At 37.4% G+C, this 72,089-nt stretch overlaps 2 protein-coding genes across 3 annotated transcripts; both read right to left on the bottom strand.

Moving 5' to 3' along the window:
• Positions 1-42,546: 42,546 nt before the first annotated feature.
• LOC111889555 (uncharacterized) lies at positions 42,547-44,053 on the bottom strand. 2 transcript variants are annotated; one of them, XM_023885700.3, is made up of 4 exons: positions 43,898-44,053; positions 43,339-43,381; positions 42,945-43,015; positions 42,547-42,792 (listed from the first exon to the last, which is right to left on the bottom strand). In XM_023885700.3, the coding sequence occupies exons 1-4, from the start codon at positions 43,961-43,963 to the stop codon at positions 42,682-42,684; spliced, it is 291 nt and encodes a 96-aa protein (XP_023741468.1). In that variant the 5' UTR covers positions 43,964-44,053; the 3' UTR covers positions 42,547-42,681. The 2 variants fall into 2 exon arrangements, with proteins under 2 accessions (XP_023741468.1, XP_023741467.1); XM_023885699.3 differs by having other exon boundaries at positions 42,945-43,021; positions 43,898-44,051.
• Positions 44,054-45,716: 1,663 nt separating this feature from the next.
• LOC111889554 (calcium-binding protein CBP) lies at positions 45,717-47,820 on the bottom strand. Its single transcript, XM_023885698.3, has 5 exons — positions 47,180-47,820; positions 46,533-46,579; positions 46,265-46,440; positions 46,150-46,168; positions 45,717-45,972 (listed from the first exon to the last, which is right to left on the bottom strand). Exons 1-5 carry the CDS (start codon positions 47,754-47,756, stop codon positions 45,868-45,870), a joined length of 924 nt encoding a protein of 307 aa, XP_023741466.2. The 5' UTR covers positions 47,757-47,820; the 3' UTR covers positions 45,717-45,867.
• Between the last annotated feature and the right edge of the window lie 24,269 nt (positions 47,821-72,089).

Below are 72,089 nucleotides of genomic sequence, written 5' to 3'. Positions count from 1 at the left end.
TGATGACCAGCACCTCTACCACCTGGGAGAGGTGGTGTGACATCCCCAAAATCTCGGCCAGAAAAGACCGGTTTCATTTATGCTTTTTAAACATTTTCAGAGTAAATCCTTTTGATTATAAAAGAGATGCGGAATTTGTTCCCAAAAACAAAACATGATAAAATAGATTTTTATCAAAACATTTTAAAAGAGATGCGGAATTTGTTCCCAATCCAACTCCATACGCATCGCTATAAACAGCGAAGTCTTCAACTCCATCCGGTAGAGATAAAATCGGTGCTTCGCATAGCTTCTTCTTTAGCAACTCGAAAGCTTCTCTGTGCTTATCATTCCAAGCATAAATAGATCCTTTGTGGGTCAAAGCTGTTAATGGACTTGCGATCGAAGAAAAGCCCTGGATAAACCTTCGGTAATATCCGGCTAATCCTAAAAAGCTTCGGATATCCGTGGGACTTTTCGGTTGTTCCCACTTCATTACAGCCTCAATCTTTGCTGGATCGACCATTATCCCTTCCAGGTTGACCACGTGACCCAAGAATTGGACTTCTCAAATCCAAAAATCACATTTGGAGAACTTTGCATACAACTTCTTCTTCTTCAAGACTTCCAACACTTCTCGCAAGTGTCTGCCATGCTCCTCTTGGCTTTTTGAGTAAATCAGAATGTCATCTATGAACACTATCATAGATTTATCAAGGAGTGGATTACAAACCCTATTCATCAAATCCATGAATGCTGCTGGAGCATTGGTTAGTCCAAACGACATAACCAAGAACTTGTAGTGTCCATATCTAGTTCTGAATGCAGTCTTCTCGATATCTTGCTCTCTTACTTTTAGCTGATGATATCCTGACCTTAGATCGATCTTCGAGAAATAGCTCGAACCTTGCAATTGATCAAACAGGTCATCAATCCTTGGCAACGGGTATGTATTCTTTATTGTTGCCTTGTTCAGCTCTCTGTAATCGATGCACATTCTCATACTTCCATCTTTCTTCTTCACGAATAACATCGGAGCTCCCCAGGGTGATGAACTAGGTATAATGAAACCTTTGTCCAATAACTCCTGAAGTTGCATCATTAGCTCCTTCATCTCCGTCGGTGCTAATCGATAAGGTGCTTTTTCTATTGGCGTGGTCCCTGGTAACAAGTCTATTCTGAACTCCACTTGTCTATCAGGTGGTAATCCAGGAAGATCTTCAAGAAATACTTCTGAATAATCACACACCACTGGAATACTCTGCATCACCTTCTTTTCCTTCTTAGCATCAATCACGAATGCTAAATATGATGTACATCCCTTGGTCAAACACTTTCTGACTTTCATTAGGGAAATGATTCCAGAATTCACTCTGTGTTTGTCCCCATACACCATAAACAAATCTTTCCTAGGCGGGTTTACTTTAACTATCTTCTTCTTGCATAAAATTTCGGCATCATTGGCGCCAAGCCAATCCATTCCCAAAACGATGTCGAAACCATTAAGTTCGATAGGCAATAATTCCTCGTGAAACTTATTCCCATTCAGGTCGATTAAGATGTTTTTCATACGATGGCTAACAGGTACGAACTTGCCACTAGCGACTTCGACTAATAAAGCATTATCTAGTCTATCAACAGGCAAAGCTAGTTTTCTACCAAACTCATGCGAAATAAAGGAGTAGTTGGCTCCAGAATCAAACAAAATTTGAGCAGGTAATTCGTTTACGAGAAAGGTACCTGAAGCGACATCAGCTTCATCTTTCGCACTCAAGTGTCATCTGGAAGGCTCTCGCCTTCGGCTTTGGTGGAATGTTGGGCTTAGCTGCCTCCTTCTTTTTCGGACAGCCTTTCAAAATGTGCCCTTCCTCGTTACAACCAAAGCACATCCTTTTCTTGTTCGGACACTCATTGGCAAAATGCCCAGTTTTTCCGCACTTGTAGCAGGTTACATCCTCACTACATTTCCCAAAGTGCTTTTTCTTACACTTATCACACCATTTCGCTTCGCCTCCTTTTCCTCCACCAAACTTTTTCGAAACAGATTTCGAAAATTTGCTTTTCTTACCGGAACCAGATGTTCCCTCAAACTTTCTCTTCTCACCAACCTCAACCTTTTTGGTGGTTCTCCCCTTAATCATGTTCTCAACAGACTTGGCAGCCCAGATAGCTGCCTCTAGAGTATGTGCCTGACGTACCGGCACCTCGTACTCCCATGGGAGTCCTTTTGCGTATCGGTCAACCTTTGTCAGCTCATCTGGCACGATGCGCAAAGCAAACTCCATCTTATCGGTAAAGTTATTAGTGTATTCATCAACTGACATGCTGCCTTTCGTCAATGCCAAAAACTTATTCTCCAATTCCAACAGATTTTGAGCCGAGCAGAACTTGCGTTTGAACTGCGCCAAGAACTCTGCCCATGACAACTACAGCGGCTCATTAGGGCTTAAAGTCTTTCCTAGAGTGTTCCACCATCGAACGGTTCCACCTCGAAACTGACGCACTGCATAGATAGTCTGCAACTTGCCTCTACAGCCACAAGTCATGAAGGCTAACTCCATTTCTGAAATCCAATCCATAACTCCAATCGGATCCTCCTTTCCATTGAAGGTCGATGGTTTGCAAGTTAGAAAGTCTTTGTACTTGCATCCCATTCCATCATTCCTTCCATCATGGTTGTTTTGCCTAACTATCGGTGGGTTGGCTTGACCAACAGATCCACTGAAGTTTCCACCTTCCGAGTGCCCTTCATTCAATTCGGGCTCTTCCACTTGAATTAACAGTTCTTCACGATTCTGTTGAAGCAACCACCTAGTCTCCTCCATTTGACGATCCAACATCGTTTGAATCATCAATTGTACACCAGCCATTGTTATCAGCTCAGGTGCTGCTGCTACGACACATATTTGCTCAATCACTGGTGGTTGATTCCTGTTTTCATCAGCATTTCCAACTCCATTTCTTGTTCTCACCATTTTTGATCTATACACCGAATAAGGTGAAATTAGATCCTCATTCACGATAGATATTCAAATTATCCTTATCATTCCGAAACGTTTACATGCTAGTTCTAAATTCATAGACGTACGCTTAGAATCCTACACACATAAGGTTTCCAGATCCGGTCGGCAACAGACCATAGATCCGAACAAACAATATCATATATGGCAAACATATAACATTTAGCACATAAAATCATTTTAGGCAAATTTCCTAAAATAAACAAATGCCCGTGTCTAAAATATCACAGACACACATCTCAAAATTTCACTTAGCATTTTAAGTTTAAGTCTAGAAATCCTAAAAATTCCTAGTTCGCTTAAACTAATGTTTTGATACCAACTGTGACATCCCCAAAATCTCGGCCAGAAAAGAACGGTTTCATTTATGCTTTTTAAACATATTCAGAGTAAATCCTTTTGATTTTAAAAGAGATGCAGAATTTGTTCCCAAAAAGAAAACATGATAAAATAGATTTTTATCAAAACATTTCATGAAGAAATATAATTTCATTCCATAATCAAAAACCTGGGATGCCATGTTCCGATACAGACCATAAAGCATAAACGATAACATTACAAGTCATTCAACAAATATATATATATATATATATATATATATATATATATATATATATATATATACAGACTTGTAAACAAAACAACTTGATAATTATCCATCTTATGCCCTCGCGCCACTTCCTGTAATACAAAGAAACTGAGTGGGTCAGGCTTGGGAGCCTGGTGAGCATATAGGGTTTTCAACCCACAATAAATAATTAAATTAATTTTCATCAACCAACAATAACCCAATTACCCATTCCCGTTATTCTCACTTTATGTCCCTAAAATAACTAACACAAGGGACCTAGTCTAAGAATATTTCATCGGGGCGACAACACATGCATTCGGGGGTTTCCCGGCAATATATGTCAAATAAGGCAACCATGGGGGGTGGAGTACAGCGAATGAACACCCAAGTTCATTAACACCTACAGGTGGCGAGCCTGCTAGTGTTCCACAGGACTGTCTAGAAAAGTCTGTGGTCGTCATCTAAACTCCGCTAGATGACTAAATCAAAACAACATCGAGGCCTCTCATCTGTTTATTACACACCAACTATCTACCCATGTTCTACCCAACATATTAGTAGATAAAAATATACATTTTTTATACATAGTTTAAAACCTGTATAGCATGCTTTAATCAATACATATTCCACATAACAGATGAGGCACACACACATAACACGTATTTCATAGACAATAAATCAGATCTATGAGATAGAAGAGAATGGATATACATTCACACATATAACAACAAAATATATACACATAGCACGTATTTTATATAAAATACTTCATAATAATGTGTTGGAAGAAAGTAACTACACACTCACTTGATCAGAAGAAGATCGGACAGCACTACGACTTGCAGAAGTAATATACTACGATAGATCTGGAAGATCTTCACAAAAATCGAACTCCTCGCGGGCAGAGCTTCGGCTCGGGAATAACGCTCTTCGGGATCCTCGGGGCTTCGGATCTTGCTTCGGGGCTCGGGAATGATACCGGGGCTTCGGGATATGATTGGCACGCAACTCGAGGCAAAAACTAGAGAGAAGAAAGAGTTTGAACAAGAGAAAATGGCTTATCTCAGTTTCTATTTATAAGTTGGGGGTCTGGGATTACGTTGGGCGTAATTTCAATTTACGTTGGGCGTACTTTGACGTCACTGCATGCGTCAATTGGTGGCACTCGAGTATTGGTCAGGCAACTTGCACCCTTCTGAGTACGCTGGGCGTACTCAAATTACGCTCGTCGTAATTTGACTCGTCAAACTTCTAAATTGCGTAACTTTCGCATACGAGCTCCGTTTTCGACGTTCTATATATCCACGCGTAGGTGAGACTACGCTCTACAAATTTCGTTTAGACTCCGTCTGCTAATTTTGAATTTATTTTTTATTATTTATTTTTAGTAGTCCCAGACAGCAAAACTTAGTTATAAAATCATAACTTCTTCGTCCGACGTCCGTTCTCGCCTAACTTTTCATCGTTTCACTACTAACAATGAGATCTTCGATTCTCGTTTAGATTGTTTCGGCTAAAAACCGCAGCGATCTCAAATCGAGTATTCGGGCTGCATACCGCTAAGTCGAAACTTCAGAAAATCATAACTTCCTCATACGAAGTCAGATTTGGGCGTTTTTTTATGCACGCTCTCGGTTTAACGAACTCTACGACTTTCGTTTAGATAACTAAGGCTAAATATTGCACTAACGTAAATTTCACTTTTTACGTCATTCAGCGTTGCCGGTTCTGTCGCGAAACTTCGACAGGTCATAACTTCTTCGTTATAAAACGCGGATTTCGGCATTCTTTATATATTCGGAAACCTCGTTTCGACCACTACATCTTTATGCAAAGATATCGGGCTTATCTCATACTTTAATTTTGATGTTTATTTTATTCTTAATTAATTAAATTATAATAATTAAGAAAATAAACATATAATTCACATCATTCACATAATACTCACATATTTCATCATTAATACTTCAAAAATAGTTACAAGGGTTAACCTAGACTATTACATCAATGATAATGCCTAGCCTGGAAACGCGGGCGTTACAATTCTCTCCCCCTTAGGATGATTCCGTCCCCGGAATCACACATCAACAAACAAATGTGGATAGCGACTCAACATGTCACTCTCCGTTTCCCAGGTGAGATTTGGCCCATTCGAATGTTTCCAACGAACAAGCACTAATTCGACCATCTTGCGTCGAAGCTTCTTAGTCTTTCGGTCAACAATTGCCTCTGGTTCTTCAATTAACCTCTTGTTTTCATCAATTCTCAATTCGGAAATTGGAATTATATTGGGAACTTCTCCCGTGAACTTCCTCAAATAACACACATGGAAAGTGTTATGAATACCACTCAGTTCTTCTGGTAGTTCTAGCTTGTAAGCTTGGTTCCCAACCCTTTAAATAACTTTAAACGGTCCAATAAACCTTGGACTCAACTTTCCCCTTTTACCAAATCTTATAAGTCTCTTCCACGGCGAGACTTTAAGCAAAACCGAATCTCCAACTTCAAAAGTCATCAGTCTTCGCTTCTTGTCAGCATAGCTCTTTTGACGATCCTGAGCTGCTGACATTCTTTCTCTAATTATTTTCAACTTTTTCAGCGGTTTGATGGACCATCTCGGGACCCATAAACTGCTTTTCCCCAGCCTCAGGCCAACAAGACGGCGTACGACACTTCTGTCCGTACAAAGCTAAATAAGGTGCCATCTTTATGCTCGAGTGGAAACTATTATTGTAGGAAAATTCTACTAAAGGTAAGTGTTCATCCCAGTTACCTAGGAATTCTAGGGTACATGCTCTCAGCATATCTTCAAGTGTTTGTATCGTTCTTTCACTCTGACCATCAGTCTGTGGATGATAAGTTGTACTTAAACACAACTTGGTACCCATTTCCTCTTGTAGAATTTTCCAAAACCTTGAGGTGAAACGGCTGTCACGATCTGACACAATCGTTAACGGGACACCGTGAAGCCTCACAATTTCCTTCACATAAGAATTCGCAAGCTTATCCATAGACCATTTCTCCTTGGCTGCTACGAAATGCGCACTCTTAGTGAATCGATCAACGACCACCCAAATCATGTCGTGACCACTTTTCGTTCTGGGTAGTTTAGTGACAAAATCCATCGCAATGTCTTCCCATTTACCCATAGGCACAGGTAAAGGTTCTAAACTCCCATATGGTTTCTGATGTTGTGTCTTGACTCTTGCACAACTCACACACTCGGCCACATACTTTGCAACATCAAGCTTCATCGTTGGCCACCAATAGTAGGGTTTCAGGTCCCTATACATTTTAGTGCTACCAGGATGAATCGAGTACATGGTTTTGTGAGCTTCTTCCATCAGAAGATCTCTTATCCCTCCGGACTTAGGTACCCAAATCCGACATTGGAACACCTTCAGTCCATGACCGTTTGTATCAAACACCAACGTTTTGCCCAAACGTTCCTCCTTTCGATCATTCTTCTCAGAAGCTTCCTCTTGAGCTTTCTTTATACGTTCCATAATTGTCGAGACAACTTCTATTCTCAATGCACTTGGCCTTTTTCCTTCAAGATTAACTTTCCGACTGAGAGCATCAACAACAACATTAGCTTTACTGGGGTGGTAAAGTGTAACGCCCGCAAATCTGGGCTAGTCAAATTAGAGGCAATAGGGGTCGAAAACGACTTTTCGACAAAAGATTATTTAGAATAAATAATCTTAATCAAGTTGTAGATTATGTTACAAGGTTTTTGTACATATAAAGAACGCCGAAAACCGAGTTATAACGAAGAAGTTATGACCCGTTGAAGTTTCGCGACGGAACCGGCACGATACCGAGAAGCGTAAATAGTGAATTTACGATAGAGCGAGATTTAGCCTTAGCAATCTAAACAAAAGTTGTAGAATATGTTAAACTAAGAGCGTCGATAAAAAGAACGCCCAAATCTGACTTCGTATGAGGAAGTTATGATTTTTCTAAGATTCGGCTTAGCAGTACACGACCCGAAACTCGAATTTTAGTTCGAGCGGTTTTTGGCCTACGCGACCTAAATGAGAGTTGAAGATCTCATTAATAGGAACTCAACGGTAAAAAGATGGACGAAAACGGAGTTCGTATGAAGGAGTTACGAATTCTTCGCGGTCATTTAACAGTCTAAAGGCCTCCTACTGTTAAATTTGAGATCGGTCGAGAATTAGCCGACGGAGTCTAAATGAAAGTTGTAGATCTTGATTTTACCTACGCGTGGATATAAAGAACGTCGAAAACGGAGCTCGTATGCGAGAGTTATGATTTTTCTAAGTTCGAAGGCTGACACGCGATAGGGGGTGACGTGGCACCACCAGAATTGGACACGTGGCACCACCAGAAGGCCACCACATGGACCAACTCGGCGAGTAGGTCCCCCCTACTCGGCGAGTAGACCAGTCAGCACCCCTATAAATAGAGGTGTCGGGCATTCACTTCTCTTCACACCTCTCCAACATTCTTTCTCTCTCTACACTCTCTCTCTCTCTAAGCCTCCTTAAGCCCCTTAAAGCCTAGGTAAACCCCCTAGCACCCGAAGGAAGCCCCGAGGCTCCCGGAGTTCCGAGAAAAGAGCCTTTCGGCTCGGGAACACTGCTCCAGCGAAGCCCGGTTTTCGAGAAAACCCGCTGTAAGTGAGCTATACCTACCCTAACTTTAGTTTAGCTTATGTTTTAATATAGTAACGTTATTAGGAACTTATAATAAGTACTTGGGCTATTATTATGAGTATTATTAACGCTTAATAATACTCGGACTAATTAATTTGTCGCGGTTATCGTTAAACTAAACCCTAGTGGTACCGATACTAGGTTTTATCGAAGGATTATCGTTTTGAGAGTATCGAAGCGCCGTCCGAGTGCTGAGTCACCACCTTTCAGGTGAGTGCATAGTTACTTTCATCTTACACATAGATATGAAGTATTTTAATATAAATTACGTGCTATGTGTGCATATTGTTTGAATACTTGTTGTCTATGCTGGATGAATGATTTATACATGTTTTAAATGATTTAAACTGTATATTTATTTTATATCTACAAATATGTTGGGATAAAACATGGGTAGATGAAATAGTTGGTGAGTGATGAAATAAAATAATGAGAGATAGGTGATGATAGATAGGTGACTATGAATTGGTGATGTAGGATACTACAACCTTGTCCGACAATTTGGAGATGTAGTCATCTACCAGAGTATAGATGGCGACCACGGACTATTATAGACAACCCCGTGGAAACACCCGCAGGCTAGCAACCTGTAGGTGATGAATTACGAGTTCAGGCGATGTTGTAACTACGTATTCATGCGATGATAGTCTAACCCTTATTATGAAGTACGAGTCCAGGCGATGTTGTGGCTACGTATTCATGCGATGATAGACTAACCCTTATCATGATTTACAAGTCCAGGCGATGTTGTGGCTGCGTAATCATGCGATGATACCCTAACTCTTGCTAGACACATATTGAGGGAGTAATCCCCGGATTAGTATTTTCTATGCAATGTAGGCGATGATCCTTAGGTAAAGTTTGTAAGAACAATCATATAAGGAAATACGATGTAAGGAGATGAAGAGTAAATATGATATAAGAGATGACCCTTGAGATAATATCTTTAGGGAAGACTAAAAGAAGATAACGGGGATGGGTAATTGGGTTGATTGTTTGATTGTTTAAACATAATAACTATATTATTGTGGGTTGAAAACCCTATGTACTCACCAGGTTTCCCAACCTGACCCACTCAGTTTATTTACATCACAGGTGACGATATGAAGTGACATTACACTGATAGATTTAAAGAGATGTAGATCACTAGTGTAAATAATTGTAAGTTCTGTTTATGCTTATGTTTCTGTATTAACAATGACATCCCAAACATTTTAAAATGAAATAAATACGTTTCTTCGAAAATGTTTTAATAACGTATTTATCGTGTTTTTCTGGGAACAAATTCCGCAACATTTTTATAAAATGAAGTACTCTGATTTTTATAAAGCATAAACAAAAATCGGTCTTTTCTGGCCGTGATTTTGGGGATGTCATAGTTAAAGTATCTCACAGTCGTAGTCCTTAAGTAATTCTAGCCAGCGTCGTTGCCTCATATTCAATTTTTTCTTACTAAAGAGATATTGGAGACTCTTATGATCAGTGAAAAGTTTGCACTTCGTTCCATATAGGTAATGCCTCCATATTTTTAGAGCGAAAACTACCGCTGCCAACTCCAAATCATGAGTCAGGTAATTCTTTTTATGCTCCTTCAGCTGTCGAGACGCATACGCGATCACCTTATCTCTTTGGGTCAAAACACAACCCAATCCAACTCCATACGCATCGCTATAAACAGCGAAGTCTTCAACTCCATCCGGTAGAGATAAAATCGGTGCCTCGCATAGCTTCTTTTTTAGCAACTCGAAAGCTTCTCTGTGCTTATCAGCCTTCACATTATTAGGTCTAAACATGGTCCACCAACCTCGTCCATATATGACTCGAGTCCATTGGGCCCACCATGGCCCAATTTTCCAAATTGGGCCTAAACCCTTATATGGGCCTTACCCTAAAGCCCATCTAAATATTCTAGTCCACATGACTGCTCTTGGATGGCCCATCAATGGCCCAAATACTAAACCCAATAGGAAGGCCCAATCACAAGGCCAAAGTAAAAATTAGGGTTTTCACATAAAATGACGATTATGGTTAAGTATTTCTCACTTAACCCATTAAGGTCTTAACCCATTAAGTCTATTATTCCATTAATAGATCATATAATAAAATTGACATGGGCTTTATCTTCAGTCCACTAGTCCAAACACGGGTCCCAATAGGCCCAAATCAATAAACCCAAAATTAGGATTTTCTAAACCCTAATTAGGGTTTTGTCACAACTGGAAATTTTGTGTCATGTAATCTATACATTCAAGTTATGTGAATCAAAAACTTCAATCAAATGCATCATACAAGTACTACAAATAGTCATCAAACAATTGGAAACCCTAAAAGTTCTTGTTTAGGTACACCTTGGACTAGAACTTCCTTATTGGATCCAAATGGACCAATAAGCTTCCAAATAGACTATCATGGGCTTAGAACCCTAATTGGATCCAAATTGGACCCACATTTATTTAATTCAACATTTTAGGTCATGTTGGACCTAGAATGAAATGAACTAAAAGCCTTGATACATAAATAACCTAAACTAGTCCAATAAAAATATAAAAATCCTACCACATTCCTTTAGACTTAAAACATACTCAAGATTAACTCTAATAGTGGGCTTAGGAGCAAAGGCCCAATTTTTTTTCTTCCCTCCCAAAAATCTCGGCCCAAGGCCCAAATTCAAGAAGATAAGGAAGAGTTGACTTGTTGTGCCACATCATTATTGTCCATAGGATTTCCATGCAAGATATCACATTCTTCCATGCAAGTATCACTTCAAAAGTCATTTCTTCTTCTCTTCTCTCTCACTCTCGGCCACTAGCACACACACACACACACCACAAAAATCTCTCAAACTCTCTCAAGAACACTCAAGAACTCTCCTTCCTCCCCTCTCCAAAAATCTCGAAAATTAGGAGCTTTCAAGAGGATCTTGCAAGTTAATCATCATCTAAGGTAAGATTATACTTGGATCTATGGTTTAGATTCTTTTGTTATCAAAATCCTTTCCTAATCTATGCAAAAATCGTGATCTTGCACCCTAGAACCATCTCAAACTCGAGATCTACCAAGGAAAGGTGCTAAGGCCAAAAATCATCAAGTTTCCTCCATCTTTTCTTCCAAAAACCGAAACCACACCCAAGGTGAGCTTCATACCCCCTATTTTCTGTTTTTATAAGTTTTGTGGGGGGGGGGGGGAATACAAGTGAAAGTGTAGATCTATATGTGTTTTGTATGCCTTGTATGATTTCCATGCTTATATGTATGCATTTGTGTGATATAATGTTGGATCTAGCCATAAAACCCCTCAAAACCGAGATATATCTTGTGATAAATGATTTTAGCTTCAAATATATTTCTAAATACAAAGTGTTTCAAGAAAAATGGTTAAGTGGGTTAGTAACAATTTTCTTTGGGTTAAAAACACAAATTTTGGGCCTAAAATGTGAAAAATACAAAATTAAGGGTCCAAATGGGCATATCACGAATTCTGATGGATGAAGTGTGCCAAAACAGTTTCCATAAACCAATTTCTGGAAATATACTCATTTAGGGGATTAAAAACATAAATTCCAAGCTTAATGGGCTAAAAATGACATTTTCGGCCCAATGAGGCCCATTATGCGAATTTTTCTGTTTTGGAGGGCCAAAACTGTGATTTTCTGTAAAAAAGTGGACCATAAGTGATCCAAGTCCTTTTCAAAGGTTTAAAATGCTTTTTAAATTAAAAAGGACCAAAGTTGCAAAAATTTTCCAATTTGGGCCAAAATTGTCAAAGTTGCGAAAAGAAGGGATTAAAACCGAGAAAACTGCATTTTCAGGGACTTAAACTGTTTTCTATGAAAAATATGCTGAAAAATATTAATTTCAATAATTTTTGGTGTTGAAATGTCAAGAAAATTAATTTAAGGACCAAACCGGGAAATATTCAATAAAAGGGTTGAAAATGTAAATTTTACAAATAATGAGGGGCTGAAAACAGAAATATTTCAAGGCTAATTCAATATACACAATTTGATCAAATAATGGCACCGCGACTATCGACGAAATACAATACATTACAATACCAAAAGTCGTTAAACGAATTGGCTCGGTCTCGAGCCAATAGAAATCTACAACTACTAACACTACGACACTACGATTTATACAAGTAACGTTTGGTAATACATTATACATGCGAGTGTGCACAGACGTCTACGCACCATCTTTGGGCCCCAAAAGTGTAAAATCTTGTTCGTTGAGCCTAGCTAGCCCAATGACCTGATCTTAAGGCCCGAAGACATTTTTCTTACGGAGTGTTGGGTTTTACCGATCCGACACAACGTAAATGGACTTTCAATGGCTTGTATACTACCGGTCCCCAAGGTTCCTTTGGTATAGCTAGTAAAGTCTACATTTTATGCGAGGCGGGTCGGGGACCCCTCGTACATTTTTATCCCCAACCGGTTAATGGAGTCATCGGGGTCTTCGTGACCTCTTTCTCTTCGGATGTGGGACTACACCTAGTCAGGGCGATTGGATAACGTGATTAGTACGAACGACGCCTTCGGGATCGTTAGTATAGCTATAAATTGGGCGTTTGTGTAATGCGGGTTTGTAGTAATTAATCATGCTCGAGAACTTTCCAACGTCGCCTGGGACTGACACTATACGCTATGCAATGGTTTCAATGTAACTTCATGTAATTCAAGGAACTAGGAGAACATCGGGTTTTCCTAGGGTTTTCAATACATATAGATTCGAAATGCATACAACTTCAATGAACATTTTTTTTTACAAAGTATAGGAATAAACAAACATACCTATGGATCTTCACAAACGTTTTCAAAAGCTTTTTCTTTTCAGAAAATATCGGATTTTCTGGTGGTTTTCAAACAATACAAACATTGGATTTCAAACACTACTTATGAACTCACCAACATTTCATATGTTGACATTTTTCAAAATACTTGTATTCTCAGGGAACCAGTGAATCAAAGGAAATCATATTCAGTGACGACTTGCAGTTTATTTATGTACGAACCGAACAATTTAATTTTTGGGAATGTAATGTTTAAACAATGTATGACATGTAAACGCTACTGGTTGTACTGTATTAATGAATGGTGACGAATATTGTTATGTTTCATATATATTCAATGTTATGGTATTCAATTGAGTCACGACAGCCCCCGGACGTTCCCGCCGTCTGGTTCGAGGGTGTGACAGGTTTCTAGCCCAATAACGATCCAACAAGCCCAGATCAAGCATTTGGGCCGGTTAGGGTTCACTATGTCAAGCACCACCCACTACCACCTCAGGTAGTGGTGGTCAGTGGCGGCTCCTGGCGGCAGCCACCACCTGACGGTGGTGGTGGGGGGGGGGGGGGGGGGGGGGGGTTCCGGCCATACAAGCACCCATTTAACCTCATAATTTCCGAAAACAATAATTATACTCAAACATAAACTCACAAACACACCCACAGCCACCTCTCATGGAAGCTGGTGGCGGCATAGGGCGGCAGGAAACAAAAATAGGTGGCAGCCACCACCTTGGGGTGGTGGCGGTGCATTTTTTTTCCGGTCCAGCAATTTGCTCACACACCTTAACACAATCCAGCATATCTAGGCCACGACTTATTGTTGAAAACATACCTGTACACAATCACCTGCGCGGCAGCCCAAGGTAGTCGGAGGAAAGAATAGGATCCATTGCGGCTGCTGCTTGGAGTAAAGACGGCGACGGCGGCACAGCGAGGGAATAAGCAAAGAGGAAGGAAGCAATCACAGCAAGGAACTAGGGCTGGGTTCTTCCCGACGAACGGAGGTCACGGTCACGCTGCCCAACTCCAGCGAACATGCGATGCTCAACGGGTTCACGTCGTCCAGCAGCCACAATGGCATCATGGTGGTGGGCTAGCGGCAGCAACGGTTGTCTGATCGGAGTGACGCACGAATACGAAGGGTGGCGGCTGGGGGCAAATCTCGCATGGCAGCTGAAGTCTTATGCCCTAGGGTTTGGGTATGGAATGTAACAGGGAAATGAAACAAGCATCGGGTATAATCCACGCCCCTACTTATCAAACTTTGAACTTGTACAAGATCGGTCTCTCCTCACCAGACCTTATTCAACTTTAATCCATAATTTCCCTTTTAACCCCTCATTCCCTAAATTCCTTACCATTTAGGCCCAAAACTTACCAAATACACCCTGACTTTAATAATCCATAACAATACAAGTCTCAACAATTACCAACCAGCCCCCAACTCCATAAGTATTTACAAAGCGGCCCAGAATTTACACTTTAACCCCCAAAACCCATAATTACATCAATTGGCTTCCCAACGCCAACACTCCGCTAAATATTATTTATTTTAGGGCTATAAATCTTTATCTATTTATTTATTCAACAATCGGGATGTTACAACTCTCCCCCACTTAAATTAGATTTCGTCCTCGAAATCATTCCTTACCATCCCGTATACGCCCGACAACTTGAACGACGTGGCCACAAGCCCAAGTATGATCCAAGCCTTTCAATCCAGCAAAGTTATCTCAACCAACCATATATACATGCCACTACTAAGTTTGCTTTACTCCAAACTATATTACATCCGATCAGGAATCTGAAATCTCAATTCATCTATTCTTTACACAGATAGGGCCAAACTCAACTTGGGAGTCCGGTTCAACAGTAGAGTTGGAACCATTCATCTCCAATCAGATACTTGATTCACGACCCGTGATCTGCGAATCTACGTGTACATTACTCTCTAATTCCCTCTGAATTACGACAACCTTCTCCCAATTCAAGATATAACGGATCCCGACCATCATGGAGACCCCAGTCTCGCTCCTGGTTCGACCCCAGGCTTCCATAAATTCAAATATTAGGGCTACCCAAGCCTAAAACTCTTCTGCGTCCAGCTCTGAACAGAGAGCACTTCATCACAACATTATCTCGCTTACTAGTGGGTACTATGGCTCCCCACAGTATCACAACGACCTCTCACTGAATAGTAAGTACTACGGCTCCCCGTAGCATCACCACACCCTTCACTGAATAGTGAGTACTACGGCTCCCCGTAGCATCACCACAACCTCTCACTGAATAGTGAGTACTACGGCTCCCCGTAGCATCACCACACCCTTTCATTGAATAGTGAGTACTACAGCTCCTCGTAGCATCACCACACCCCTCACTGAATAGTGAGTACTATGGCTCCCCGTAGCGTCACCACAACCTCTCAGCACTGACTCATTGAAATTGCAGTTCCCCGCAGTCTTACCGCACTTACTCTTACCATTTCACAATCTCATCCTCGGGTTGAAACCACACTACGATCATTAACTCATGCTCTGCGACCCAGCATAGATGGGTAAACACACACCCATCCAGGCTAAGCATCACTACTTCGGACGACCACCGTCGTAACTAAACCTCTTTTTCTCACTGCAATTCACATTCTCAAATAAATCCATTCGATGTCAATTAGCTGAAAGCCCCCACTGGAACCATAGACACTTGCTACTCCACTCGTCATCTCAAACTCAAAACTCGAAATAATCCGAGATTTAGGACATTAAACTCGGATACCCCGGAATACCATCACAACGCCCCGCAGTGTCTTGACTCTACCACCGATCTCATACTCATGCCATCATACTCAGATACGACATTGCTTCCTCGGAATCTTGCAACCGGTCTTTCTCTCGTGCCACTTGTAATCCCGGAATACTCCATCTCCCAAATTAAAACACAGAGAAATTGCCAACGACTAAGAACACAAAGATGACAATCCGAAACTTCCTCCTCTATTGCTCAAAACTCATGCAAGAATACTCATAAAGACCCTGAAGTTGGTTGCCCAATCAACTTCTTCCTTTCCCATACTGCATATAATAGCTCATACTCTGAACCAGAAATTCTCAACTGCCGAATTAACCTCACAAGCCAACCACCTTGAATTCACCATTTTATCCTTGAAGTATTCCTAACCACCACAAGGTCTCCGATCCATGGCCACTTGCCATGGAGACACTCATCCTTTCTCAAACACGTACCACATGCACTATCTCACTCTACACCTCTCCTTGACCACCAATAACCTTGGTCTTAGGAATCCGCACCACATGCCTCTCTACCCAATTCTCTAACCGCTCTTGAAAAAAAATCTCTGATCTCCTCAAAGTACCCGGTTCTCCCCCACTCAGGGTTCGAACCATCACCAATTGATTCGCCAACCATCTAACCCGCAGACTGTTTTTACCAATAACATCCCACCTACTCTTGGAAGGTGATACGCAATGCTCGGTGATCTCCCTGATGGAGGTCAAGCAATTCCAAATACCTCGAATCACCAATGAAATCCTCAGAAACTTCTCATTATGACTACCTCTAGTCATTCAGAATCTCGTACCATTCCACTATCGGACATCTCAACTATCCAGTCGTAACCCTGACTCTCAGTCTGAAAATAATGAACTAACATATTCCTCATCCTCGACTCTTCAACCAACGTTCCATCACGTGGGTTGCAATAAGAGTGGAGTACTCATTACCACACTCGATACTCATCATAGACAATAAGAACCACCGCCCCAATATCCTCTTCTTGATCGTCTACCGATGCAGCTAATACATGCCCTACTATGATCAAATAGGGTGTATCCTTGTCCTTAACCATCCCAGTCCCCGCTGACAGCCTGCTCATGCTCTAACATTACCTCTCGGCAGACATACTGCCCAAATACTCTGATGAAAGATCACAACCAAAGCTACCCCACAGGGCTCACCCCCAACCTTGGGAACCGAAAATCTCAATACCTCTCCTGCTTCCCACAGGAACAGAAATAGCACCGCTCAGGTCACAGAAAATGACATCTCTATCATCGGCCGGTCACTCAGCTCAGACCGTATTCTCCCATAACGCACCATCCCTACTCATCCCTGAGTCTTGCGACTCCAACTGGCATCTCACCAACAATCCCTCGGAGCTAACTCGATTTCCCTTCTAAGGGATGCTCCACTAAAACTCGTTCATCATGGCCCTCTGGCCCCTATTCTTTCACTTCTGATCTCAGTCTAGACAATCACAATGGAATAACTGGTGGTACTCAAACCATGACATCACCTCTTGATCCACTATAAATCATGGTACTCGAACCATGACATCACCTCTCGATCTGCTAGAAGTCATGGTACTCGAATCATGACATCACCTCTCGATCTGCGACTTAAAACCTCCGGAACACTCCCTGCATCGAGTATGGGTCCTCTGCTTTCAGTAGTACGGGCCCATACTACCTGCCACATCCACCCATACTTTCTGTACGGACCATCCCAGAGTCCCTAAGTAGCTGCTCAACCTTCTCAATCACCAATCTCGACACATGTGCTCGCTTCCCAGCGATATGCTCTACTCTGTCAGCGTAATCATCTGACTAAAGTCACTTCCTAGGCTCTTCCTAGGTTCTCACACTTCTCCGCCATCAGCTGCTGAGAAACTCCTTATGATGCTAGTCATCTACCCCCTGAATATCGTCACATTCACTTGGTAGCTAACTCTCATCATCGGGAGTTCCACAAAGCACGAAGCAAGCAGCATTCGGGCATTGAATAAACACGTAAAACCCACTCTAGGTGATAACTCCACTTGCTCTACTCATACTCAAAAGATATCACCGAACTCAGCAACTCTACCCCTCACGGGTATCTAACTACTCTCTCCATAGGCTCTGCAAATGCTCATCTAGCTATCTCTTCTAGATTACTCCTCTACTCAAATCCCTCCCTAAAATGATTCCTGCTGGATACTCTTACTCCGCACATGCTCGAAAGCACATCACAGATAATAACAACTCCTAGGCTAAGGCATCACAAATCAGTCCACTCTAGTCCTAACATATGAAATACCTAGCCTATCTCTAGCATGCATAATATCTCATAGCATATCTCATAAATATCTCATAACACAAATGTAAGGGTATTTTGGGAAATCATCGTTCGGGCTCTGGCTGATTGTACACACTACTCCATCTCGTTTGCTCTTTAAAACTTTTACTCGTTATAGAAAAATCATTTCTTTTTGGAAAATTTTCTCAAATCCTCAGTTTGAGTTCAGAGATACCCGGGAGCACATCTAAATCCCTCAAACCAAGGCTCTGATACCAACTTGTAACACCGTAAATTTTCGAACAAATTTTTAATTTTTAAATTACAAAAATTCTCATAATACATTCCACAAAAATCCCAATAATCAATTAACAAAACACAATTCCATAATAGTTAAATTAATAATCCAGGATCCTCCAAAAGATAACTCTTTATCTCGTGTGTACAATCGAACCATTGCCTTCCCGTGATCCTGAGAAACACCTGAAACACATAACACACAACATGGTAAGCACGAAGCTTAGTGAGTTCCCCAAAATACCACAAATACACATTAGCCACTCGAGGCTACAACTCTGTAAGACCCTCCGGTCAATGTGTCTCAGTGGGACCCTCCAGTCCCACAACTCTAATGGACCCTCTGGTCCTAACTCTATGGACCCTACGGTCCTACTCTATAAGCTCATAATAAATACACAACATAATTCACATAGACATAATGCAGGATATCGGAGTACCCTAATAAACACATAAGATCAATATATACACATATTACCATAACAACATAAGTCACAAAGACAGTATGCATGATAACATATAACACATAATAAACAAATAAGACCCTCCGGTCGATAGTGTACTAAGACCCTCTGATCTATATGTACCGAAACCCTCTGGTCAATAATATACTAAGACCCTCCGGTCACACACAAATTATAACACAGATAAGTATAGTGAGAAGACTCACCTCGGGTGGCGAACAAATCCTAAAAATGCTGCTGCTACACTCCGGCTTCTATCATTAAGCCAAACCCACAAATAACCCCATTAGGATCTAAGACCAACCTTCACATTATTAGGTCTAAACATGGTCCACCAACCTCGTCCATATATGACTCGAGTCCATTGGGCCCACCATGGCCCAATTTTCCAAATTGGGCCTAAACCCTTATATGGGCCTTACCCTAAAGCCCATCTAAATATTCTAGTCCACATGACTGCTCTTGGATGGCTCATCAATGGCCCAAATACTAAAACCCAATAGGAAGGCCCAATCACAAGGCCCAAGTAAAAATTAGGGTTTTCACATAAAATGACAATTATGGTTAAGTATTTCTCACTTAACCCATTAAGGTCTTAACCCATTAAGTCCATTATTCAACTAATAGATCATATAATAAAATTGACATGGGCTTTATCTTCAGTCCACTAGTCCAAACGTGGGTCCCAATAGGCCCAAATCAATAAACCCAAAATTAGGATTTTCTAAACCCTAATTAGGGTTTCTAGCCCAATAACGATCCAACAAGCCCAGATCAAGCATTTGGGCCGGTTAGGGTTCACTATGTCAAGCACCACCCACTACCACCTCAGGTAGTGGTGGTCAGTGGCAGCTCCTGGCGGCGGCCACCACCTCACGGTGGTTGGGGGGGGGGGGGGGGGGGGGGTTCCGGCCATACAAGCACCCATTTAACCACATAATTTCTGAAAACAATAATTATACTCAAACATAAACTCACAAACACACCCACAGCCACCTCTCATGGCAGCTGGTGGCGGCATAGGGCGGCAGAAAACAAAAATAGGTGGCAGCCACCACCTTGGGGTGGTGGCGGTGCATTTTTTTTTCGGTCCAGCAATTTGCTCACACACCTTAACACAATCCAGCATATCTAGGCCATGACTTATTGTTGAAAACATACCTGTACACAATCACCCGCGCGACAGCCCAAGGTAGTCGGAGGAAAGAATAGGATCCGCTGCGGCTGCTGCTTGGAGTAAAGACGGCGACGGCGGCACAGCGAGGGAATAAGCGAAGATGAAGGAAGCAATCACAGCAAGGAACTAGGGTTGGGTTCTTCCCGACGAATGGAGGTCACGGTCACGCTGCCCAACTCCAGCGAACATGCGATGCTCAACGGGTTCACGCCGTCCAGCAGCCACAATGGCATCATGGTGGTGGGTTTGCGGCAGCAACAGTTGTCTGATCGGAGTGACGCACGAATAGAAGGGTGGCGGCTGGGGGCATCACGCATGGCGGCTGAAGTCTTATGCCCTAGGGTTTGGGTATGGAATGTAACAAGGAAATGAAACAAGCATCGGGTATAATCCACGCCCCCACTTATCAAACTTTGAACTTGTACAAGATCGGTCTCTCCTCACCAGACCTTATTCAACTTTAATCCATAATTTCCCTTTTAACCCCTCATTCCCTAAATTCTTTACCATTTAGGCCCAAAACTTACCAAATACACCCTGACTTTAATAATCCGTAACAATACAAGTCTCAACAATTACCAACCAGCCCCCAACTCCAGAAATATTTACAAAGCGGCCCGGAATTTACACTTTAACCCCCAAAACCCATAATTACATCAATTGGCTTCCCAACGCCAACACTTCGCTAAATATTATTTATTTTAGGGCTATAAATCTTTATCTATTTATTTATTCAACAATCGGGATGTTACAAGCCCTGGATAAACCTTCGGTAATATCCGGCTAATCCTAAAAAGCTTCGGATATCCGTGGGACTTTTCGGTTGTTCCCACTTCATTATAGCCTCAATCTTTGCTGGATCGACCATTATCCCTTCCAGGTTGACCACGTGACCCAAGAATTGGACTTCTCGAATCCAAAAATCACATTTTGAGAACTTCGCATACAGCTTCTCCTTCTTTAAGACTTCCAACACTTCTCGCAAGTGTCTGCCATGCTCCTCTTGGCTTTTTGAGTAAATCAAAATGTCATCTATGAACACTATCATAGATTTATCAAGGAGTGGATTACAAACCCTATTCATCAAATCCATGAATGCTGCTGGAGCATTGGTTAGTCCAAACGACATAACCAAGAACTTGTAGTGTCCATATCTAGTTCTGAATGCAGTCTTCTCGATATCTTGCTCTCTTACTTTTAGCTGATGATATCCTGACCTTAGATCGATCTTCGAGAAATAGCTCGAACCTTGCAATTGATCAAACAGGTCATCAATCCTTGGCAACGGGTATGTATTCTTTATTGTTGCCTTGTTCAGCTCTCTGTAATCGATGCACATTCTCATACTTCCATCTTTCTTCTTCACGAATAACACCGGAGCTCCCCAGGGTGATGAACTAGGTCTAATGAAACCTTTGTCCAATAACTCCTGAAGTTGCATCATTAGCTCCTTCATCTCCGTCGGTGCTAATCGATAAGGTGATTTTTCTATTGGCGTGGTCCCTGGTAACAAGTCTATTCTGAACTCCACTTGTCTATCAGGTGGTAATCCAGGAAGATCTTCAAGAAATACTTCTGAATAATCACACACCACTGGAATACTCTGCATCACCTTCTTTTCCTTCTTAGCATCAATCACGAATGCTAAATATGATGTACATCCCTTGGTCAAACACTTTCTGACTTTCATTAGGGAAATGATTCCAGAATTCACTCTGTGTTTGTCCCCATACACCATAAACAAATCTTTCCCAGGCGGGTTTACTTTAACTATCTTCTTCTTGCATAAAATTTCGGCATCATTGGCGTCAAGCCAATCCATTCCCAAAATGATGTCGAAACCATTAAGTTCGATAGGCAATAATTCCTCGTGAAACTTATTCCCATTCAGGTCGATTAAGATGTTTTTCATACGATGGCTAACAGGTACGAACTTGCCACTAGCGACTTCGACTAATAAAGCATTATCTAGTCTATCAACAGGTAAAGCTAGTTTTCTACCAAACTCATGCGAAATAAAGGAGTAGTTGGCTCCAGAATCAAACAAAATTTGAGCAGGTAATTCGTTTACGAGAAAGGTGCCTGAAGCGACATCAGCTTCATCTTTCGCAGCCTCAAGTGTCATCTGGAAGGCTCTCGCCTTCGGTTTTGGTGGAATGTTGGGCTTAGCTGCCTCCTTCTTTTTCGGACAGTCTTTCAAAATGTGCCCTTCCTCGTTACAACCAAAGCACATCCTTTTCTTGTTCGGACACTCATTGGCAAAATGCCCAGTTTTTCCGCACTTGTAGCAGGTTACATCCTCACTACATTTCCCAAAGTGCTTTTTCTTACACTTATCACACCATTTCGCTTCGCCTCCTTTTCCTCCACCAAACTTTTTCGAATCAGATTTCGAAAATTATCTTTTCTTACCGGAACCAGATGTTCCCTCAAACTTTCTCTTCTCACCAACCTCAACCTTTTTGGTGGTTCTCCCCTTAATCATGTTCTCAACAGACTTGGCAGCCCAGATAGCTGTCTCTAGAGTATGTGTCTGACGTACTGGCACCTCGTACTCCCATGGGAGTCCTTTTGCGTATCGGTCAACCTTTGTCAGCTCATCTGGCACGATGCGCAAAGCAAACTCCATCTTATCGTTAAAGTTATTAGTGTATTCATCAACTGACATGCTGCCTTTCGTCAATGCCAAAAACTTATTCTCCAATTCCAACAGATTTTGAGCTGAGCAGAACTTGCGTTTGAATTGCGCCAAGAACTCTGCCCATGACAACTACAGTGGCTCATTAGGGCTTAAAGTCTTTCCTAGAGTGTTCCACCATCGAACGGCTCCTGTAGTGACAAAGAACATGGTTTGGCATGCGGAATTAAAGCTTGCACAATTGAACATGATGATTTGGGTGTTTAAGAGATATATTGAATGTATATGGTGTTACAAAAAAGATCTAGATCTAGACTACATATTTAACACACACTTAGACACTCACTTCTACATCTCTCAAGCACACATCTACAAATGGACAAACCCACCTTATATAGAGGTGCTTACATGTCTCTCTCTCACTCTCACTAACAAATGGGTCTAAAGGCTAAAGCACCACATGCAAGTGAGTTTTACAAAAGTCAAACATTTACAAAGTCATGAATGAAGAACTTTGAACTCCAACATTCTCCCCCTCAAAGTTAGGAATGAATGACCCACTTCAAATCTTCCAAAATCAAGCACTGTACGGTTCGAGCCTCAAAGGTAACACATGTCAAAACGAACTTCAATCTTCAATTCTTCCATGACTCTTCAATTTGGGCTCTAGGATGTGAGACCATACAAACCGAGCAGCAACGAATGATTAAGAGTATTCCAAACTCTAAATAATCACCCAAATGTTGCGCATAAAAACACACCCCAAAAATCTTCAATAAAACCAAACCCATTTCAAATATATCACTTTCGAACTTCCAATTGCATCATCTCGTAGGCTTCAAAACTTTAAGATCACTTCGGTCATCAAATCCGCATACTATGAAAAATTCAAGTTCGAATTTTCATATAAAACTTCTCCCCCTTTTTATAATCGAAATTTGATTATAAAACTCCAAAGAAAAAAGAATGTGCTCTATTCGGAATTTTTCGTGTCAAAACTCCCCCTTAACATGTGGCACAAACTTTGTGCTTCAATCCGGAAAACCCAAAAAATATTGAATCTTTGACAAAATTTCTCAAAAATGGGTAGAAATTGTCAATTTCAAAATTCTGCAGTGACCCGGTGCGCTCAACACAGCAAAATATGCAAAACTCTCCCCCTTTTTCAAATCTGGGTAAAAAGCGTCAATTTGCACAAACTGCAGGGGCCTGAAATGCACAATCTTCAGTTTTCAGCAAGAAATAGTCCTTTTTCGAATTTGGGTGCAAACTGCCAAAAATTCGAAGCCTTAGGGACCATTTTTGAAAATTCTGCCCTTTTTAACAAACATACGAAGCCCATGCCCAAAATATTCGAAGCTTCCAAAAATTTTGAATTCGGGTGAAAAATGTCAAACATTCGAAACTTGTGTTAATTTTCGAAGTGTCAAAAATTCGAAGGTTCAGGGGCTGTTTTCAAAAATATGTCATTTTCTTTCAATTCACAAACATACGAAGAGTCTCACTTTCTCTCTCCTCTTCGTAAATTCACACCCTTCGAAAATACAAACCCAAAACTAACCCTTCGCTTTTTGCAATCGACCCTTCGTTTTTCCCAATTAAACCCAAAACACAGTTATTAGTTCCAATTCAGTCTTCGAATATCAGTTATTTTCAACACCTGCTTCAAACATCAAACTCAACAAAATTATTACCCCTTCGAATCTAAATCCAAACACCACCTTCTTGACCCATCGACTCTTCAAGATGATTCTTACAGTTCTTCCGCAAACCCAAAGTAAGTACCCTTCGAATCGATCATCTTAAACCGATCATTAACCCATCGTTAACTTCAAAAAACCTCGACTGTTTCACATCAAATCCATTTGTTCGTCAATTCTTTTCAAATCAAAATTATCATTCATCACAGCAAAAGCTTCGATCGAACAACTTCAAAATCGAAATCGCAACTAACAGCATTCGACCACAAATCAAAAATAACTCATCACCTGCTTTCCAAACCATTATCAAATAACCAATGATTGGTTCACCCCAATTCAAATCCAATTTCGTGTTGTCAATACTGATACAAGAACCCTTCGTTTCTTGACCTGGAGATCTTCAAGCAACATTCGATTCCAAAATTTTCTTGTTAACCATGAAACCAAAAATAAAATCAAGTGATTCGCTTTTCCTTGAACAAAAAAAAATTCCATCACTTAGTTCCTAATCGACATCAGTATCAGATCTATCCAAAACCAATTTTTACTTACTGAACAAAGAATCAATATTGACTTTTCTTAGTGTTTGACCGTTCAATACTAGACTTGAAATTGATTCTGTAATCCAAACAATCTATCACAAATCAAGTTCCAAAATCGAATTGATAAATTGACAAATCTAACATCGATCTTGAATCATACAAGAGATTAAATCTTGAAACGATTTGATTTGTCGATTGAGAATGTAGAAAAATAACGTGAAGATGAAACGCAAGTTTTAGATATGATCGATTAAATCAAATTGAACGAAATCGATTATTACAATTGACACAGATTAGAAAAACGATCAACGATGTATTTGATTTTGAGTTTCAATGAATGATATCCAAATTTGAAAATTGTTGGTCAACAATAAAATCGAGAAATATCATACCATCAAGAATGAATAATCAAATAGAATTTGATTTTGGGCCAATCTATCTGATGAACAGTGATATGATTGAAGAATTGGGCTTGAATGATATATCATGAACAGTAATGAGCTTGAATATGAGACATACGAATTTTTGGTTTCAATATAAACTGATGAACAGTAACAATTATTATTTTGGATTTTGAAAGATCTAAAATCATTTGGTTTTGGATATGATCAATTAAAAAAATATTGAATCAACAATGGGGTTTTTCAAGAGAATTTTGATCCAATGAGTCAAACGATCAAAAATCAAGAACGCAACGCACAATTCAAATATTACGAGAGATCATAGAGAGAGACTCACCAAAATTGATCAAATTGTGACAAAATTTGCCAAACCGAGAATCGTTCTTCAAAAAGTTTAGTCATTGTATTATGTAAACTCAAAAGCATAATACGAGCTGATCAAATATTCTATTTACTTCTCTGTTCTTCTTTTGAAATCATTTACTCAATTCATTCTCGAATTACATTCAAACTCGATTCCAAATCTCATCAATTGGTATCAGAGCAGGAATCCTTTCTGTGATCTGATTTTCATACGTTCAAAAAGATTTTTGAATCTATTGTTTGATTCAAAAAGTTTCCGTTCTTTTTATATGTGAAAATTCTTCTTGATCTAGGTCTAGGATTTGATTCTGCGAATATTTTTATGAATCGGTTGTTTGTAGTGTGATTCTAATCTGATATATACAACTTGATTTCAAATTCTCAAAGTTTTCATATTATTTTTGAAGTTTTGTTCCGTACAACAATGGCGTCATTCAATCTTAACTCAATGACATCATTTTCCCATTTACTTGGATCATCCACAAAGATTCCAATGCTAATTCCAGAATATTACGATCAGTGGGCAGATCGTATGCAAGACTACTTGAACGGACTGGATGAGGATTTATGTAATTGCATTTCAGGTGAAATAAATCCACCTGCAACAGTTCAGTCAATCAGTGCATCTTCAAGCATTTCAGAGGTTGAAAATCAATCTAATCGTTTAAAACAACTGGAGAAGAAATGCATGAGGGAATTAAGAGGTGCTTTGCCTCCTGTTGTGTACAATTATGTCAGGACATGTACAACAGCTAAAGAAATCTGGAACAATCTCAAAGACAAATTTCAAGGCAGTGAAAAGACAAAGATCACATCTGTGAAACAATGTCTAGTGGAACTCAAGGATTTCAAACAGAAGGAAACTGAATCCATTGAAGTTTACTATGATCGATTCAACGAGTTAATCTACCGTTGTAATCGTTATGGTATCATAAGGTCATCAATGGAGTTCAACTTGATTTTTGTAATGGGGCTTCGAAAGGAATCATTTGGAGTGTTAGACTAGAGAGAGAAATTGTATACAAACCCATTTGTATAATCTTTCTAGATCTAATAAGAGCTTACAAAGATTTATTTACTCCATGTGTTCTTGATTTTACATGATGATTCACTAGATCTTTCTAATTCCGCACATGCCATCATAATCAACACCATTACAGCTCCACCTCGAAACTGACGCACTGCATAGATAGTCTGCAACTTGCCTCCGCAGCCACAAGTCATGAAGGCTAACTCCATTTCTGAGATCCAATCCATAACTCCAATCGGATCCTCCTTTCCATTGAAGGTCGATGGTTTGCAAGTTAGAAAGTCTTTGTACTTGCATCCCATTCCATCATTCCTTCCATCATGGTTGTTTTGCCTAACTATTGGTGGGTTGGCTTGACCAACAGATCCACTGAAGTTTCCACCTTCCGAGTACCCTTCATTCAATTCGGGCTCTTCCACTTGAATTGACAGTTCTTCACGATTCTGTTGAAGCAACCACCTAGTCTCCTCCATTTGATGATCCAACATCGTTTGAATCATCAATTGTACACCAGCCATTGTTATCAGCTCAGGTGCTGCTGCTACGACACGTATTTGCTCAATCATTGGTGGTTGATTTCTGTTTTCATCAGCATTTCCAACTCCACTTCTTGTTCTCACCATTTTTGATCTATACACCGAATAAGGTGAAATTAGATCCTCATTCACGATAGATATTCAAATTATCCTTATCACTCCGAAACGTTTACATGCTAGTTCTAAATTCGTAGATGTACGCTTAGAATCCTACACACATAAGGTTTCCAGATCCGGTTGGCAACAGACCATAGATCCGAACAAATAATATCATATATGGCAAACATATAACATTTAGCACATAAAAGCATTTTAGGCAATTTTCCTAAAATAAACAAATGCTCGTGTCTAAAATATCACAGACACACATCTCAAAATTTCACTTAGCATTTTAAGTTTAAGTCTAGAAATCCTACAAATTCCTAGTTCGCTTAAACTAATGCTCTGATACCAACTGTGACATCCCCAAAATCTCGGCCAGAAAAGAACGGTTTCATTTATGCTTTTTAAACATTTTCAGAGTAAATCCTTTTGATTTTAAAAGAGATGCGGAATTTGTTCCCAAAAACAAAACATGATAAAATAAATTTTTATCAAAACATTTCATGAAGAAATATAATTTCATTCCATAATCAAAAACCTGGGATGTCATGTTCCGATACAGACCATAAAGCATAAACGATAACATTACAAGTCATTCAACAAATATATACATATACAGACTTGTAAACAAAACAACTTGATAATTATCCATCTTATGCCCTCGCGCCACTTCCTGTAATACAAAGAAACTGAGTGGGTCAGGCTTGGGAGCCTGGTGAGCATATAGGGTTTTCAACCCACAATATATAATTAAATTAATTTTCATCAACCAACAATAACCCAATTACCCATTCCCGTTATTCTCACTTTATGTCCCTAAAATAACTAACACAAGGGACCTAGTCTAAGAATATTTCACCGGGGCGACAACACATGCATTCGGGGGTTTCCCGGCAATATATGTCAAATAAGGCAACCATGGGGGGGGGGGGATGGAGTACAGCGAATGAACACCCAAGTTCATTAACACCTACAGGTGGCGAGCCTGCTAGTGTTCCACAGGACTGTCTAGAAAAGTCTGTGGTCGTCATCTAAACTCCGCTAGATGACTAAATCAAACAACATCGAGGCCTCTAATCTGTTTATTACACACCAACTATCTACCCATGTTCTACCCAACATATTAGTAGATAAAAATATACATTTTTTATACATAGTTTAAAACCTGTATAGCATGCTTTAATCAATACATATTCCACATAACAGATGAGGCACACACACATAACACGTATTTCATAGACAATAAATCAGATCTATGAGATAGAAGAGAATGGATATACATTCACATATATAACAACAAAATATATACACATAGCACGTATTTTATATAAAATACTTCATAATAATATGTTGGAAGAAAGTAACTACACACTCACTTGATCAGAAGATGATCGAACAGCACTACGACTTGCAGACGTAGTATACTACGATAGATCTGGAAGATCTTCACAAAAATCGGACTCCTCGCGGGCAGAGCTTCGGCTCAGGAATAACGCTCTTCGGGATCCTCGGGGCTTCGGATCTTGCTTCGGGGCTCGGGAATGATACCGGGGCTTCGGGATATGATTGGCACGCAAATCGAGGCAAAAACTAGAGAGAAGAAAGAGTTTGAACAAGAGAAAATGGCTTATCTCAGTTTCTATTTATAAGTTGGGGGTCTGGGATTACGCTGGGCGTAATTTCAGTTTACATTGGGCGTACTCAGTACGTTGGGCGTAACTTGATTACGTTGGGCATACTTTGACGTCACTGCATGCGTCAATTGGTGGCACTCGAGTATTGGTCAGGCAACTTGCACCCTTCTGAGTACGCTGGGCGTAGTCAAATTACACTCGACGTAATTTGACTCGTCAAACTTCTAAATTGCGTAACTTTCGCATACGATCTCCGTTTTCGACGTTCTATATATCCACGCGTAGGTGAGACTACGCTCTACAAATTTCGTTTAGACTCCGTCGGCTAATTTTGAATTTATTTTTTATTATTTATTTTTAGTAGGCTCGGACAGCAAAACTTCGTTATAAAATCATAACTTCTTCGTCCGACGTCCGTTCTCGCCTAACTTTTCATCGTTTCACTACTAACAACGAGATCTTTGATTCTCGTTTAGATTGTTTCGGCTAAAAACCGCAGCGATCTCAAATCGAGTATTCGGGCTGCATACCGCTAAGTCGAAACTTCAGAAAATCATAACTTCCTCATACGAAGTCAAATTTGGGCGTTCTTTTTATGCACGCTCTCGGTTTAACGAACTCTACGACTTTAGTTTAGATAACTAAGGCTAAATATTGCACTAACGTAAATTTCACTTTTTACGTCATTCAACGTTGCCGGTTCTGTCGCGAAACTTCGACAGGTCATAACTTCTTCGTTATAACTCGGATTTCGGCATTCTTTATATATTCGGAAACCTCGTTTTGACCGCTACATCTTTATGCAAAGATATCGGGCTTATCTCATACTTTAATTTTGATGCTTATTTTATTCTTAATTAATTAAATTATAATAATTAAGAAAATAAACACATCATTCACATCATTCACATAATACTCACATATTTCATCATTAATACTTCAAAAATAGTTACAAGGGTTAACCTAGAATATTACATCAATGATAATGCCTAGCCTGGAAACGCGGGCGTTACAGGTGGGTCCTTAGTTCCATCACCCCCGTGTCCACGACCCATAACAGCAGCCATGGTATACATAAACATAAGCCATATTGTCATCATTTCCTGAAAAATTATAAGCTATACAAATACAATTTTTATTACAAATACACATTACATAGAAATAAACATTTACATAGGAATAAAAATTCTACTTAAACTAGAAATCCAGATAAAGTTCATATTACAAACACGTATTACATAAGAACTATTCTAATCAGAATCTTCCTCATATACTTCAGTGTCTTTTCCGGTATCATAATCAGAATCGGTTTCATCGTAATCAGTCTCGCAATCAAAAACATCATTGACTCTACCAATTCGCGGAGGAACTTCAGTTGCACTTTCTTCATCAACAATGACTCTATGAATGTTTTGAAAGTACATGCTGAAATCAATAAAAAGTGGAGCATCGGATGAAGAGATATTTTGAAGTACATCAACATTGTCTACATTTTCGTGTGAGCCATTGTCAACATTTTGGACACGGTCATCGTTCGATGGTAGATCCCAAATACTTCGATGATTAATATGCTCGACAACACACTGATGGTTAATGTTTGGCTCTCTGATGTAGAACACTTGTTTGGCTTGTGAAGCATATATGAGTTGATCATCTTTGTATGCCTCACGTCATGTGTCGATACTGGTGAAATTATCACTAGAAATAACTCTTGTTCGAGTATCAAACCACTTGCAACGAAATAGTATAGTTGAATAATCATATGTATACCTCAACTCTATAATCTCTTTTAACTGGCCATAATATTTCTCGCATTTCTCACCCACTGGCCACTGCTAAAACCCCAGAGTTTTGTGTTGTACGTTGTGTGTCACAACTAAGTACCATAAACCTAACACCATTGACTATGCATGCGGTGTAAGAATAAGCATTCATTTGCGGACCCATTGCAAGAGCCGACAACTCTTTGTGGAATTCTGGAGAGTTTTCTATTTTCATTTGATGAACCTAGCAATTATAAAGTAATATGTATTATGTATTCGTTAGATCAATGAAACAAATTTGTTTATTAATTTATATTACCTTTTCACGAAACCAATTACTAAATTCTCTCTTTTCATCACTTTGGGGATGTTCAGATTTGAATTTCCTATGTTAATGACCAAAAGATATAGGTTTAAAAAGATAAAAAAAAAAAATTAAGGATGAAAGTTAGAGATAAGATTAGTTACTTAATATATTGTGTGACTTCTTCACAGCTATTCAATACAAACCATTCCATGTTACGCATTTCTATTAAATTAAGAGTTTTGATTTGAGTTGTGTTGGTCAGTCGATATTTAGACTCATACATCCAAAACTTTGTTTTTTCAATGACAACATCTTCATTTCTTTCCGGACGATTCTTTACATCTCGAAGGTATATCGAAGAAAATGATAAAGCTTCTTCAGCAACATAACCCTCAGCTATAGAACCATTCGGCCTCGCCTTGTTTCTGACATAGTTTTTTAGTTTTTTCATATACCTTTCGAATGGATACATACATATCGGGCCTCCGGCAATCGCTTCATCAGGTAAATGCAAAAGTAAATGAACCATAATGTCAAAAAAACGCTGGAGGATAAATCAATTCTAACTTGTACAAGATTGAAATAATGTCTACTTTTGCTTTCCTCATATCCTCCACCTTCAATGTTCTGGAACAAAGTTGCATGAAAAACGTACAAAGGTCTACAATAGGTGTATAAGTGTATTTGTCTAACAACCCTGTTACTCCAATCGGTATCAAACGTTGCATAAGAATGTGGTGGTCATGAGATTTCAACCCAATAATGTTAGTATTGGTATCGTTCACTTTCTTACTGATGTTAGAACCAAACCCATCCGGCAGTTTAACAGCTTTTATAAATTGACAAAAGAGTTGTCGACTAGATTTCGTGAAAGAGTATCTTGCATGGGGTCTATGAAACTTGTCACCATTTTTTTGCAACCATTCATTTCTCCGAATGTTTAGAATTCTCAAGTCCTCTCGTGCATTTGATGTGTCTTTGCTTTTATCGTTCATTAGAAGAGTATCTAACAAACTCCCATCCACATTTTTCTGGACATGCATGAGATCTATGTTGTGTTTCAACAGTAGAGAAGACCAATACTCGAGTTCGAAGAAAATGCTTCGTTTCGACCAGTTCAACTCGTAATCTTGCTGCTTTGGCTCCCCGCCTCCATGGTCAGGATGTTTACCCGGTTTACGAGTTACTAGACGACCTATTTTCTCTTGTATGTCGTCATTACTAAAGTGTCTCGGAGCGGGTCTTGTCTCTTCCATACCGTTAAAGTCCAACCTCTTTCTTAATGGATCATTAGCATCTAGGAAACGACGATGTCTGATATATATGACTTTGTTTGTTGCACGGTATGAAGGAGTGTCTTCATTGCAAGTAGCACATGCTCTATACCCTTGCCCACTCCAACCTGATAGACTACTACGAGCATGTGCTATGTGGATTACACATGTTTCCAAATAGATTGAAACCGTTAGCTGAAAGACTTAGCCGTACGTTACGGGGTTCGCTCGAGAAGTCGGGGTATTTTACATCAAAATCTTGCCAATGTTCCCCATCAACAGGATGAAGCATCACACCATCTTTTGAACGTCTGGTACTATGCCAAATCATATTTTTGGCAGTGTGCCTCGAACAATATAAACGTGGTAGTCTAGGGGTCACAGGAAAGTACCGTAACACCTTATGAGGTACTTTCTTACCCTTGGTGTTTTTATCGATCCATAGGCTCTCTTTACAAACAGGACAAACTTGCAATTAATCGTGTTCTTTCCAAAAGAAACAACAATCGTTTTTGCACACATGTATCGACTCATACCCCAGACCAATAGATTTCAGTTTTTTTTGGCTAGATAATGTGAAAGGGGAACCTTGTTGCCTTTGGGAAATGCTAATTACAACAACTCAAGGAGTTTATCAAATGAACTATCAGTTTTTGTTGTTTACCTTGATATGCATTAACTTTGCTAGAAACTCAAGGGAAGAAAAGATGCAACCAGGATACAATTTAGTTTCCATTTCTTCCAACAACTGTGCAAAATCATCATCCACACCGCTACCCCTTGTATTCGAGGTTCCTTCATCAAGGTTGGTATCATTTTCTCTCGACTCCCACATCACATTGTCGATTAAATTGTTCATTTCGTTACTTGGCAAGACGACTGGAGGAATAAAAGATTCACCATGATAGATCCAAATTTTGTACGACTTACTGAAACCATTTATAAATATATGGCGTTTAACTGCAGTCGGGTACTTGAAGTAACGGTTATCACATTTTTCACACGCACATCTGATTTTACCATTACTATCAAGGTGTGACTTGGACTTCTCGATAAAAGCTTTGAGTCTTGCTTGGAACTCGGGATGGTTTTGATATGGATTAGTAGTCCAACTTTTATCAATAGACATGATGTTGTTGAAACATAATTTTGGGTTTAGAGTTTAGTATACATAATACATAAGAGCATGAAAAAAAAATTGTTTGGGCTAAAACTAGAAACTTTCTAGTATTTGTATATAAGTTTTTAAACAATTTTATAACATTTTTTTGTGTTTTTTTTCCAATTATAACAATAATTTATTTTTATTTTTTTTATTATAGCATCCTACTTATACCAAAACCACATACTTTTACATAATACATAAGAGCATGAAAAAAAATTGTTTGTTTTTTTTAATATGTTTAGAAATTAGTTTTTAATGAATAAAATATTAAATAAATAAGTTTATACCAAAAATTGTTTGGGAAGAAACTAGAAACTTTCTAGTATTTATATATAAGTTTTTAAAAAATTTTATAACATTTTTTGTGTTTTTTTCAATTATAACAATAATTTATTTTTATTTTTATTTTTTTCAATTATAGCATCCTACTTATACCAAAACCACGTACTTTTACATAATACACTAGTTTATAACCCGTGAGAACCACGGTTATAAAATTAATTAAAATTTTATATTAAAAAATCAAATTTATTAATCAATTATTTTAAAAAATTATTACTTAAGAAATATTTTTTTAGTTATATAAAGGGAATTATAATCAATTATTTAAATAAATATGTGAAGTTATATCACCTTATAATCTATATTAATTTTATTTTATTTTTCAATCTAATGTTATTAATTTAATATAATTAAAGTGAGAAAATTAAAATTTTGAAATTTAAAATGAGGAATCAATTATTAATTTAATGTAATTAGAGTGGAAATTTGAAATTTGAAATGGATAATTAATAGATTGACAAGTGGCATGATAGGTGATATATAACATTAATGAGGAGTCCTAATTGTATGACACTTGTCAATAGAAGATTAAACTTATTCTTTTATTAGAATAGGGATAAGAGCATGAAAAAAAATTGTTTGTTTCTTTTAATATGTTTAGCAATTAGTTTTTAATGAATAAAATATTAAATAAATAATTTTATACCAAAAATTGTTTGGGAAGAAACTAGAAACTTTCTAGTATTTGTATATAAGTTTTTAAACAATTTTATAACATTTTTTGTGTTTTTTTTCCAATTATAACAATAATTTATTTTTATTTTTTTTTTTCAATTATAGCATCCTACTTATACCAAAACCACATACTTTTACATAATACATAAGAGCATGAAAAAAAATTGTTTGTTTCTTTTAATATGTTTAGCAATTAGTTTTTAATGAATAAAATATTAAATAGAGAATTTATACCAAAAAATGTTTGGGAAGAAACTAGAAACTTTCTAGTATTTGTATATAAGTTTTTAAACAATTTTATAACATTTTTTTTTGTTTTTTTTCCAAATATAACAATAATTTATTTTAATTTTTTTCAATTATAGCATCCTACTTATACCAAAACCACATACTTTTACATAATACATAAGAGCATGAAAAAAATAATTGTTTGTTTCTTTTAATATGTTTAGCAATTAGTTTTTAATGAATAAAATATTAAATAAAGAATTTTATACCAAAAATTGTTTGGGAAGAAACTAGAAACTTTCTAGTATTTGTATATAAGTTTTTAAACAATTTTATAACATTTTTTTTGTGTTTTTTTCTAATTATAACAATAATTTATTTTTATTTTTTTCAATTATAGCATCTTACTTATACCAAAACCAAATACTTTTACATAATACATAAGAGCATGAAATTCACATACTTTCACATACATATACCACATATACACCAAATACAAATACATTCACATACACACAAAATAACATCCTACTTAAACCAAATACATATTAATTTCACATATATAGATAATAACATCCTATTTATAGGCTTATACACAAATTTCACATTCATATATCACATTTACAACAAACATACATACATTTATATACACACACAATAATATCCTACTTATATCAAACACATATAATTTCACATATATAGATAATAACATCACATATATACTTCTACCAAATACTCATATACCACATATACATCAAACACACATACATTGGCATATATACACCAAATTCACATATATCCATACAAATATCAAATATACGCACAAATTTCACATATGGCAATTTTCACATAATTTTCACATACAAATACCAAATTCACAAAAAATTAAAATAATAGAACCTGTAGTGGCGGAAATCAACAGATATGTAGCCGGAAAAATTGGTCTTCACCCGAAATACCCTCACCCGTAAACCCAAATACAACACCACCAAAAACACTGAAATTGAACAATTTCTTGCAATTTAATCATCAAATGCAACTAGAAATCGAAATTAACATACAAATACAAAGAGATACAAGAAATTCAACTTACCTTTCTTCAATAGATGGAACTAGAAATTGGTCCCAAGAAGCCCAAACCACTCTTGGTCCCTAATTTCACACAATGTTGGGAAGATATGTTGTTGGAATCAGCTAATTGAACACAAAATCGGTGTAAATTGGAAGAGCCGACAGCACCAAACAAAAGGAAAATGGGAAGAAATGAGCAAACTACGTGCGTTTTTTTATCTGCGAGACCCTTTAGCGGCGACAATCAGGGCTTTACCGGCGACAATAGGCGATAGCGGCGACAATTCGGAGGGAAGGGTACCGCGTCATTTTTTAGGTAACTATTACCGGCGACTTTTTACACCTTTAGCAGCAACAAAAATGTCGTCAGTATTATGTTTGTGCGGAAAATGGACCCCAACCGTTGGATTGGATACTTGATCAAACGGCTGAGATGTAACAAATGGGGAAAACGTGGATTCTGATGATAATCCTTTAGCGGCGACGCTATTACCGGCGACAGGGCCTTTTAGCGGCGACTCTAGCAATTGTCGCCGTTAAAAGTCAATGTCATCGGTAATAGCGTCGTCGCTAAAGGCTTATATTCTTGTAGTGCTAGAAAGAGTGGTGCTACAAAAAAATGCACTTCCTTCACTGTGGTGTAGGCACGTCACTTCTTGCCACAAAAGTATAGTTTCATATCACACACAAGGAGTGACGTCATACTTCTTTAGTTATTTTTATTTTTAAATAAATAAAAATTTTAGTTTTAATTAAAAACAAAATATTTCATTAATTAAAAATAAAAACCATTACACTACTTTAAAAAAAATAACATGACATTAAAAAAAATCCTAGAAAATTAGAAAATAAAAAACTAGAAAGCTTAAACCTACAACTTTATAAATAAATAAAAAAGAGAGAGATTAAAAACTTGGATAAAAACTAGAAATTAAAAACGATCAGCGTAGCAAGTTGCAAAAATTTATTCATTCTATCTTTTATGCCTTGCACATTCTCGTCCATTTCTTTCGAGTCATCCGATTCCGACGCTTTGTTCTTACCTTTGTTTTTGTTTTGTCCCTTCCCATTGGTCGGGAGGTGGTAACACTTGAATGGGCTCATCCTTGTTGAGGTCGAAACCAACACGAGCATCCAATGAAGTGTATTTAGATTCGGAAGTTTTTAACCGTTTTGATCCACTATCAATGTGCTTATCACTTGTTTTTAGATTTTGCCATTTTTTGTTGCCTTTGAGTAGATTCCAAAGTTCAAAAAACTTAAAAGTCTTCTTTTGCTCTTTTTGGTAAATGTTAAAAGTTTTCTCCAAAATCACATCGTCACTTTCGTCGCTTTTTCATTGTCGTTTCATGTTGTTATACAAATCGTTAAACAACATAACGTCTTTGTTCATCTTTCCCCATTTTGAGTAGACTTGATGTTTAGAACGATATGGTTGTAGGTTCATTCCTTTATGGGACCTAGCTCTAACACGCATCCAAAAACGATAATGTTTTTGGTCCCCTCCCGTCTTTGCGTCCTCTGAAACGTCAATCCATGATTGTGCTAATACTAACACTTCTTGAAGTTTCCACATTTTAGATTCCGCATTCTCTTTTCTTTTATTTCCTAGTTGAAAGGGTTGAGTTTGTGGAACAAATTCTTGTTCGGATTCGGAAATGGGTGTTTATGGTTGTGATTATGTTTGTGGAACAAACTCTAGTTGAGAATCAAAATCAAAAGGATCAAAATTTAGGTCAAATTGTGGTTGTGTTTCTGGAAATGGTTGTATAGGGCATTGTGGTTGTTGGATATGTTGCGGAAAATAGGGAATAGTAGTAGAAAGGGGGCGAATAAAACGGTTAATCGAGTGAATGTATTGGAGTTGTGGTTTTTTAATGGGTGTTTTTATTGGTTGAAGAGATTTTTGGAGGATGGCATTTTTGTAGGTTTTAGAATGAAGAAGATGGTAAAAAAAATGAAGTGTTTGTGAGTTATTTTGGTTAATATGGTAATGTATTTATAGTGTTAGTAATACATATATATATATATATATATATATATATATATATATATATATATATATATATATATAATTTTTTTTAATTTTAACCGTTTGCAACGGTAAAGAACATTAGCCAATCAAAATCATCCGAGAAGCGCTCCCTCCCACAGCCATAGTGCGGCCTCAGCCGTAACTCTATGGTGGGCTTCGAGACCACCAAATAAAAAAAAAACCTTATTACGACAATATACATAAATGAATTGTAGTAGCGGTAATAGGGATCGAATCCACAGGGTTGGTTCGAATGAAATCTATGCATTCAGTTTCTACGAAATAAAAATATATATATATATATATATATATATATATATATATATATATATATATATATATATATAATGATATGAGGGTTTTCAAAACGTTAAATGCGATAAAAACTAATTTACAAAAATAACAAAAATGGAAAAAAATACAAAATCTATAAAATAAAACATTCCAATATCGGTATAAATCACAAGTTCAATTAGTTGACTAATCATCATAATTTTGTGGTGCAATGAGTTTAATGGATACTAATTTGGCTATAGCAATCTAAGAAGCTTTAGATCACCTAGACTTTTCTTAGTTAATACAATGGTTAGAGAAGCTCATAACACATTTTCTTAGTTAAAGTCACAATTTCCATGAAGCATGTAATTAATGAAAATTAACTAGCATTAAGATTTAAAAGTCACCAAATCCAAGAGGAATCAAAATGTTTTACTACCATATTGGAGAAAATATTTTCAAGATTGTGTGAAAGATAAGCAATCACAAGAACCATTTGTCACTTGTTAATTTGATGGTCTATTACGTAATCAAAAAATTAACCAACTAATTAACTATTCAAATATATAAACGCATGATTAAAGACATATGAACATAAATAGATGTTTTACTAGAAAATATTTTCATAGCATACCATCAAAACCACACAAAACTATTCCTAATCAATTAATTATTCCATAGATTCACCCAATATTGAAAATAAAAATTAACTACACAAAATAATAATAACAATAAAAATGATAGAAATTATACCAATACCGATTACGAAACAAAGATGACAAAGCTTCTTGAAATCGTCACTTCTTGTTGCTCCAAAAACTTCATCCATAATCCAAGTATTAATACAAAAGTTAACCTAATCTAATTACAAAGATAAATGACTCATTAGCAAATTATGATTGTAAATCATAATTGCTATGTTCCAAAAATAAAGAAAAATAAATGAGTTAACCAATAACAGAGAGTCAACTCTCCATATGCGTTGAATCTCCCCACTGCCGGCGGAAGAATGAAGATGCCCTAGTGTTTTTTTTGATGTTGCGCTTCACTTCCCAGCACACAAGGAGTTCCAAAGTGGGCTATTCTTAAAATGGGCTGCCATTCTTTTTTTTTTGGGGGCTGCTGATATAATAAAGATAATGGGCTGCTGGAATTCAAATATGGGTTAATAAATTTGCTCTATTGGGCTGTCAAGATTTGATGCTGGCAGCTTTGTGTCCTGATGTTCACGAAGCCAAAAATTATATCAAAACTTGTCCGAATTAATTTCCTTTAGGTGAGGTCGAAGATTGATGAGTTATGAAGACTCCTGTAAATTTCCAGCTCAATCGGACATCGTTTGCCCCTCCGTCTGATCGCTTGAAGAAAGCCGCGCAAAGCTGTCAAAATCCGAAAAATTAATTTATATCGCTTTGTTTTTCTTTTCGCTTCCAGATTTTGCTACGAGACTTCAATCGTGGTTGCAAGGAATTCAATATGGCTTTAACGATGCTCCAAAATACCATATTGCTCGTACAAATCTGCACAAAAATTGCTTAAACGAGTAAAAATATTCAAAACAATAAATCTAACGATTTAATGCAAAAAGAATATTAAAAATACTAAAAGTAAAAGAAAACGATTGCTAAAATATATACAAATAATCGAGGTATCACTCTACCGCACCTAGGGGCAGTGTTTGCACCTACGTGCCACCAGACTAAGGCCTCAGTCGCAGTCCACTCCGTTTGGTCTAAGTCTTGAATGGTGTTTCGAAGTTATGATACGGAGTAGCACGATGATGACCTCTTTAAATTATAAATCAACCATGTTAATGATGTGATTTAGGATGTTAATTAGGGTTTATAAGTGGTAGTTGAATGTAATATAATCGCATTAGTCTGTTGGAATTGGATTAGAAGAGGTTAGCATTGAATTGGTCATGTTTTAGAGGCTCAAAAAAACCTTTTATAATTATATTGTTAAACGATCCATTCGATCGAGTGGAATCTAAGGCATAATACCATTCGACCAGGGTAATTACACAGTTATCATGTATCTTTTGTAACTTTTGCATGCAAGCTCCCAATAATGTCTAATTTGCTCTATTGCCTTCCTATGATAATAGTGAAACCATGTAATGAATAAAATAATACGTTTAAGGCCATATATAAACTTTGATTACGATGTTTTGTAGGCAATTAGTCGTTAATACATGATTAAATTTTGGTCATTAGATGATAAATATTTAACCAAATATCATTAGGATCAGACCCGTCCCAGAGACCGAGCGATAAAGGCGACCGTTCAAGAATTATCTTTTAAAATTGTCCAAAAAGTCTACAGACTTTATTAATATAATGTTAGACACGATCGATTTCTCAATGATTTTGCATTTCAAAAAACTAAAAGAAGTATTTTTTTTTTAATATATGGGCTTTTATAATCGAAAATATTATATTTAGAACCTAGTATAAGTAATTTTTTTCAATTATTAAGTTAATATAAAAACAGTTGATGAAATTTATATGTTTTAAGGGTTTTTTTTCCTCTTTCATCCGAGCTCAAAATATATTTGGAACGGCCCTAATTAATACTTGGTCGTTAGGTGATAAATATTTAACCACCTCTCTCTCTCTCTCTCTCTCTCTCTCTCTCTCTCTCTCCCCCCCCCCCCCCCCCCCCCCCAACACACACACATCCCACCCTCACGTTCGGCCTATGATTTCTCAATGACTTTGCATTTCAAAAAACTAAAAGAAGTATTTTTTTTTAATATATAGGCTTTTATAATCGAAAATGTTATATTTAGAAGCTAGTATAAGTAATTTTTTTCAATTATTAAGTTAATATAAAAACAGTTGATGAAATTTATATGTTTTAAGGGCTTTTTTTCCTCTTTCATCCAGGCTCAAAATATATTTGGAACGGCCCTGATTAATACTTGGTCGTTAGGTGATAAATATTTAACCACCTCTCTCTCTCTCTCTCTCTCTCTCTCTCTCTCTCTCTCTCTCTCTCCCCCCAACACACACACGTCCCACCCTCACGTTCGGCCTATAAGTAGACAACAACTAATGTGTGGCAATTTTTATTGAGGAAATAAACTTATTATGGTAATTAACTTTTCGGTTTGTTCACATCTGGGTAACTATCTTTTATTTAATACACATCCAGGTAACGAACTTTTTGGAAATGTTCACATATAACCATTATGACCGGCTATAGCAGGTTACATCTAGTCATAATGGTCATATGTAAACATCCAAAAAGTTGTTACCTAAATGTGTACAAAATAAAAATAAAAATAGTTACCAAGATGTGAACAAACCATAAATGTAACAGTAAATTACACCACTGTGGTTTGGGTAATTTGTGCGTTTGGTTCCTAACTTATTTTTTTAACTCAGATGATCCTTACTGTTTTGTGCGTTTGGTCCATATCTTACCTCAAAAGATGTCATTTTTAATTTATTTTTTAATTAATTTTCTTATATATATATATATATATATATATATATATATATATATATATATATATATATATATATATATATATATATATATATATATATATATTTAAAAAAATTAATAAACCTCACATATTTATATCTCCTCACCCTAAACCTGAAACCAAATTTGAGAAATTTAAGCAAGGTCCCACCAGTCACTATCTCATCTCTCATCCTCCTCAACTTTTATTTCTTTTCCATCTTTGGTGACATCGACGTCTTCACCATCTCTTCTTTTTCTGGTCTTTCAACTCCGACGAACCAACACCACAACCCACTATCTCTTCATTGAATTTTCCACGGTGGTTCGCCGCAGTTAAAGGACCAAAAAAAAAAGTCGATGAAGACATCAATGTCACTATAGATGGAAGGGAAATAAAAGTTGAAGAAAATGAGAGATGGAATGGTAACCGGTGGAACCCAGCTTAAATTTCTCAAATGTGGTTTCAAGTTTAGGGTAAAGAGATACAGATATGTCAGGTCTATTAATTTTTTTTAATATATAAAATAATAAATACATAAATAAGAAAATTAATTCAAAAGAGCACAGTCTTTTGAGGTAAGATAGGACCAAACACACAACAAAAATAAACAGTAGAGATTATCCAAGTTAAAAAATAAGTTAGGGACCAAACGCACAAAATACCCAAACCACATGGACGATTCGTGTAATTTATTCTTACATTTTCGGTTTGTTCACATCTGGGTAACTATCTTTTTTTTTTTTGTATACATCTAGGTAATGAATTTTTTGGAAGTGTTCACATATGACCATCCGGTCATAATGGTCATATGTGAACACTTCTAAAAAGTTCATTACTTAGATGATACAAAAAAATAGTTACCTAGATGTGAACAAACCGAAAAGTTAATTACTTTAATAAGTCTGTTTCCCTTTTTATTGTTGCCAAATGCCAACACTAAAACCCAATTAAATTGCAATACATTGTTCTTTGAATCAATTTGGAACCATTTCACCTTACAACAAGCATGTTTCGGACTCCTATCATCAAAAATCATTGAACTAATATAAGATTTAACTATTTTTTACTCATTTTATTTCGAAGCTAAATCACTATCAGCCTTCTGTAATGCTCTTGTTAGATGAGTTATACGATAACGGAGTTTTGCATTTTCTTCACTAGCCTTTTGCGCCTCCTTCAAAGCCTGGATTATAGTTATAAAAAAAAATGACAAGATATTATATACTCTTTGATCGATAAATACTTATTACTTTTTAGAGAGCTTTTCTATATAAAATACGTGTCAAATAAAACATTGCATATTTTTAAAATGAAGGTAGTACTACAATAGTTCACCTTTTCTTTTTCATCTTCTAACATTCTTTGCAGTTGAGCTACTTTATTTAATAGTTCCTCATTTCCAGTGTCTGCAGCTACCAAATCCCATAAAAATGAAACGGGTAAAAAAATGTTGGAATCAAATGATTTATTCTACCAAAATAATGATGGAATGGAATGATATGTTATAGTTATTACTTATTAGTTAATTAGTTATAAAAGTATTTATCAACTATTCTATAACACCAAATCACCAATGTTTTGTTAAAAATCAAAATACTAATTACTTATTTTTGTTATTTTCCAAAACTAAACAATAACTATTTTCTATTATAAACTTAAATTAACATAAAAATAACATTTTTGTGCTTAACTATTGTATTTTACTTGAGTAAGAAACTAAAGAACCAACCTTTTCTTGTAGAAAAAGCAGCTTCAAGTCTTGCCAAACGTTCCTTTAGATTAAACACAAGCTAATCAGATAATTCTATTCAATTATGTTCTAAGGCTAAAAATCACATTAATATGCATACTTGAAGACAGAGTATGTAATATAATATAATGCATATAGCAGTATTGATCACAGATAGTGCCCCAATACAATAAAAGATGCTTCAATCATGTAAATTCCTTCATTTAGGGCTACAAAATTGGTATTTTCGGTTTTATTTAGTGAAAACATTCAAATGTATCAGAATTTTTGCATTCTGAGGTTAATCCAAGTGAAATTATATTCGAGGCTAAACACAAACCCTAAACCCTAATAAGTATGATGTAGCAGGACTCGTTCCTAGGGTGTATATTTACGCATACATACAATCCGAATTCTTATGTAAATGAATACAGACTAAGAGCTAGTAACAAAATCTGAGACTTTCTTTGAATTTATGCAGAAAAAGATCTTATTAGCTTATAAAGCTACTTATTAAAACGATGTATTAATTGAATAGAAGTGAAGGATTACTGCTAACCTCTGCCTCAGAAGCTCTTTGATAAAAGGGTTTTAGGGCTTCTTGAAGATCATTTGATGCCGCCATCGCTCTCTTCCTCACAACCACATCACAAAGACAAAAACCTTAAGCCACAAGCAGGGTAGAAATTTACCCTTTCTAATTAGTTTCTGTTTTAGTCCCTCATTTATACATCTTTCTACAGGTTTAGTCCTAGTTTTAAGATACTGATATGACTGGTCCTCATGATTTCAAATTCCATAAGATTTGGTCTCTAAGTCTTCATCCTTACCATTATAATGACTCCATTAAATGCATGTAAAAAAACGACATTACCCCTTTTTATCTGCTTACTTATTTTACATTTTCTCAATTTTATATTTATTTTTCTAATTAGTTAAAAAGCCCGACCAACCTCCACACCATCAACTGGATATGCAATTAAAATACTTGTCTAATTTCATTAGAAATTTCAAATTTGAATCTTTGATTTACATTTTAAAATGTATGCTTTCAGATAATTTATCAATATTATTTTGGTGGATGTGATTAGATGTAAAATCTATGGCAAAATTGAATAGATATTTTATGTATCCAATTCGATATATTAGATATCCAGTAGTAAATAGTCAATGGATAAAAATGATTTAATTCTGAATTTGCTATAGTTATTTGTATAAGGACAACTATAATATAGAAGGGAACACATATGTCCTACAAAATTTCTATCATTTCAGTCCTTAAAGTTAATTTTTGGCTTTATGGGGGTATTGTTCCTTTCAGATGAGTTGGTTTTCCCATCAAGTACGGGAGTATCAATTGAAGTCGATTTTATGAGTTTTGGTTTAAATGACATGAACTTATTATTTGGCTTTATCAGGGCTTAATGTGAGTTTTTTGTTTTTTTTGTCTAAATGGTCACTGTTGCATGGTGTTCTGGCTATTAAAACTTTAAATCGAACAAAAAAACATGTTGTAACCTACCTTATACCCCCACCATAAAACCAGAAAATAATTTTAGGGAGTGAATCGGCCAACCTTAAAAACTTTATATGACATTTGTGTCATTTTTCCGTAACCGACTAGGCTTCCCATAACCGATGTTGGGTGGAAATCATAGAATGCAATAATAATAATAATAATAATAATAATAATAAATCAAAAATAGTACACAACCAAGCCGGCTGGCAAAGAATTCTCACAACCATGACTTTGCCCTTTAGAATAACTTAAGTAGATTGCGAGATTTTTTTTCTATTATAGATTAAATTTTACAAGATAAGATAAAATCCCTAAAATTTTGAATGATTATTAGTGTATGTAAATTCTAATATATAAGGGTATTTTGGTCAAAACAAAAAATAATCATGAAATCTTGAATGCCGAGTTCAATTGATATACATCGTATGTGTTAATATGGTTCTTAGAAGTTGTGCTTATGATCATTAGAAGTGGATTTAAGTCGTTGATTATGTAATTTTGGTTATAAGGTTAAAAATAAAAGATGTGCTAAGAACGTATAATCCAAGAGGCCTTTTGTGACAACCTGAAATTTATTCCGTCATTTTTAACCCCTTCTTCCGTTAAATAAAACGAGGCTTATTAACGGAAGAAGGGGTTATTACCGTTTAAAAATAGTCATTTTACCGGTTTTAACCGGTAAAAAGACTATTTCTAAACAGTAATAACAACAATATTGATCTAATACGCACAAAAAAAACTTTAATAACCTAATACGGACAAACTGAAAACCTTATTACCCTTCTAAGTCATTATCCCTTCTCAAAACTCAAACCTACAAACTTTTGCAACTTTACCCATATACCCTTTACGTCAATCATTAAGAAGTTGTGAAACATTTTATTAGCAACCAAAACATCACAGAGAAAGTTGAAAATACATGGAACATTAAAGAAAAAAAAAACAAGCAAGGTTGATTTACCATAGGAACTCAAACCTAATTTTAAACAAGATTGTTGTAGACACAAACCCTAAGCAATAAGAAAGGGCAAAACGGTCAACATGAACGCTTCATATGTGAACGTTGCATTCCCCGTGTATGCCGTGTCCTTCTCCTTGAACTTTTCAGTTAGTCCCTGAAATCATCAACAAACACACCATATAAACAACAAATTCATATGTCCTTTTGGTCCAAAAAATATAGTCATTTAATTTGGAACAAAACGTTACAAAACAAAACTCAAATAAGAACCAAAAGTGCAATAGAAAAAAAATAAATAAATAAAAAGTCGGCCTAAGTTGGATATACATACCTTAACAGTCAAGCAACATCTGGAACAATGGGAACATGAAATAAAAAAAACCATTAGAGACGATTAAACAAAATAAGGAAAATATAAAATTATATAATATAAAATAATAACATACTCAATGAAGTTGTCGTATTCGATAGCTTTGTTCTTTCCACCAGTCTTGTCAAACTTGGAAACCAGCAAATCTAAAACAACAGGTGAAACTGCAAACCCTAGACTCATCAGCGCCTCTCTCAATTCATTCTGATCGATCTTCCCACTGCGATCTCTATCAAATTTCTCAAAATTTGCCTGCAAATATATAAATATAAGAAATTCGATCTGACAAAAAATCTTTAAAAAAAAAGCGAGATAATGGAGAAAGAAGAAGTATTAAGACTCACCCTCCAATTTTGTAAACTGTAGAACACTTGTGTGAATTCTTTCGGTCCTGAAATCAATACGAGGGTTAAATAATTTAATTAATTTATTTTTATTTTTTATATTAAAACATTGTCTGCTGAAAAATCTAACTGCTTATACCCGACCCAGATTAAAACCCGGTCTTCCCTAACCTGAATACCCAAAAATGCAACTCGGATCGGGTATCAGTTATTATTATTTTTCAAAAATACCCGAAATTATACAGGATTGACTTAGAGATTTGACCGGCACTGAAGATTATTAATTATAAATAATACATTGTTTAACAGTCATTAATTATAAATAATTAAAATATTTTTATAAACTATAATAATCATAGTACCACGATTTTAAATTTTAAAATAGGGTCTGATGTAGATGGTGACTTTTGCAGTGAAGTTGTTTATCTAACACCGGGCCCACGATGCTGACGTGGAGTACTACAGTGGGGCCCGTCAAACGCGTTTTCCGTCCCATCAAATTCAAACGACATCTACTAAAATACGCGGCGGACGACACGTTTCACCTCTAATTCAATGGGCGATCGGAAACGAAACGCAACCAAGCAAAACCAGTACGTGTTTGTGTGTGAGAGAGAAAGTGAAATTCTAGAGAGAGAGGGATTTACCGATCTTCCTAGTGTTCGTGTTGGTGAAGGTATACATAAGAAGATGAACAGTACGAATACTGAAGCTTTGATTGTACGAAGACAAAGCCCTCTGCAATTCCTTATCATCAATTATTCCACTTCCGTCCTGATCGGCGACCTGGAAGCACGCCACCACGTTCGGATCTGTTCCTGGAGGAAACGTCGACGGCAAAAGAGCCGAAAACGGGCTGCCGTATCCACCCTGTGCCTGTGGGTATCCACCGCCGGGTTGAGGAGCACCGTAGGGGGAGGATGAGGGTTTGTTCTCTTTTGGCGGTTTAGTTTCTGGATGTGCGCCGTAAGGGGCTGAAGGCGGTGGTGCGCCGTATGGACTGGCTACCGGTGCGTAAGGGGATTGTTGAGGGTGACCATGTGGAGGCTGTGATGCGCCGTAGGGCTGTGCAGGGGCGCCGTAGGGTTGTGCTGGGGCCGGAGCGCCGTAAGGTTGTGCTGGGGCACCGTAGGGTTGAGCTGGGGCGCCGTAAGGGGCGGAGGAGTATGGCTGTGATGACGGTGGAGCACCGTATCCCGGTGTGTTATGGGGGTATCCAGACATGATGATTTTTCAGAGGGGGGGTTTGAAGTAAGCGATGATATGTGTATTTTGTGAGAAGAGGTTATTTGTGAAGTATATATATATTAAAAAAATGGGAATATTATTACGAAAATGCCATTTGAATAAAACTTCAAAGCCACCACATATTACAACTTAATTTTCAAATGGGAATATGAAATATTGCGATTTGTGAGATATATTTATGCAGTTTATACTTTACACTTTATAATTTATATAAATAATGCAAATGATTTTTTTTTTAAACTTAATTCTTCTACAACATAAGCAAAATAAATATTTTTACCAAATATTAATATTGTGTAATCATTTAGCTATTTTATAAATAAATTGTCATTGAAAAACCATATTAACTCTTCATGTAAATTGAAAACAATATATTATTATTTACATTCTTTGTCTCTAAGAAAATTCTAAATTTTTATAAAAAAAATATATAATATACATGTAAAAGTTAATATCGTTTCATTAATTTATATTTAAGGAAAAAGCTATTGAGATTTTTGACGATTAAATTATCCAAGATACTGTTTTGAACTTTTCATTATAGAATATTTTTGTATTTATTAACTTTTAGACTTTTGATTTTATTCTATTATATGAAAACTTTTGATTAAACAAGTTACCAATATTCAATAAAATAGTTATTTTCTTTTTCAACGCGTATCTGATCCACTTGCCATATGCCTTTTAGTATTTATCCATTTTTTGTTTATCAACTTGCGTATTTATAATATAAAGAAAAAGGATTTATAAGGATTAATTTTTTTTTGATTTAGTTATTTTAATTTTAAAGTACCCAAAATCATATTTTATTTCTTAAACGATCATGCATCCATCATTAGTCCTTCTTCTCGTCCCATGGATTAATTAATTAAGCATGTGTCAAGAAGCTTCAACTATGTTAGACAAGAACGTGTTAAAGGTTAAGATATTATTGAATTGAATGACTTGATGATTGTAAGAAGTTATTTTCAACCCTATATGTGTATTAGTATTTGGAATCTTATCTATATTTAATATTAGAGTTGAACGTATTTTATCAAACATAATTCTAATATATATTTTTAGTTATATTAGTTTTTGAATCGAAATAACTTCATTAAGCAAGGATCTAACTAATAGTTAGAGCTTTTTGAGCTATCCAATTGAACTAGTACCCATCAAATTTACTTGTGGTGGATATTCATTCCGAGCAATTCAAGCTCCCTCTAACATATACATCAACTATCTCATTAAATTCAAGCTACATTTATGAATTATGATTAAAACATTGGGTGTTACCATTAAGCATCATATAAATCATAGCAACCAAATAAAAATTATATCGATACAACTAATAAGGAATTTGACAAGTTCTACTATATTATTTATCTCTTAACTTCTAAATTCCATCCATCATCTTTCTTTTTTATAACATCCCGAAATTCAGGTACATCTATTTAACCCTTCTTCTTTACCAAATTGTCAAGTTTAGCCCCTAAGTGAAAAATGTTGCAAACGAGTATGCTAGGCGTACTGAAGAGTATGTTGCACGTACTCATGCGCTTATTATGGACACGGACTCAATTAGGTACGTTGGGCATAATTGGCTCAGATGCAAAACCCTAAATGAGACTTGAGGGTTATAAAAGGAATGATATGGTCCTTACCCCAGCCACCATAATCTAGAGAGTGAAACCCTAAGAGAGCAAAACCCCGTTATAAGCTTGTGTGTGTTCTTAAGCTTGAAAGTGCCATTTTGTGGTAATGAAGAAGAAGAGGAGGCCATTATGGAAGCTAGAAGTTGGAGGACAAGCTTAGATCCGATTTCTACAGAGGTTGGAGCTTCACTTGGAGGTAAAAAGCTCAAAGCTTTCCTTGTCATCTTTGATTTTTGCTTTATGGACCCATTTTTAGGGTTTTTGGTTCCAAGGTGGAGACTTTATGAGCAAAGGGTCTCCATAAGCTTAGATCTACCCTATTCCAGTGTAATATGTGTTGTAGGTTCATAAAAATCCAATCTTGGACGTGAAAATTAAGTCACGCATGAGATAAGGGCTTAATGAGGAAAGAGGAAAGGTGTTTGGAGTGATTGGTGACCTTTACAGCCATGCAAAGGCTTAAAGGTTTTGACTTTATGGATTAAGTGGCCTTAGAATAGTCAGATCTGGAATTTGAGCTTATGTCTTAACCGTTTAAGACCAAAAATCAAAAAGAGTACAAGACTGGGACTTACGTTGGGCATATTCCCAGTACGCATAGCGTAGGGGATTGAGCTCCCCGATTCTGTGAAGTATCAGAGTACGCCCAGCGTACAGAGTTGTTACGCGCCGCGTACTCTGGAGGGTTGACTTTCGTTGACTTTTAGGGTTTAATCAATATTTGGACTGTTGAACCATTAGAGGGGTAAAATGGTATTTTACCCTTCTAAGAGAATTTAGAAAAGGGTTAGTCTAGCCTTTGAGAGTCGTATTGATTATGAGTATTTATTTTAGGTGATTAGGCGAAGGTTAGATCTATATATCGAGTTTGAGATTTATCCGAGTTACCCGAGGTGAGTCTTCTCACTATACTTTACCAAGAGTGGTAATTAGAGTTATGTGACAGAGTATCTTGTATGCTATTTATATGATGTGATACACTGCATTATTTCTATGTGATTTGTTCTATGTATGATTCAGAGTATACAGAGTTAGGATCGGAAGGTCCACAGAGTTAGGACCAAAGGGTCCACAGAGTTAGGACCAGAGGGTCCCCATAGTTATGGGACTGGAGGGTCCCACTAAGACACACTGACTAGAGGGTCATACAGAGTTATAGCTTCGAGTGGCTAATATGTGTTGTATGTGGTATTTTGGGGAACTCGCTAAGCATTTATGCTTACAGTGTTATGTGTTATGTGTTTTAGGTACTACCGAGGATCGCAGGAAGGCGTCGGCATGATCCGTACACATTGATAGAGGATTGTATTTTGTGATCTTGGGATATGTTTTATTACGATGACATTTAATGAACATGAGATTTGAGAATATTATATGAGTTTTATGTGGTTTGAAAAATGAAAATTTGTTTTAAATTTTCACGTCGTTACAAGTTGGTATCAGAGCCTTAGTTTGAGGGATTCGGATGCACCTTTGGGCGTATTTGAACTCAAACTGAGGATTTGAGGAAATTTTTCATAAAAGAAACAATTTTTTCTAAAAGAGTAAAAGATTTTGAGAAAGGCAGAGCGGAGAAGTGTGTACGATTAGCCAGCACCCGAACGGTGATTTCCCAAAATACCCTTACATTATGTGTTATGAGATATTATGTGATATGCTATGCATGCTAGAGTAGGCTAGGTATTCATATCTAGGACTAGAGTGGCCTGATTTGTGATGTGTTAGCCTAGGAGATTACTACTGCTATGAGATATTTCGAGAGCGAGTAGGTAACTGTGAGGAGCTTATGAATGGCCTACTGGAGAGTAGCCGGTGCGTAGAGAGATATAGAGTACTTGTGATCTGGGATACTAGGAGGAGGACTTGGGGTGAATGCTGATGCGGTGTGGAAAGTAGTATAGGGCCCGTACTACTGGAAACACCGGATCAGTGAGCAGTCCAAGTAAGAAGCCTTAGGGTACTAAGGAACAAGTAGGGTTGAGTGATCGAGTGCGAGGATACTCTAGCGGGTCTCTGATTTCTTTTGTGTTGTGTTTCAGAGACATCATGGTGAGTACGCGCCACACTCCAGAGAGCAGCGGTGTCAGCGATGAGGAGATTCACAGGATGATTCATGAGGAGGTGGATGCGGACATCCGATCTGAGATATCGAAGATGTTTGGGTCTATCAAGACCACGCTGATCGAGACTTTTGATGAGCGGTACACTGTTCTTACTGATGCTGCTGTTGCTGCGACCACCGCTGCCAGGCTATAGGGGGTGACTCGTTGTTGTACCAGGAGTTCAGCAACACGAAGCCACCAGAGTTTGATGGGACTCGGGATCCGATAGCTGTGATGAGATGGATCTCTGACATTAAGGGATGCTTCTACACATGTTCATGTCTGGAGCATCTGAGGATACGGTTCGCGCTGAACCAGCTTCGCTTGGGAGCAAAGGACTGGTGGAAGTTAGTGACGGAGGATTTCACTTCTGCAAAGCTTACCGGGCAAGGCTAATGTGGTAGTCGATTCCCTAAGAAGCAGGGCCTAGAGTGCCCTGATACGAGATATTCGTTTGAGGATGACGGTGATGACTCCGGTGTTGGATACCATCCGAGAGGCCCTGGAAGAGGCTGTGAGACCGAAGAACCGCAAGAGAGAGCGGGTGACTGGGCAGGTATCCGAGTTTGTTACCGATAGTCGGGGGCTTATGACCTTTCATGGTCGGATTTGGGTGTCGTTTTCGGGCGGGGTGCGTACCATACTGATGGAGAAGGCGCAAATCAAAGATTCTCGATCCATTCGGGGGCCACTAAGATGTATTTGGACCTAAAGAGAGATTACTGGTGGCCCTGTATGAAGAGGGATGTTGTGTGGGTAGTGGAGAGGTGCTTCACCTGTCGCTGAGTTAAGGCCGAGCATCAGCATCTGCATGGCAAGCTGCAGCCATTAGAGGTTCCTCAGTGGAAGTGGGGACAGATTTCTATGGATTTTATCACCAAATTGCCGAGGACCGCGAGGGGTGTTGATGCAATTTGGGTGATTGTGGATCGGTTGACGAAGAGCACTCACTTCCTTGCTATCAGTGAGAGTTCTTCTACAGAGAAGCTGGCGGAGATATATGTTTGGTCAAAGTGAGCGGACGATTCAAATGCTCGAGGACATGCTCCGAGCATGTGTTATGGATTTCGGTGGAAGTTGGGATTCATACATACCCTTGGCTGATTTTTCCTACAACAACAGCCACCACTCGAGCATTGGTATGCCTCCCTTTGAGCTGTTTTATGGGAAGTGTAGGACCCCTATCTGTTGGGGCGAGGTGGAGCAGCGAGTGATGGGTAGCACTGAGATAGTGCTTAAGACAACGGAGCAGATCCAACAGGTCAGACAGAGATTACTGACAGCCTAGAGTCGCCAGAAGAGTTACGCGGATAGACGACGATCCGAGCACGAGTTCCAAGTTGGAGACTTTGTACTCCTGAAGGTATCTCCTTGGAAAGGAGTGATCCGATTAAGGAAGAGGGGCAAACTAGGGCCCCGATACATTGGTCCTTTCAGGGTGATCGCCAGAGTGGGTAAGGTAGCATACCATTTGGAGCTCCCGAGGAGTTGAGTCAGATCCACGACACCTTCCACGTGTCCCAACTGAGGAAGTGTATAGCTGATGAGGCAACAGTAGTGCCGCCGGAGGATATTCTGATAGATGTGAACCTGAATTACGTTAGAGGCCAGTCCTAATTGTGGATCGGAGGATCAAAGTTCTGAGGAACAAGGAGGTGCCCCTAGTTCAGGTCCAGTGGCAACATCGGAGAGGGTCCGAGCTGACTTGGGAGTCGTAGTCGGAGATGCGGGAGCAGCATCCGGAGTTGTTTATGGCACGAGACTTCGAAGGCGAAGTCTGGTTCTAGTGGGGGAGAATTGTAGCATCCCAAAATTTAGGTACATCTATTTAACGATTTTTCTTTACCAAATTGTCAATTTTAGCCCCTAAGTGAAAAATGTTGCAAACGAGTATGTTGGGCATACTGAAGAGTACGATGTGCGTACTCATGTGCTTATTATGGACGCGGACTCAATTAGGTACGCTGGGTGTACCAAAGTTACGCTGGGTGTACCAAAGTTACGCTGGGCGTAACTGGATCAGATGCAAAACCCTAAATGAGACTTGAGGGCTATAAAAGGAATGATATGGTCCTTACCACAGCCACCATAATACAGAGAGTGAAACCCTAAGAGAGAAAAACCCCCTTATAAGCTTGTGTGTGTGTTCTTAAGCTTGAAAGTGCAATTTTGTGGTGGTGAAGAAGAAGAGGAGGCCATTGTGGAAGCTAAAAATTGGAGGACAATCTTAGATCCGAGTTCTACAGAGGTTGGAGCTTCACTTGGAGGTAAAAAGCTCAAAGCTTTCCTTGTCATCTTTGATTTTTTTGCTTTATGGACCCATTTTTAGGGTTTTTGGTTCCTAGGTGGAGACTTAATGAGCAAAGGGTCTCCATAAGCTTAGATCTACCCTATTCCAGTGTAATATGTGTTGTAGGTTCATAAAAATCCAATCTTGGACGTCAATATTAAGTCATGCATGCGATAAGGGCTTAATGAGGAAAGAGGAAAGGTGTTTGGAGTGATTGGTGACCTTTACAGCCATGAAAAGGCTTAAAGGTTTCGACTTTATGGATTAAGGGGCCTTAAAATAGTCAGATCTGGAATTTGAGCTTATGTCTTAACCGTTTAAGACCAAAAATCAAAAAGAGTACAAGACTGGGACTTTACGCCGGGCATAATCCCAGTATGCATAGCGTAGGGGGTTGAGCTCCCCGATTCTATGAAGTATTAGAGTACGCCCAGCATACAGAGTTGTTACGCGCCGCGTACTCTAGAGGGTTGACTTTCGTTGACTTTTAGGGTTTAGTCAATATTTGGACTGTTGAACCATTAGAGGGGTAAAATGGTCTTTTACCCTTCTGAGAGAATTTAGAGAAGGGTTAGTCTAGCCTTTGAGAGTCGTATTGATTATGAGTATTAATTTTAGGTGATTAGGCGAAGGTTAGATCTGTATATCGAGTTTGAGATTTATCCGAGTTACCCGAGGTGAGTCTTCTCACTATACTTTACCAAGAGTGGTAATTAGAGTTATGTAACAGAGTATCTTGTATGCTATTTATATGATGTGATACACTGCATTATTTCTATGTGATTTGTTCTATGTATGATTCAGAGTATACAGAGTTAGGATCGAAAGGTCCACAGAGTTAGGACCAAAGGGTCCATAGAGTTAGGACCAGAGGGTCCCTAGAGTTATGGGACTGGAGGGTCCCACTAAGACACACTGACTAGAGGGTCATACATAGTTATAGCCTCGAGTGGCTAATATGTGTTGTATGTGGTATTTTGGGGAACTCGCTAAGCATTTATGCTTACAATGTTATCTGTTATGTGTTTCAGGTACTAGTGAGGATCACGGGAAGGTGCCGGCATGATCCGTACACACTGACAGATGATTATATTTTGTGATCCTGGGATATGTTTTATTACGATGACATTTGATGAACATGAGATTTGAGAATATTATATGAGTTTTATGTGGTTTGAAAAATGAAAAATTGTTTTGAATTTTCACGTCGTTTCATTTTTGAAAATAACCTGAGATACATGGCATTAAAAAGATATATGTAAGAAGGGGCAGAGCTTGAACGATTCCTTTGGGGGTGGGGGGGGGGGGGAATTAGTAGAAAACTAAATTTAACGTTTTTACACATAAAATAACCATTTTTTCCAGCAATTAAACACCCAAAATACCTATAATTATGGTTCTTACACATAAAAAAAAAACAAATTATTTTTCAACAACTAAACACCAAAAATACCTAAAAGAAGAATTACAACTCAGTCTGACGACCTTTAAAGTCTTTAAATTCATCAATTACTGATATCATATCAATGTTTTCAACAATTTCTCTTTCTATGTAAACCACCAAGTTGTTTGCGAGAAAGTCATCTGACATCTTATTGCGAAGGCGGTTCTTGAATATTTTCATTGCTAAAAAGCCCCTCTCTGTTGTTGCGGTAGAAACTAGAAGTGTTAAGTTTAACCGAACCACTCTAGCAAGCAAATAATATGTCTCACGTTTCTGAGTTTCTACAAGACCCTTGCATAAGTCAGCAATAGTTGATACACCACTTAGCTTGGGATTCTTTGTCATATCGATATTAAAAATCTCCAATTGATATCATAATTGAATTCTCTCTTGCTCCGTAAAATCATTAGGATAATACTTTTCAACGAGAAGACAAATATGATCAATGTTAATCACTTTAGGGTGTTCTTTTGAAACTAAAGTAGAACTAAAATTTAACAACTCCATCGCTTGATCATTGAATCTATTATTCAACTCATGTAACTGTTTGTCCAATGTGGATGTAAACAAATCTACTCGATAAAAATGTTCAAAAGTAACATGATTATCATTTTTTCGAGGCAGGTATCAAGTAGGAGTATATGAAGCTTTCATATCCGGCATATCTACTTGATGTTTCTCACAAAATAACTTTACCTGTGCAAATAAAGAATCCCATCCGTTGTTCCTGAAATCATTTAGACTCTCCTTTGTTGCTGAAACTAACTCCATGGCATTAAGAATATATTGGGATTTCTTTTGTAGAGCTTGAGAAAGTATATCATTTTTTCCCATTACTTCTTTCATCAAGTGAAGAATAAAAACAAACTCAAATGATTTCAGGAAACAGTAAGTTGCATCAACATCTCTGCATTGAGAATAAGTAGTAGATACATCATTAATTATTCCCTGGAGAACAACACGAGTACAATCAAACATGTTAAGCAAATTGCAAATTGAATGAAAATGAGAACCCCAACGTGTATCACCAGCTCTTCTTAATGTCCCAACTTGATTCAATCCTTTACCTGATTCGATTTCACCAAGTTCCAATAAATTTTCAATCTCAGTTGCCTTTACCTTTTGTAACTCACCATGTCGTTTACTAGAAGCACAAACTACATTAATTATAAAAATTAAGTTTGTAAAAAATTGGTGTATAGGAATAATTTCCCTTGAAGCAGCCACCAATGCTAGTTGTAATCTGTGAGTGAAGTAGTGAACATAATACACATAAGGAAAATCCTTCAGAACAAGTGCCTGCAATCCATTCCATTCCCTTCTCTTATTACTAGCACCATCATAACCTTAGCCACAAATTTTACTAACATCAAACTGATAGTGCAAAAGTTGGGTCCACATATTTGTTTTCAAGGTTAATCATAAGGTATCCCTAACACGAACCAAATCCAAGAACCTTTCCCGTATGATCCCTTCTGCATCAACAAATCTCAAAACTATGGCTATTTGCTCTTTTTTAGACTCATCTCATGACTCATCAACCATGACACAAAAGTATGAATCCCCGACTTCACTACGAATATGCTTCCGAACTTTATTTGCAATAATACTAAGAATTTCTTTTTGAATATCTCCAGAAGTATACTTTGAATTATAAGGATCATTCTCTAATATAACATTTACAACTTCATCATTATAAGATGCTAGAAGTTTTAGTAGTTGAAGAAAATTACCTCGATTTTTGGAATTAGGCGTTTCATCATGGCCTCGTAAAGCACAATCTTGGAATGTCAACTAACAAACTGTGTCAATTGAAGCTTTTAATCGTAAACGATTCTTCAGTATTTGTGCTTCATTTTGCTTCACTATGATATTTTCAATGTGTGTTGCTTGATTCATCAAGTTTTCAACAAATGTAACAGCATTTCTATGTTGCGAACAACCTAAGTGCTTCAAGAATGCACACTTTTTCCCATCATTAACTTTTTTCCGATTGTCAAATCCTTTAACAGTAAATGCATTGTAACCATTGCACACACTTGGCTTATCATTAAATATATAACAAATAAAACAACAAGAAGCATGTGTTGTTGGAAAATACTCTAACCAATTAGGGAAAATATTGAACCAAGAATATTGGAATCTATGAGGGTGTTTTTTTGAACCTTTAGCATGATATTCTTGAAGACATATTTGGAAAGGTCCTAAAGTCATATAATCTCGTCTTACTTATTCCCTTAAATTAACCGGATATTCCCACATTTGTTTTCGTTTAGTGGGATCTCTTTCTAGATTTTTAAGATCCACTTCATTAGGATTTGATAGTGTAGCTTCAAAAATATCATTCTTTTGTTGATTTTCATGTTCTTGCGGTTGCGGCTCACTTGTTGAAGCTTTGTGACGTTTACTTTGTTGATTTTCATTATGAGTTTATTCATCATCATTCTTTCTTTTGAAAAAAGAATCATTGATTTTCATCTTTCCCATAAAATTGTACGCTTTGTATGATTGTATCTATAAAAATCAAAAGTGAAATCATAATCTCATATTGCAAAATTATGAATTCAATTAACCAACAATGTTCCTAAATCCTACAAATTTTATTTATGAGAAATCATTTAACTAACAATGCTCCTAAATCCTAACAGTCAAAAATCTAATCAATTAACTAACAATTACATGATATAACATAATTGAAAACAATCAAACATTGTTGATTTTGATTTAGAAAAAAATAATCAAACATTTAAACATATATGAAATTAATCCTAAATCCTAACAATCAAAAATCTAATCAATTAACTAACAATTACATGATATAACATAATTGAAAACAATCAAACATTATTGATTTTGATTTAGAAAAAAATAATTAAACAGTTAAAGATATATGAAATCAATCATTGATTCCAACAAGGAAAGCGACGCATGGCAGTTAAACATAATTGAGATGAGAGATTATGATTTTTGCATTTTGAAGACAAAAAAAAACCCTGATTAAGTAACAGGGGCGCAACGACAGCAGATGGAGACTTTATTCTTCAGCGTGCAGCACAGCAGGTCACAACAGCACAACAAGTCAGCAGCAGATTGACGATCCCTTCTTTTGTTTCAATCGGACTATTGGAAAGCATTGGGGGGGGGGGGGGGGGAGCCTAATTTTTTTTAATGTATACGGCTTAATGTGGATAAAAAAACATGGGTTATGTGGACTTCTAATAAAAAAATGAAACGACCCAAAATACGACCCAAAAAATTTTGTTTTAATATTACTAAAAATCACAACATCAAACGTCATATATAATAAAACCATGGTACGAGTAACTCAAAGTCATAGTAATAGTATTCAAAACAAGACTGTATCAATCATATCAAAATATCATAGTAGATTCCCAGCCTAAACTGAAGTTGTGGTGTGTGCCATGCCATCATCCCAAGCTCTTCCCTTTACTAGCAGAAGTACCTGAAACCAAAACTAAAACTGTAAGCACAAAGCTTAGTGAGCTCCCCCAAACTACCACATACCATACAATAACATATAAAGCACATATTGGGCCTTGCCCACTGCATTGGACCGAAGTCCGAAAACTGACCAGGGCCTTGCCCTCTGCATCAGACCGAAGTCCGGAAACTGCATCGGACTGAAGTCCGGAATCTGACTGGGACCTTATCCCCTGCATCGAACTGAAGTCCGGAACTAGCTGCATCGAACCGAAGTCCGGAACTGACTGCATCGGACCGAAGTCCGGAACTGGCTGCATCGGACCGAAGTCCGGAACTGACTAAACATAGCATAGCATAATATATCTACTAGCATAAACACATATACAACATACTACATCGGACCGAAGTCCGAAACACATAACACATAGACATGCTTAAATCACAAAGACATCAAGCACCTTGAACTACTGCATCGGACCGGAGTCCGGAACTAACTACAAACTAACGAGCCGGCATTGTGGCCGTAAACCCGTTCATACTGGAAGGAAACTCACCTCGGAATGCTGACTGCTGAAAACCCGAGTGAAAGATCCCTGACTGCTGTCCCGGCTGCTCGCCGACTATCATGACAAATCAAATACTTAATCAAAATGGGGATCTCTTGATGGGTAAAATAACTATTTACCCCCTACTATGATGTGGGTCATAACCATGGCCCAAACCCTTTAATTCTTTCTAATTCTACCACTGGTCCATTAAAGGCCCACCAATGGCCCTGTTATACTAAATTGGGCCTACTTCACATATAGCCCTTCATAAGCCCAAAACTGCCCTTGGCCCATAATCTGACTCCTGCTGGCCCACTAAGGCCCTAGGTCCAAAATGCAGCCCACACCGAGGCCCAATACTCAAGGCCCAAACTGACTGCGTTACGCGGGGCATATTCCAGAGTATGCTTAGCGTAACTGCTTGATGGCGAGTACGTTGGGCGTACCTACACGTACGCTCGATGTAATACCCTGATAAGTTCTTTTTCTATTAAGTGCTTAATATTCCGAATCAGAAGCTACAATCTAAGATCCAGGTCTTATTCCATGTCTTAAACCATAAAGTTGCTTCCTTGATGGCTTACAAGACTCACATAAGCTCAAACTTCTAAAAACAACCAACTACTTCCAAGAAGATGGATAGATCTCATGCATGGCTTCATGAAAGCCTCAAAGATTGAAACTTTACTGCTATAGGGACACTTTGAGCTTCAAGGATAGCAATCCCAAGCTCCAAAACGATGTTGCATGATAAAGGTCCTTCCTTTGGACCTAAAAGGTCCAAACTTCCAAAAACTCATAGATCTAAGCTTACAAGAGGAAAGTTGAGAGCTTTATACCTCTTTTGGATGCCAAATGAAGAAATGATCCTAGATCCTTGAGCTCAAGATACTCAAGTTCTCATTCTTCCACTTCTCTTCTTCTTCTTCCAAACTTTTCTTCACAAAAATGAGTCCAAAAGATCAACCACACACAAACAAGGAGTAAGGGACGAACTAGGGTTTTCTGGGAGTGAATGATATGTGAGGAGGCCAAATGGGAGGCTATAATGGGGTTTAAATATGTCTCAAACCCTAAAATTAGGGTTTTGCCATCTGGTCGTGTACGCTGGGCATACCTTATGGTACGTTGCGCGTATACCTCTCACAACCCGCGCATACTAAAGGCACTAAGCCCCGCGTACAGCTTATGGGCATCTTACATCTCGGCCCAATAATCATGAAGGTCCAATCCAAGATGTCAATTACCAATCATAGCCCAACTAAAATTCAAGAAATTAAATTAATTAATACCGCAGAAGTTGATCGTTACAAAAAATCAAGGGGGGGGGGCATAACCCCTCCTGGCCGTATATAACCTTCGCCCATGTATGTAAGACAATAATGTCTCGTAAGTTATATGGGTTTGAGACCCAAAAAATTTCAAGCATTTACATGAAAAATCATTTCATTCATAACATAACATACTTTTAGACCATAAAACATTTTCAAGCCTTTTCAAGGAAAACTCTTTTTATATGTATCATAAATTATCATTTCATATCTTATCATTTCATTTCAAAATACATCTTTCTACATTCCATTCTCTTTTATCATTATGGGTTAATTTTTGTATTAAGTTGTTTCCATTTATATAGTTAGGGTCTACGTCTAGTAAAGGAACCACTCCTAAATCTAGACCAAGGTGGAAAGAACAAATCAATCTACCAAGGCATCATATCCATTAGGACATATATCACATGAAGAGGAGGTGCCACCTCAATAGATTCCTCTAGATCCCGTTACGGGGGCATCATGGCTCGAGCAGTATATTCTTGACATTACTTTCCAATTCTTGTCATAACTTTCCATTTCTTATCATTACTTTCCATGCTTTACATATTCCATACATCATCATGTTTTCCTTCCATGTTTTACAGATTCCATGCATTAATATCAAAGTACTTTTTCAAAAGTAAAGAACGTATATTTCAAAACAGTTCCAAACACATTATCAAAACATTTGTTCTTTCAAAACATTCATTACTTTCAAAAATGTTCTTGCCTTTAAGGAATTCTTTCAAAACATTCTTTTGAAATTCATTTAATACTTTCATTTCAAAACATTTCATAGATCAATGCATTGGTATTTCATTATCATAAAAATCATTTTTCCATGTACCCCAGAGTGGGAAAATGCCAACATATACTCACCTCAACCATACTGCAGGTTGGCAAGTCCTTTTCTAGCTTATTTCCTTAAAGCAACACTCTCTAATACCACCTATATATAACATGGACATAAGTCATTAAAATGTCCAAAATACCCTTATAAGGGTTCTCAACATTTCCAAAGCTTTAATATGATAAAGGTATACATTTAAAAGCTTTCGGGAATGTTTCGGAACATAAAAGTGAAAAACAAGAATTTTTGGGACAATGTTCACCATAGTGACATTATTGTTTACCACAATGGTGGGATGTTTTACGGTAACCCTACGGTGAACCCTACTATGCTCCGAATTGTGTACTTTTTCTCATTAATGTTATGTACTTTGCATAGTTCTTGAATGCCCTTTCCAATTCACTTTGTACTAAGTATATGGGTTCTCACACATGGTTAGGAAGTGTTTTATCATCCCAAAACACTCTTCTTAACTCCTTAAGTTCTCATAGAAACCCCTTTAAGATCATATGAATTCTAAAATTCCACAAGAAGAGTTATCCTTTCTATTTTTCACTTGAGCATTCCAAATTCACAAAGCTTGTTCCCAACTTATTGAATACTCAAATGAGTGTTGCTAAGTACATAAAACCACAATCAATCTCATTGTAAGTAGCTAATGTAACTATAGAATCCTCAATTCCATTCCATGTTCCCAAAGTACCCTTGGGCCAAAACAATCACTAGAGCTAGAACTTCACTGGTATTCCTTAATGTTAATGTTCCAATAACATATATAGAGTGTTAATTCATGTTCATGAATATTATTCACTTCTTAGAAGTCAATCTTTATGTAGTAATCCATATATTTCTCAAAATACCCTTACGGCCAAATATTCCAAAAATTCAACTTGGAATCATTCAAGTCTTCATGTTCTTACATCCAAATCATATTTTAGTATCAAATCATGTTTATGAGTATCATTTACTCATTAAATGCTTACACACGAAATATTCCATATTTTTCATCACATTTCACTCAATTCCATTCCAATTGTAGCATATACATGATTCTACCGTCATGGATGACTTTGAGCATTCTAATTGGATTTGTTGCTATCAAATATCATCTAGGTTATAAAATACAATCTCATTTCATGATCAATTTCAATATCCTCAATTTAGGTTTTCTAGCGTTCATGGAGCTTTTTAACCAAATCATCAAATCCATCAATGTGATGATTGGATGAAGATTAGAACCATGGAAACCAGTCAGTGATGTTAGAAAACCAAACCCTAATCATCTATTGAGGCCAAAATTGATATTGAGGTTCTACCCAAACCTTGAATTCAAAATATAGAGTTAGAGGAGGAGAAATTATACCTAGAAAGCCTTTGATTCCTCTTCCTTTTTCTTGGATGCACAAAACTTGTGTGAACATCTTGTTCTCCAGGTATTTACCCATTATCCCCTTAGTAAATGAGTATTGTCCAAAGTGGCTCTTTATGGCATTTTTGTAATATTAGGTGCAACATGGGTATGTTGGGCGTACACCTTGGTACGTTGGGTGTACCTGGCCCTGTGCATGTACATTGAGCATACGCTCGTTGAGCGTACGCTGGTACGCAGTGCGTATGCAATTTAGAGCAAACCCTAATATTTAGGGGTTGTGTACTATATAAGCACCATTATAGCCCCAAAACCTTTCCACTTATCAGCCTCCATCCCAAGATCGACCCTCCTTGCAAACCCTAATCTATTTTGAGCATTTTGAGCTTTTAAGTGAATTGTGGGATTTCTTGATTGTGAAGGAAGATCATCAAAGAAGTGGCTTTTCTCTCAAGAATTTGGATACAACATTCTATCTTCAGTGTGCACCATTTTGAGGTATAAATCTCCAAACTTGGCTCATGTTTTTCTAGATCTTGATTAAGCTTAGAACTTCTTTTCTTTTGTCCCAAAACCTAGATCTTTGTGAATATGAGGTACTCCGAAGCCTTTAAGTTGTTCTTTTAGACATTTTAGGGTATTTTAAGTCATAAAAAATGAAAGCTTGGATCTTGATTTGTTCCCATGCAAGAGTTATGGTGTAGAAAAGGATGGAGCAAGTTAGGTTCTTAGTGTTGGGGTCCTTGTAGCCATGCAAAGGCATAAAGTTTGCAACTTTATGGCCTTATAGGTCTTAATAAGCTCAAATCTGAAGTTTGTATGTAAGGTCTTAAAGCATTGAGACCTTAATGGGAGTTTTGGCATTAGGGTGTGTACGGTGGAGGTAAAACCAAGTATGCTGTGCATACTGCACCTTGACCCCGATTCCGTTCGCATACATTGTGTACACGGGGTGTACAAGTTGGTAGGCGGGGCGTACGGCCAGTTCCAACACATGGGCCATCCTTTTGGGCATTGAATCATTCGTGTTAGGCTTTCCAGAATTTGGGTCGAATGGGAAGGAAAAATGACCTTTTTGCCCCTATTTAGGATATGGGATTGTTTGCACCATCTATTATGGAATAAAAGTCGGATTATTAATTAGGGTTATTTTCTTTGGGATATCTTTAGTGTGAGGGACCGTATTAGCAACAGCTCGAGTGTGTAGCACGGTTATCTTCTTTGGAGGTAAGTCTTCTCACTGCATCCATGGGTCGAAGGCACCAATATCGGCCCTTTACTGTATTACTTAGAATGATAGTCGTTATGTGGTATATGTGTAATTGTATGCTGGGTTGAAATACACCCTAGGGTGGGGCCCACTGTCGTATGTTCGGGTTAAAATAGAACCCAGGGCGGGGCCCACTACTGTATGATTGGGTTGAGAGACACCCCAGGGTGAGGCCCTAGTGTAACATCCTAAAATTTCAAGAACAAAATTTCATTTTTAATAATTAAGACACTATTGTAACTTTGTTCACACATTGAAAGGCATTTTAAATAAAACATTAATATCCAAATCCAATAAATGTACCACACTTAGATAATACATACTTATCAGATTCATAGACTTGTTTATATCCATATCTATTAATTACACCACCAGAAACCAAGTTCTTTCTAATTGTAGGAACACAAATAATATTGTTAAGAATAACACTTTTTCCAGAACTAAAACATAAAGAAACACAACCACGACCCATAACAGGTGCTTTATTATGGTCTCCCATGTACAACACCCATCATTAATTACTTCATAATCCTTGAACCAAGAGAGATCTTTACACACATGACTCGTCAACCCCGAGTCTATCCACCATGCATGATCTGATGGGTTTATTAGGTTACAACAATATGCACAATGCATAAAAAACTTAATAAATAAGAAGGACACATGCAACCTAAAAGGATTTATGTTTTTCACTTTGAAGGCAACATACTTTGAATAACAAAATCTAGTAAACCCCTAGCTATTTCGAAAATAAGAAATTAGGTTAAGGGTTTACGTAACTTGGATTTGTTGTATCAAACAAATCACTTCAATCCTTTCTTTGAAAAGCTTGGAAAGCTAGCACCAAAAGGATGATGCCTCTAATGGCTCACACCCAAACCCTAGAACTAGAAGATACTTGAGGAGAAAGGAGGAGAGTGTAAATTTTAGTTCATACGCTTATAAAAAAGAGTAGTCACGAATTTGAGTGTCCAAGGGGCCCTATTTATAATTTATGTAACTTAGGAGCAAAGAAAGATTTGAAGAAGTAAATAATGGATTTAATTCCAATTCAAATCATTTCCTTATTAACATCCATGTGACTTTTGGAAACCCTAGAAGGGCTCCCAAAACCATCCGCCTAGGATGGTTCTAGAATTGCCTATTTTGTTCAACTATTGAATAATTACAATTCACCCCTTGCACCTTTAATTAATTACAGTTAATCCCAAAGTAATTCCAGATTAATTATGATTAATAATTAATAAGCTATAACTGATTTCTTATTAACTTATTACTCATATAAATTAAAAAATCCATTACTTTAACAACCGATCTCATATTAATTTATTAATCACAAAATAAATTAACAAATCAACTATTTGTTTCCATTGAATATATTAATCATATAATACATTAACAAATAATTTCCTCATAATTTCCAATTAGTTTATTAATCATATGATAATCTAATAAATCATCCTCTCTCTATAAATATCATTCTAATCAAGTTCTAGTTATGAGGGAAACTCAAAAGGGACTTTGCTTCTAATTACAATTGAAAGTATATACCTTGAACTAAACTGCAAAGAGTGCTTTCCCAAGACACTGTCGAACTCTTATTCAAATCAAATGTTGCCCTTAAGATAAATGATAAACTATTCGTTTGTTCTATAAGATATCGTATGAACTGAGTCATGGATTAAATGTTCAACCTCATGTTCATTTATTTGTTTCCCGATTTCCCAAATTGTGATCAATTTAGACTACAAAATCGAACGCACCCATTTAGTCTGGACCATGCGCCTGGTTTTTCATAAGTCAATTCAAATCACCAAGGGGCCCACAGATACCGCTTTTTCTATTAAGGAAAAAGGAACGAATTACTTTGACTATATAGTCATAAAATTTACATGTTGAATCACACATGGGATAACCCTTTATAACATCCAATTACGAGATGTGTTTGACCAAACCAATACACAACTGATCAATAAACTATGAACTATATATCTCTACTTTAATAATAGAATATATTATCGTCTTAGAATCACTTGTGATTTAAATCCATGAAGTAATCACTTAGAGTGGGTTTATTAGATACTTAAAATCCTTATTTCCAAGTACTCATTAATATTTTAACAATCTCATGTAATGTCCAATCCCTATGGACAATCTATAAATCAATTCATGACAGTCTTAGTTCTCTACTTACTTCTAAAAGTATGAATGACTGTGAAGCTTTGAATAATATTTAAATCACTTAGGAAAGTAAAACATGCAAAGTTAAACACAATAATAAATTAATTAACTACGGCATCATACCCATTGATCAGAAATAAATTCCTATTATTTAATCACCATAAAAATTACAATTTATTCATTGTGTGATGTTTCGAGTAATCAACCAACCACTTGAGTTAAATAACATCAGTCATGCCATGTTGCGAACATGCATACCATGACTCTTGATGGTCTTTCCTTTGTGAATATATTGATTGGACATTACTCCAATGATGCTTATTTCACAATTCCAAATTATTGTCCTTAATTAAGATGTAGTGGAATTTCATCTTAACCTGCATTGTCTTTCTATGATGTAGAGGTTCTAAAGTCACAAAGACTAAGCCTTATATATTATAGAATGTTCCACTAGAACTTGTTACTTGAAACAATTCCATGGTTATGAAGTCTCATATTTAGGGTACATTCCTTGAACACTTCTCTTGCATTAAAGTTTCTAACTTACATGTAGATTCTATAAGCATATCCCATTATGGAAACATTCCTATATTTCCATATGACCATCAATTCTGACCAAGAATCATCTCAATCTAAAATTTGTGACTATGGTCCTTCTTAAATCATGTCATACTTCCAACTGCCCACAAGCAATCAGTCTTTAGTAAACCTCAAAATGTTCTTGACAATTGTTTAAGAGCTTTAGTCACTTAAAATTCTAGTCCTTTTTCTCACAATGCTCAGAGCATTAGAATAAGCAAATATTATAGCTTATGTAATCGATCCTATATCCGAAAGATATAGGACTCGACTCATTATTACAACGGTCCAATATCTGTTCAATTCCTTGCGATAATATTTCCATATATAGAATCCTAAATGTTGAAACATTTCAACATGCTATTCATATATGCCTTCGACTAAGTTCTATTAAACTATACATTCTAAACATTTAGATTTGTAACAAAGTATGAGCGCCCTCTCCCTTATGTCTATTATAGTGAAATAGTTTCCAGCTTTTGCAATTTGCAAACTAGTGACATTGTTCAATATGAATAGTATTGTCAACATGCAATACCAACATAACAAATATGCTCCCACTCGCTTTGACATGTACTCGGAAATCAAATAGACTTCTAGAATTCAATACCTTTTGAATTTCTAATGGAAGTGTAGATTCCTATTTCGTGATGCTTCGTCAAGCCTCTAACTAGGATTCTTAATCTTATGCCCTTTATCCGGATAATGTATATGTTTAAACCCTTTCAAGATGTGATAAACATATCTCCTGAAAGGTTAAACAATTCCTTGCTATACCTTACAATTTGAAATATGAAGAGTGATGTCGTAATCATATTGTGAATTTGAGAATGCAATTGATGCAACCAATATCCATACGATCTTTATCAGATCCTTCAAATCTACTAGTGAAAGTGTTTACTCCTAACCATTTCATGAATTGGAGTGAAACCTTTTAATCACCTAGATTCGAAGGTGCATATGTTCCCATCTACGTAGAACTTTCATTTTCATGCTATAGTCATAAGGCAAGGATTAGGACAAACCAAATTCAATTTTCCTTCATGAAACGAACTTTGCTATTATTTTAATTTCTTGTCTTCTGGCAGCTCAAATGGCCCACTAGTGCTTCCATGTTATTAGCAGCTCATCGATATTGATCAGCATACTATAACTAACCAACGTGCTTTGCTTTCACACTTAAACGAAGAGCATAGAACTCATAATCATTGTTAACTCAACTAGAAGTGCACATAAATAAGAATATGTTAGTAAACACAATAAACCTCAGTTCGTGTGCTAGTGATAATTAAAAGGATCACTATCGGTCGACTCTTACAAGATCAATATCAACGTGACTCCCATTGACTTCTTGACATGTGATTTTTCTCTCAAGGAACATTCATTGATGATCCAAAACAAATATTCAAGAGCTCTTGCGGATTTCTGACAAGAAAACACTTCATAGAATATGACTCAGTTCATCTTTTGTTTCTCGATCAACGAAAACATCACAACTACAATTCTAAATGTGCTAGAGTAAGAAAACATTATTACTCCACATATTACGAGGTGTTATCATCCTTCTTTGTTTGAAATGAGTTTAATGATATGATTTATAGTTACTAGAGCATGACTCTAAAACTTAATTGGAGCAAATTATGACTTATCTATGATCGAACCATTTCCAACAATGTTTAATTCCTTTTCTTAGTCATACAATTGCATTAAGATGTTCTTGGAGGAGTCAATTGTAATACAGTTCCACAATTACTCAGATGATCATAAAACATGATAATAAAGCACTCTCCTTTTCTTTACAGACTGGAGAATCTTTTATCTTTCTTCTTAATGGATTTTTCCATTTTTTTGCTACTCATGAACTTTTCAAAAGTATTAAAATTGTGTTTAATCTTATAAACAAAATCATATTTATTGAAGCATCGGTAAATCATGACGAATAGAGTTATCATCCTTTGTGGTGGATTTGCAGAGTTCATATCAACATGTACTAGATCCATTAGTCCTTCATTTGCCTTCACATAAACATGTGATCAATGAATTAATCATAATTTTCCAATGAATAAGATTGTCATATATTATACAATTTGAATTGTACGACTCCAAGTATCTATCAAGTTGGCTATAAGATTACTTTTTTTCACTTGGTCAATTATGACAGTGCCACAAGCAATATCATAAGAATAAAATCCATAATTAATATTGCTATTATTTGAAACATAACTAACATTTTCATTAATTTCATTGCAAGGAAATAAGATAAAACAACTAAGTAAACCAAAAAATCAGTTTTACTAAGATAAATGAAAAATTGGAACTTGTCCTTACAATAAAAAAATGAAAAACTGTATTTCTAAACATCTCTGAAGAGTAAAAGAAATCTATTAAGTTATCCTAACTCCCTTGAAGCAGCTTCAAATTCTGACCACCAAACCACATGACCAAAGTCCATCTTTCATGATCAAATTTAGCTCACTTTGCTTAAGCTTCCTTTTTTTCTTTTAGATCCTGCAATACCATCAAAATGTGATCATGGCATCATGTATTAAGAGTCTAAGAATAGGAACTAATGGAATTAGACCGTGGATGTACCTAAAGTAGAGTCATACGAATTGACTTTACTGATGAGAATAAATCTCTAGATCGTTTAGATCTTTCACATGTATGTTGATAAAGAACAAACAAATCAATCATACAGCAATTAAGAACACAAAACAAAATCAATATGAAGCTTATGATTCAAATATAGTCACACCTCAACAAAGGTCGATGAAGAACTTCCGTTGTAGAGGCGAGCTAGGGTTTACAATACTTATCAAAAGGAAATTCTCAGAAGTGTTAACCTACCAAGGATGCATGCATGCACCTTAAATACTAAAACCCTTGATTAAAATAATGCACGGTTGGACAGGCCCACTGTAACATCCCGAGTTCAGGAGTGCAAGTTCAGGGTTCAAAGTGAAAATGTATAAGGGCAACTCGGCGAGTCCATGGGTGGACTCGGCGAGTAGAGTCGCGATTTTGGTCGCGTGTTAAGTGGCCAACTCGGCGAGTCGGCGGTTGGACTCGGCGAGTTGGTGCTGGGTGAAGAAAACCCTAATCTTTGGGGTTTGCACCCTATTTAAAGAATGATATGCCTTCTTTTCAGCCTCTATTTCCCCTGAGTGTTCCAGAGGAAACCCTAATCGTGAGAAACTCCATTATTGAGAGGATTGAAGCTTGGAAGAAGGAATTTGTGAAGAGAAGTTGGAGGAATTCGAGGATAGCACCAAGAGGGCTTGTGGATCTGAAGTCTACATCAATTTAGGCTCATCTTTGGGGTAAGAATCCTCTGTCTTGAGCCCTTTTTCCCTTATTGTCATCCATGGTGGTTGTTTTGGGGTTTTTGGAGTATTTCATGAGCTATTTCGGGATTGGAAGACGGATCTGAGGATGCTACCTCAGATCTGGAGTAGTGATGATCCAAAAATGCATAAAGTCCCTTTTGATAAGTGATTGGTGAATCTATCTTGTCCCAAACCCAAACCCTAAAGTGTAAAATGCCTAGATCTCTTTGGATTCACGTAAAGTTCGCCACTTTACATGATGGATGGGTTGTAGGAGGCTAGATCTACGTTTTGGATCAATTGCATGGCCTGGAAGGTTCTGTTTGGAATGAGATCTAGTGGCACTCGGCGAGTCACAAGGGTGTACTCGACGAGTTGCTTGAAGATGGTCTAGAACTCGGCGAGTTGGAAGAACAACTCGGCGAGTAGGTTGAAGATAGCCTTAGACTCGGCGAGTCTGTTCTTGGACTCGGCGAGTCTGGTCGTGAGGACCTGTCCTTTCTTCGGGTTGAGTTGTGAATCAGTGAGTCAAGGGATGACTCGGTGAGTCGAGTGTGAAGGGACTCAGAGTTTTTGGACTCGGCGAGTCTCGGGGTGACTCGGCGAGTTGAGTCGCGGATTGGGGAAAAGTTCTGAGCATGGGGACTCGGCGAGTCATCGGGTTGACTCGGCGAGTAGAGTCAGCCAAGGGTTGAACAGTTGACTTCCAGGGGCATTTTGGTAATTGTTGGATATTGTTTTGAGTTAAGTGTTTGGTGGTTGTCCAGTGGTAGAGATCGTATCAGTGATCGGAGCAGCTTGGGTTATCTGTTCAGTCGGCAGTTTCGAGGTGAGTTATCCTCACCATATCAATAGGGTCTAAGGCACCAAGGCCGGCCCTTTATCGGATTGAGATCCGGGTATTTTTTGTTATGATATTGCTTTGATATGTTGCATCCTGGTAGCTAGGGTGGTATATGTTAGAGACCTGGTTAAGGTTGGTATCCTGAGATATAGGGTGATGCTATGCTAGAGACCGGTTAGGTCGGAATCCTGGTTAGGATGATGATATGCTATGTGATCTGTTTGATCGGTTTGTTGACTGTGAATTGTTATATGATTGTATGTCTATGTGCACATGGTTGTTTGGACTGGAGTTGGGTTGAGGCGGGTCCTGCTTTATGCTGTAGGCCAAGATACCCAGGGCGGATCGGTTGTCCCGAAGGCCCAACGAGCGGCCCGGATAGGCTGTAGGCCCCAAGAGGGCGGACCAGACGTGCCGAGGCTCGGAGAGTGGACCAGGCCAACTGAAGGCCCGGTGCGGGCGGACCAGTCATACTGTAGACTCAGAGAGTGGACCAGGTGGATTGAAGGCCCGGTGCGGGCGGACCAATCACACTGCGGACTCGATGTATGTGGCTAGATTCGGAGAGTGGACCAGGTGGATTGAAGGCCCGGTGCGGGCGGACCAATCACACTGCAGACTCGAGGTATATGGCTAGACTCGAAGGGTGGACCAGGTGGACTGTTGGCCGGTGCGGCGGACCAGTCACACAGTAGACCCGAAGTGCATGGTTGTTCTGTGAACGGATATGATATGGCATGTTATGCGTGTATGGTATATGTGGTTGGTATTTTGGGGATATCTCACTAAGCTTTCGGACTTACAGTTGTGGTTTTATGTTTTTCAAGTTCTTCAGGTGACCGTGGCAAGGCGAAGGCGTGATCGTACCGCTCCTCATGTTTATGTTGTGACGTGATTCTGGGAATACTCTAAATAAATTGTATTGAAAACCTTTTTGTAATAAATTAATGAAATCGGGTTGTTTTTGAAAAGTTTAAACTTGTTGGAATTTTTCAGTCGTTACACGCACACCGGCTACAAAACTGGGCTAAGGACCGAGCCCATGACGCAACAATATAACCCCAACAATCTCCCCCTTTTGCGTCAAATGAGGCGAGAGATTATTTCTTTTG

Source organism: Lactuca sativa, chromosome 5, assembly GCF_002870075.4.
Source record: "Lactuca sativa cultivar Salinas chromosome 5, Lsat_Salinas_v11, whole genome shotgun sequence".
Classification (NCBI taxonomy): Eukaryota; Viridiplantae; Streptophyta; class Magnoliopsida; order Asterales; family Asteraceae; genus Lactuca; species Lactuca sativa.
This window is presented reverse-complemented; position numbering and strand designations above follow the sequence as displayed.

Excerpts from the sequence above, each read along its gene's own strand:
- LOC111889555 (XM_023885699.3), bottom strand. The coding sequence starts at position 43,963 with ATGGCGGCATCAAATGATCTTCAAGAAGCCCTAAAACCCTTTTATCAA. Across the intron at positions 43,382-43,897 it reads AAAGAGCTTCTGAGGCAGAG|GAACGTTTGGCAAGACTTGA; the intron begins GTTAGCAGTAAT and ends TTTAATCTAAAG. Across the intron at positions 42,793-42,944 it reads TAGAAGATGAAAAAGAAAAG|GCTTTGAAGGAGGCGCAAAA; the intron begins GTGAACTATTGT and ends ACTATAATCCAG.
- LOC111889554 (XM_023885698.3), bottom strand. The coding sequence starts at position 47,756 with ATGTCTGGATACCCCCATAACACACCGGGATACGGTGCTCCACCGTCA. Across the intron at positions 46,580-47,179 it reads CACGAACACTAGGAAGATCG|GACCGAAAGAATTCACACAA; the intron begins GTAAATCCCTCT and ends TATTGATTTCAG. Across the intron at positions 46,441-46,532 it reads ACAGTTTACAAAATTGGAGG|GCAAATTTTGAGAAATTTGA; the intron begins GTGAGTCTTAAT and ends ATATATTTGCAG.